General features: G+C 32.1%; 7 protein-coding genes and 1 pseudogene across 11 annotated transcripts in view; 5 read left to right on the top strand and 3 right to left on the bottom strand.

The window, feature by feature from the left end:
• The window catches only part of LOC106764634, a 16,470-nt gene extending 7,775 nt beyond the window's left edge, over positions 1-8,695 (top strand). For all 5 annotated transcript variants that reach the window (XM_014648930.2, XM_014648929.2, XM_014648932.2 and 2 more), the window contains 12 exons: positions 383-2,160; positions 2,663-2,735; positions 2,858-2,978; positions 3,079-3,165; positions 3,463-3,906; positions 4,525-4,620; positions 5,436-5,597; positions 5,730-5,894; positions 6,506-6,619; positions 6,698-6,880; positions 7,904-7,948; positions 8,264-8,695. In XM_014648930.2, coding sequence (XP_014504416.1) covers positions 383-2,160; positions 2,663-2,735; positions 2,858-2,978; positions 3,079-3,165; positions 3,463-3,906; positions 4,525-4,620; positions 5,436-5,597; positions 5,730-5,894; positions 6,506-6,619; positions 6,698-6,880; positions 7,904-7,948; positions 8,264-8,395 — 3,400 coding nt within the window. In that variant the 3' untranslated portion in view covers positions 8,396-8,695. The remainder of the gene's footprint in view (positions 1-382; positions 2,161-2,662; positions 2,736-2,857; positions 2,979-3,078; positions 3,166-3,462; positions 3,907-4,524; positions 4,621-5,435; positions 5,598-5,729; positions 5,895-6,505; positions 6,620-6,697; positions 6,881-7,903; positions 7,949-8,263) is intronic.
• On the bottom strand, positions 8,544-11,893 carry LOC106764635 (hydroxyproline O-arabinosyltransferase 1). Its single transcript, XM_014648936.2, has 8 exons — positions 11,317-11,893; positions 10,614-10,681; positions 10,306-10,507; positions 10,121-10,218; positions 9,952-10,021; positions 9,229-9,300; positions 8,954-9,067; positions 8,544-8,767 (listed from the first exon to the last, which is right to left on the bottom strand). The coding sequence occupies exons 1-8, from the start codon at positions 11,707-11,709 to the stop codon at positions 8,708-8,710; spliced, it is 1,077 nt and encodes a 358-aa protein (XP_014504422.1). The 5' UTR covers positions 11,710-11,893; the 3' UTR covers positions 8,544-8,707.
• A 2,999-nt stretch (positions 11,894-14,892) lies between these two features.
• On the top strand, positions 14,893-15,637 carry LOC106763715 (annotated as a pseudogene).
• Positions 15,638-24,395: 8,758 nt separating this feature from the next.
• Positions 24,396-25,476, top strand: LOC106764537. The gene has a single exon (XM_014648808.2). The coding sequence runs from the start codon at positions 24,858-24,860 to the stop codon at positions 25,281-25,283; it is 426 nt and encodes a 141-aa protein (XP_014504294.1). The 5' UTR covers positions 24,396-24,857; the 3' UTR covers positions 25,284-25,476.
• A 2,721-nt stretch (positions 25,477-28,197) lies between these two features.
• LOC106764822 (trafficking protein particle complex II-specific subunit 120 homolog) lies at positions 28,198-37,173 on the bottom strand. The gene is made up of 10 exons (XM_014649230.2): positions 36,763-37,173; positions 35,735-35,941; positions 35,403-35,585; positions 34,432-34,535; positions 34,211-34,270; positions 33,563-33,851; positions 32,268-32,563; positions 30,761-31,638; positions 29,441-30,382; positions 28,198-28,740 (listed from the first exon to the last, which is right to left on the bottom strand). The coding sequence occupies exons 1-10, from the start codon at positions 37,171-37,173 to the stop codon at positions 28,520-28,522; spliced, it is 3,591 nt and encodes a 1,196-aa protein (XP_014504716.1). The 3' UTR covers positions 28,198-28,519.
• Positions 37,174-37,501: 328 nt separating this feature from the next.
• LOC106763098 (aberrant root formation protein 4) lies at positions 37,502-43,391 on the top strand. The gene is made up of 14 exons (XM_014647277.2): positions 37,502-37,658; positions 37,897-38,073; positions 38,701-38,850; positions 39,356-39,428; positions 40,376-40,548; positions 40,654-40,713; positions 40,843-40,993; positions 41,086-41,145; positions 41,239-41,510; positions 41,634-41,705; positions 41,828-41,905; positions 42,001-42,204; positions 42,644-42,695; positions 42,969-43,391. The coding sequence occupies exons 1-14, from the start codon at positions 37,569-37,571 to the stop codon at positions 43,187-43,189; spliced, it is 1,833 nt and encodes a 610-aa protein (XP_014502763.1). The 5' UTR covers positions 37,502-37,568; the 3' UTR covers positions 43,190-43,391.
• Positions 43,392-57,313: 13,922 nt separating this feature from the next.
• On the top strand, positions 57,314-62,209 carry LOC106764755 (probable receptor-like protein kinase At1g80640). The gene is made up of 10 exons (XM_014649130.2): positions 57,314-57,738; positions 58,191-58,361; positions 58,719-58,969; positions 59,044-59,176; positions 59,268-59,331; positions 60,012-60,108; positions 60,224-60,326; positions 61,205-61,323; positions 61,402-61,491; positions 61,794-62,209. The coding sequence occupies exons 1-10, from the start codon at positions 57,600-57,602 to the stop codon at positions 61,968-61,970; spliced, it is 1,344 nt and encodes a 447-aa protein (XP_014504616.1). The 5' UTR covers positions 57,314-57,599; the 3' UTR covers positions 61,971-62,209.
• Positions 62,210-62,763: 554 nt separating this feature from the next.
• On the bottom strand, positions 62,764-67,697 carry LOC106764754 (aspartate aminotransferase P2, mitochondrial). The gene is made up of 12 exons (XM_014649129.2): positions 67,473-67,697; positions 67,321-67,401; positions 67,178-67,246; positions 66,293-66,487; positions 65,918-65,956; positions 65,743-65,832; positions 65,530-65,638; positions 65,333-65,442; positions 64,823-64,966; positions 64,508-64,674; positions 63,372-63,636; positions 62,764-63,200 (listed from the first exon to the last, which is right to left on the bottom strand). Exons 2-12 carry the CDS (start codon positions 67,396-67,398, stop codon positions 63,069-63,071), a joined length of 1,398 nt encoding a protein of 465 aa, XP_014504615.1. The 5' UTR covers positions 67,399-67,401; positions 67,473-67,697; the 3' UTR covers positions 62,764-63,068.
• Positions 67,698-71,398: the final 3,701 nt, after the last annotated feature.

Below are 71,398 nucleotides of genomic sequence, written 5' to 3'. Positions count from 1 at the left end.
TGGCATCTTAAATGTGAGTGGAGGTAGAAATGCTTCCTAACATGTTGATAGAGATGTATAGGACAAATCATCCATTGTCAGAAGAGTGAGTGATGGAACTTGAACACATGATATGTTGCAAGAATAGGTATTGTAGTTTTTGTTTATGCTGGGATAAACACCTTAAACCAGAAAATGTTGAAAAAAATGCCTGCCTGGCTTTGTTTTTATGCATGTCAATTGGGTATTTGATTGATAAACATTATTCATTTTTCTAATTCCATCTTGTCAGATCAGAAAATTGGGTTCCATTTACTAATATCTGCAAACTTTTCCGTCCAGTGTAAGTGACACCTCTAACTATTTTTGTTGCTTTTTCTCTCCTCCAATTTTGATCTTGCAGCCTTGATATAAACAACGACAATATCAGTTCTAGTGCATGTGAAAAATACTCTGAGCAAATGCCAAATATATGTTTGGAAGGCAAGTATCCTTGTCCTGCTCTGATAAACTGTTGCCGAAGCAACTTTTCCTCAGGGATTGAACCCCTTCGTAAGAACCTAGGGCAACAACATGCTGATGTCAGTGGTGAAACTTCTTTGAAGATGCCTTCAGATTTGTGTAGAAATCTGAATACTTCGAAAACCGGAAATATCCACTTTGAGCAAGGTGAGAAGATACTTGGCCAAGACTCTACCATAATTGGCTTTCATGCTCCTCAATGGAGAGATGTGCCCAGTAAGGTCAGGAAAGCAGTTTGTGATGCAACATCTTTAGATCAAACATTCAATGGTTTGGATAAGGAAGCACGATATGGTTTTCAACTTGGAAACATTTCCACAAAACGCTACAAAATAACCACTGATATGGGAGACCTGTCAGAGGAAAAAGAAAATTCTAATGTTTCTTCTGGATGCTCTGCTCCTGTTATTACTCAGGCATCTGTGATGGTGAACAAAATTGATTACTGTACTGATGAAGCTATAGACACTGGCGTTGTCAGCAAGTTCGAAGTTGATGAAGGGTCAGGTATTGATCAAGGCTCCATGTCAGATTTGGTTGAAAGTGAAAGAACCGGTGAGTCTCTAGGCTTGATCTCGGGGAATTATTTGAAAAATGGTTGTTTGAGAGTGTTGAACGATGAATCAAGTTGTGATCTACTTGATGATCTTAAACTGTTAGATTCCTTGATATGGAAGAAAGAAAGGAATCAAAATCATTTTGTGCTTTCTGCTAATTGTAAAACCAATCAATCTCAAAAAGTCAAGAGGGGCATCAATGGAAGAAAGCGAAAGAGAAATATGGTGAAGATTCTAGATGCTTCATTATCTTCTGAATTCCCTTCCTTGTTGCACAATAAGAATAATAAAGATGCTGAGATTTTTAATTCCTCTTCTAGTTTGTCAAGAGAAATGCAAATGCATTCTCGGCCTAGCCTGCAGAAATCATTTAACAAGTCTTCCTTTGTTCAGTCTTGTAACACACAAATACAGTCCGCATTTGCATCCAAATTTGTTTCATGTAAGAATCGTCTGAGCAAGAATCTCGTTCATAAAGTTTCCTATGAGTCTCTATCAGATTCTGATGCTGAGTTTCACTCACTGCCTGTATTTTCTGGAACAAAGAGATTGAGAAAGAATCTCACTTCTGATTTTGAGCAGTTTCATATACAAGAACCATCCAATGAGGAACCTGAAAATGGTAAGTTGAGGCCATTCTTATGCAGGAAGGGAAATGATCATAGAACAAGGCCAGTAGTATGTGGAAAACATGGTGAAATTTGTAAAGAACATTTGGCTAAAGAGGTGCAAAAGCCTGCAAAAATTGTCTCCCTCAAGAAGGTCCTTAAGTCTTCCAAAGGGTGTTTGAGCCACACAAATGGAAAACCTAGACTAACATCAAAAAAGCAATGGAAGAAATTGAGCATTGGAACAGATAGTGGGTCCTGCTGTGGGAACCGTGGTTTAAAAATTAAGGAACACATTGAAACACAAAATACAATAATTTATAATGAAGCAAATGTTGATATGTCCCTGGAAGACTTGGAGAGAGGTGGCACGCAAGATGCTAAAGCTAAAGCTAAGCAGGGTGTTAGGGTTGGAAATACAGAAAACGTTCGATTGAAGGTGAAGAACAAGGACATTCGGAAACACCGCAGCATTAATGAGCTTACTGCTAAAGGTGAATTTGAGCAGAGCTATGTGATTGTTATTCTATATAATTGTTATAGCAATAAATTAAACAGAATCTAGAATGATGAGGTGTGGATTATTAACATATTCATGTTTGGAGTAGTCTATTAATTGGTTTATTATTTACTCCTTGACTTAAATGCTGGCTTTCTTTCGTGATTGGAGTGCCACATCCTATGATGATCTACAAGCTGATCTTGATAGATGTTGGCTAATGCTTGGTTTTATTGACTGTTCATATTCTGCAAAACTGTTACTTGAGTAGTGTGATTTCATCAGGAGTCTAGTAGCAACAACTTATGAATGATGGTTTATTAAATTTAGGGTTGAAATTTATCCAAGTACGTCCCCCATACTACAATATTTATTAACAGTATGAATTTTTATTTACACATGTATGTCTTCATTTGAAACATGGTTCTTATTTACACGTATTTGTAGAGAATTATTTTCCTGAGAAATGTCTCACAAAGTCTTTAAATGCATGTTAGAAACCAAAGTGACGGATATGATGGATTGTTCTCAAGACAGAGAGACTGGTTTTTGTAGCCCAAAAAGTAGAAAGTAAGCAAATAAAACTGTCCTATTTACATATTCTGTTTTAGATGTAATCCATTTAAATGCCAGTGTTTTCTTTCCATATTGTTATTCTTACTGTGTTTCTCATTGCAATTGTGTTCTTGCAGCTCTAGTCAAGGTCACCTAAACATATCTACCATAAAGTCAGATACCTTCTGCTGTGTGTGCCGAAGCTCAAGCAATGATGAAATCAACTGTTTGTTGGAATGTTGTCAATGCCTAATTCGAGTATGTTTATTTTTATAGTTAGTAATACTGAATTGTTGAATGGTTCATATTTTTTGTATGAAACAAGATTTTAATATATCTCCTTTATCTTGTCTGCCAGGTGCACCAAGCTTGCTATGGTGTTTCCACATTACCCAAAAGAAGTCGCTGGTGTTGCAGACCATGCCGGACCAACTCAAAAAATATTGTATATCCAATATGCATTTTTTATTTTCTATTTGATTTCTCAATCCTTATATATGAGTCTTGTTTTTTGTGCTTTCCTTTCTAATACATGAAGCCATTCATCCTTCAAATCTTTTTTATTCTTTGCCTCTATTCATACCCCAAGATAAAGTTATTCATCTATTGAATGATTTTTCCATTACTATTTGTGATTCCTCTGCTGCTGCGTATGTATAGTCTTCTATAATAAGTTCTTCATTTGAAAATTAATCTAACACTTCTTTCCATGCTTTTTGTTTTGCGTGGTTCTAATATCAAGGCATGTGTCCTATGTGGTTATGGAGGTGGAGCCATGACTCGAGCAACAGTGAATCATGCGATTGTCAAGAGCCTCTTAAAAGTGTGGAATGTTGAGAAAGATGGCATGCCTAAGCATACAACTTCATATGAATTTTTTGGAAAGGAAATATATGCATTCCCATCCTCAAAGTTTGGTCAAGAAAGTGTTTTAAAGACAAAAATCCGTGATACATCAACAGATCTGATGAAAGTTCAAATATCTACAAATCATATGCAGCATACCCTCACCAGTCTTTCTAATTTTAAGGTACACAACAGCGTTACTGCAGGAGTTCTTGATCCAACTGTTAAACAATGGATTCATATGGTTTGTGGTCTTTGGACTCCTGGAACAAGATGCCCGAATGTTGACACCATGAGTGCTTTTGATGTAGCTGGTGTTTCACGTCCCAGGGCAGATGTGGTGAGTACCTAACAGGAGTTTTATATTGCTCAGCTGGTTGAACAATGATTTCTGAAGTAAAACAAGCTATTATTCTTTTCCATGGGTTCTGACCCTTTTACCATTATTAGTAATTTTGTGTGAATACAGTATAGTCTGTTTACATGGTATAACGTGTAGGTTTTCTATTTTATTTTTGTTGTATCTTATTATTGCAAACAAGGACACAAATATAATGAAAAACAGAGTATAAGCTGTTTATCATATAGATAATCACTCTTCATTTCCTCCTTTGTTTGTCTTGTTACAGTACAGGCAGTTAACCCAATAATTTCACAATTTGTTCTATTTTCAGGGTTATTTCACTAATTTGTGCTGTGCTATTTATTTTCATGTTCTGGGTTATTTGGGTAAGCTGCGCATTGATTGTTGGGCCTTATATGTGAGCTTTAGTAGTTTGTAGAATGAATGCAATAGAATTGTAAAAGTTGTAGTGTTTGACTGTGAAAATGAAGAAATATATTATGTCCGCAACTTGCTCTGACTTTATGTAAGGTCAAACGTATTTTACAACTGTTTCTTAACACCATTTTGTGGCATTTAGCATTTGCTCTTCTTTCGCTAAACTATGTTTCACAGGTTTGTTCCATTTGCCATCGATGGGGTGGTTCTTGTATAGAGTGCAGGGTGGCTGGTTGCTCTGTCAAGTTTCATCCTTGGTGTGCTCATCAAAAGGTACTTTTTCTTTTTGATAAGTGGGAACTTACATCATAAAACTTTCTGCTCATACTTTAGTTAAACTATTTCAGCAACTATAATTTTTATTTACAAGGTCCGCTGTCTAATAATATCTGCTCTTAGGAAAAATGTCTCGTACCAAAGCTTATGAAAAAATTGAGATCTATTCTTCCCTATCACTAGATATGCCAATGGATGTTGCCAAGGTTTTTCACGAGTACTATTTGTCTGAGTTCTTTGACGAAATAGGTCATTTCATTTCTATTTCGGGTTTATAACTTACGACATGCTTAAAGCTTAGTTGACTTTTAGGCTGGGTGGGACTGCTACAGTATATTAGGATTGTCCCTTGCTATTTGAGAACTTGGATTTGTATTAGTATTACAACTGCATGACCTGGGCTCTATTTATCTCATCAAAACATGTTTGGAGTTTCAATCAGAATTGCTCCCGTGAAGAAAATGTAATTGCATGATTCTACATGTTGACTTACAATTTTAACTATCATGATGAACATATGTTAAATCTTCCTGGTTTGGCAAGTGCTTTGCAAGTGCTTTGCAAATGTAGGTTATTTTAATATGATTGGTGTAAACATGACAACTGGACATTGCTGTGGTATGCACTTTCTTTTTCTTGAGTTTGGTACCTAAGATGAGTTATCAAGAATTTCATCATCAACTATGAGTGTTTCATTGATTTTAAACATATTTTATGAATTTTGTTGTCAATAAATATTTGATAATGCAAATTGAGTGTTGCATCTATTAATGTGCCATAACTCCCATGACAATTGCTTCTCAACTTTACAGAACCTGTTGCAAAGTGAGACTGAAGGTATTGATGATGAAAAGATTGGATTTTATGGAAGATGCATCCTTCATGCTATTGAACCTAGATATCTGTCAATGTATGATCCTATTGATGAAATGGGAAATCAAGAAGAAAAGGAATTCACCTGTGCCAGGGTAGAGGTATTTTCTTCATTCATAGCATTTTTGGGACTTTATCTCCTCTCGGGTGATGTGGGGAACCATTTTCAGGGCAGAGGTTTTTCGAATACTGACATGTAATGATATTAAATGTCTTATTCTGGATTATTGTAGGGTTACAAGGGAAGAAGATGTGATGGTTTTCAGGATAATCACTGCCAAGGTGGATGCCTTGTTCCTGAGGAGCAGCTTAATGCTTGGATTCACATCAATGGGCAGAAATTATGTTCTCAGGGACTCATAAAATTCCCCGATTTGGATATGGAGCATGATTGTCGAGTATGTATTGGTTGTGTTACATATCCTCCAATATGGATGGATATACATTTGTTTTGTTGAAATGAATTTTAAATTTTGTCTACTAGTCCGTAGCTGATTAATATTTTAGATTAAATATTTTCTTGAGATGTGTAACTAATATATGACTCTTTTTCTTAGTATTATGGAAAATATTGCATCCTATCTTATCCTATCCTAGAGTATCTTGATCCTTTAGATTCATGTCTCTCTTTACTGGTGATTTCTCTCGATTTCAGTTACTATATTTCCTCATGTTAATTTGTCTCTTATTTAGTCAGTATTATGATTAGTATAAGGGTTAAGGGTTAATACTTTAGGTTTCATAATCATATCCATACATTGTAACATTAATATATCTCAGTTAATATTAATCTAATGTTTCATTGTCATTTTCAACACATTGTTCAAGTCAAGATAATGTTTTTAGTTTTCCTAACAAAAATTCCAGATCCACATATCTTGGGCATCTTACTTTAGCAGATCATAAGCTTTATGCCTACGGAAACATGCATTTTTTTAAATAGAGTTTCTAATTTTTATTGTAAGCTTCAGCCTCTTGTCCTGACTTTCTTACTTCCTGCTGTATGCAGAAGGAATACGCTCGGTACAAACAAGCAAAGGGATGGAAACACCTTGTTGTGTACAAATCCCGTATACACGCACTTGGTCTTTACACTTCTCGATTCATTTCCCGGGGTGAAGTGGTATGATACTGGTTTACAAGTGTTCATATGCCTCTACACTGTGATTGCAAATATTAAGCATTTCTTATGCTTCTCTAGGTGGTTGAATATGTTGGTGAAATTGTGGGATTGCGTGTGGCTGATAAAAGGGAGAAAGATTATCAATCTGGAAAGAAACTTCAGTACAAGAGTGCCTGCTATTTCTTCAGGATAGACAAAGAGCATATTATTGATGCCACAAGGAAAGGGGGGATTGCTCGGTTTGTTAACCACTCGTGCCTGGTATGTTTACTTCAAGTTTGACTCTTTGTTTATTGTTCATCTCGTTTTTAGTTTTTTCGATTTTAGTGTGCATTCATTAATGCCTTCGTCTACGCATATGGTTGTTAGCTTATAAAGACTCAATACTTGTCATAAAATTGTTTCGGGTAGTGTCCTAAAAAATGAATGTTAAGAACGCTTAGTGTTGATGATTTTGTCCAAAAATGCTACCGTGCTTGTACAAACAAGAACCTTTTTCTAATCAGTCTTTATCCAGTGCATGCTGTATTTAATTTCAACTCCATAATCCTGGAATGAAAGTTGTTCAAAATTGAACCGACCCAAAATTCGTAAAATCAGATGTTGATCATAACTGATATTTTCTGGATTTATTTTTTCCTAAACTAAACGGAGTGGTTTAGGATAAAAAATCAAGAATAAAATTATATAAAATCGTTTATTGCATTTAAGTAAAATATTATAAATTTAGAGTTAATTAAAAAACTAATAAATATCTAAGAGAAAGTCTCTTTAAGGTTGATTATGGACTGATTGAATTTTAGTTATAAAATATTTATATTTATTAAAACAAGGTAATACATTTGTATTGTAATTGTTAAGTATATTATCTAATTTATTTATAAATATTAGAGGAAGCTAAAGCTAAAATTATAAATATAAAAATAATCATACAAACAGATTTTGTATGTCTATTTCACAATTTTTCATACAATAATGTTTAACAATGTTATGGAGAAATGTTTTATAATTTTTGTTTTGTAAAAAATGAACAATTTGTAAATGACAAGATTCGTAAAAATTGCTGTAAACAAAACTGCGAAATGGTAGTTTGATTTGGTTATTATTTAATAAAAAACTAATTCACTGAGCAAACTAAATACTTACGCATGAATATTTCTTTGGTCTATCCTTGATTACGACCGTTAGAAGTTTCAATAGATGTGATGTGTTATAACAATTGCTCTGTTCCATTTGTTCTTCAATTCATTCTAACAAATATTTATTTATTATGTTGATGACCAGCCAAATTGCGTGGCAAAAGTGATTACTGTAAGGCATGAAAAGAAGGTAAATTGCGAACATTTTATTCAATTTTCTTGATTTATTAGGTTATGGTTTAGAAAAAGTGGCACCACTTGATTATACATCGGAGTCGTTTCATTCATGATTCGTGATTACAGCAAAGGTTTACTTAAATGTTGGATTTGTTGGCAAATATATAAACGTTGAGGATTAAATGGTTTTTTATATGCTCTGATAGTTTGCGTGTTTAGATGCACCCGATCCTTCCTAGCAACGCTTTGAACTTTACATGTGTGGTTTCAGCTTTCATCACTTTTTACTGCACGCTAATGGAAAAAATTGGCTTGTGGTTTTTTCAAGGTTGTCTTCTTTGCTGAGAGGGATATATTTCCTGGTGAAGAGATTACGTATGATTACCACTTTAATCACGAGGACGAAGGAAAGATTCCATGCTACTGCTATTCAAAAAATTGCAGGCGCTATATGAACTGACCACGTGCAATTGGAGCTGAGTTTTGCTCCTTAATTTTTTGTAAATAAGCTTTCTGTTGGTGATCTTAATTTTTTTTTTTTTATCTTAAATTAGTTTTTCTCACCTTCAATAGACGCCTTCAGATTAATGAAATTATGGTGAAGAAAGTTTTCGTGGAAAACAAATAGTATAGCAGCAGCTGAAGGCAATCATTTTGTGAAAGCACGCATTACAATTCCCCAGGCTTGAAGCACAGCCACAACTATGTTCGAAGAATTAAATAAATACATAAGCAGTGGCGTTTACATTGCATTCTCCAACATCTATAGCCCCTACGACCACCAATTTGGAATACTTGACGTAGCTTCGTTCACCATCTTTACGAGAGTCACCTGTTAAGGTTTATAGCTGAATGTTAAAGTTGTACGGATAATCAAAAGTCTAAAAGAAAACTTTTCAAAAAGGTCTGAAAGAAAATGTTTCAAAGAGGCGGATGTGTAATCGAAATAAAAAAACAAAAGAAAGCCAGGGCGAACAAATAAATATAGGTAAAACCATAGGGAGGTGAAATTACATACCACACTTTCTGGAACACCGGGGGGTGGCAATGTCAGATTTTTCGGAGGGGCAACTTTATCGTACGATCTTTTATCAAATCTCCACTCTCCGATCTTTCCATACGTCAGCTCACCCTAAAATATTTAGCATCACACACATTCAGTGACAACCGTAAACAATTAAACAGAAATTAAGATGTACTTTTCTTAGAATGATAATTGAACTATAAATCTTTCCCTTTATTTTTCATTGCATATCAGAAAAGAATTTGTAGAGCTCAATCCCAACACAGTACCTTCATGTTATAGTCGCAACCATATGTATAGTGAATTATGTATGTCTTGCCAATTTCTTTGTCCCATGGAGGCTGAAAATCATAATAAACAAACAAATATTAGCCATTTTGAGGATAGAGAGCTTTCGATGAATTATGCGTTTTATTGAAAAGTTATGAAATTTCAAGAACGAATAATAGACAAAAATAAAAATAAATATCAGCTTTTTAATAACCTTTTTAAAATAACTTTTTAATTATAAAACGCTCGTGTTAAGATCTTCCAAAAGAAAAATACCAAACCCGTTAGGTATTCAATTGCTTATGAAGAAATTGAGGTGCTTAAATTGAATTTATCAAGAGTGACGGGTTTAATTTATTTGATTTTTCTTATCCTATCGATGATTGTTAAAAAATTTATCTTGACCTACTCCTATCATCTAATCACCAATGCACGATAATGGACGTTCTTACATATAATTTATTTATTTTTTCTAAGCTACAAGTAATGGACTGATTAGTTATGTTATAGAGAGGTTTATTAGAGAGACATTATATATATTTATATGACATTGAGTCTTTCATTTTTCATTTTATATAATGATTAACTTTGTCATTTTTATTTACCGTGAGATTTTGACTCATTTGGATTATTTCCAACATCTACATACATCAAAGATCCTTGTATAATTTGCATATGAATAATGGTCGTATAAAACACTGAAAGAAAGAACCTTATTGAACCTGAATCATAAATTCCTTGTGTAATATGTTACGAACACCATGAAGAGCAGATGCAACAGCATAAGCATACCTAAGTCAACGATACAAAATAAAAACATAAAAAGGTCAAGTTATTCTGAGTTTTTAAGAAAGGATAACATGAATAAGAGAAGGAAAAGAATGAAATTACATTTCGAGCACCCATCCAAAAGCTTTATCAGTTTCAGGATCCTTTTTCATTGCCAGGGAAACGTTCATCCAAGTGGGAGCAATCTTCTTAAGGTATTCCTAACATTCATCCACACAAAATTTATAAAATGACACCACATCAAGAGTATTGATGATTATTATCACAGAAAACTAATTGACAGATACCTTCCCAACAATAACTGGTGAATTCCCAATTGGATCAATATCAGTAATTGGTCCCTTTTCCACAGGGAAGTACTTCCTTAGCACTGTTTCATACTTCTTAGGCTCGATGTAGAAGAAAGGGAATGCAGCTCCAAGCCCATCTGTGGCTAAGTTGGGTATAGGTTTCACAATTATATGATCAGGCTCTGCCATCAATATGTAACTGATATACAGTGCTAACAAAAGTCAAAACCAAATTTCCAAGAGAGAGAAATACAGGAAATTATTGCAGTCTTGAATATAGAAATTTAAAGTTAAATAGCTCATACTCTTCTTTAATATCTGCCTTTTCAAGCCACTGCACAAATGCCCATGGTCTATTAAGCACAATGTATCCCTGTTATACAATGCAGATGTGTAAGAATCCACAAGAATAAGGAATAAACTAATGAATTTTATCACTCGTCGACTTAAATTAATGTTTTCGGTCCTTAAATAATTCAAACCCTTTTATTATTGGAACTAGCATTTCATAATCTGGAATACATACGATTACATTTCCAATAGCTATTTTTCCCAGTTTCAGAAACAGTATGATTTGAGTTTAGACTCGTCAACAATTACTGAGATAAACCATGATATCTTATAATTTGAGTTTGAATCTAACTCAATCTCAAAAGCTAGTTACGGGATTAGAAATGTCCCTGTTCTTTGTTCGTTCTTTTGTTCTGAATAGTCACAGTCATTGTGGTAGAGAAACACAACCCAACCACTAGAAATTAAAAAAAAAAAAACAAAAGTCAGCATATTACCATGTTGTCGGAAAACAGTTCAAAACCTTTGACAGTGTTATACCATTCCCACAAAATTCATATGATTTTGCAATCATTCAGAAATTGAATCCCCCCATGTAAAAAAATTCAATTTTTTTCAACTTTAGAAAAATAACATCCACAGTGACAGCAGAGAAAGACAGCAAAAAACACCCAACAGAACCCAGAAAGCATAATTGTGCAAGAAGCAAAGCAAAACCTGATCCATCCCAGCAGGTAAAGGCTGAGCAACAAAGGTGGGGATCTCATCCATGAACTGGTCAGGCTTCCCAGAGTGAAGGATCCGAGTGAAGCCTCCCATCCCAGATTGGGGTCCATCCTTGAATTTGTTGTACCAAAAGTACATCACTCTGCACTGCCACGTGTTGTAGACAGAGTCAGAAGCAGTGACTGCAGTGTGAAAAAGCCTCTTTTTTTGGGAGGAGGATCTGTGGAGTGGCATCTTGATGAGAGGATCCACCGAAATGGAAGGGCGAGAAGGGCCTGGGAAGTCCTGCTTGAGAGGAGCATTGGCTGAGATGATGATATTGTAGGTTATGAGAGCCACTGAGAAAGTTATCAGAATTGTGAAGAACAAATTGCCACACCCCATTTTCCAATTTGATTACCCTTTGATGGGTTTGTTTCAAATGAAGAAAGAAGAAGCAAAAGGAAGAATCTTTGTTCAGAATTATAGAGAATAGAGAGTAGTTGGATTTGACAACAGAGGCGGCTTGGTCATACTTCTTCTGTTCTGTGTCCAGTTGTTGTTGAGAGATGAATTGAAATCAAACTCCAAAAAGTCTTCTCCTATTTATCTTTTTTAATTTCCCTTTATAATAAATAATAAGAAAATGTATTTAGTTTTGTGTTCTTGAATTTATATGGTCAGCCATAGCTATCAGAGTGAGTCACCATCCTCTTTCAATTTTTTTCACTTTGCATTAATTAATTAGGCACATATTTTAAAACTTTTATTTCTATGCATTCAAATTTAGACTTTAGGAATAATTCAACTTTTGTAATAAGGTGAACATTGTTAAAGTATACAACTTCTGTTTATGAGATATACTTAATTATGTTAGCTTAAAAAATCGAGATTGTAGTTAAGAGTTTTTCAAATAAGAAGAATTTTTTTAAATTTTCCATGAAAACATACCATTCGTTTAAGAAATATTTAAATATATTTTTTATTTTATTTTACATCTTAATCGGTCCATAACTGTTTCCAGATATAAGAACTAAGACAATTAGAAATATGAGTAACTAAAACAACTTTTTAATTTATTGCAAAAAATTTAGAGGGCAAGCAAATTAAAAACATCATAGTAATTCAAATAATTAATGTAAAATTATATGAAATAGTTTTACTAAAAAAGTTAATAAATAATTAATTCAATATATTTTAAAAAATAACTAATTTTAGTACAATATATTTAACAAATAATTAATACAATATATTTAAATAAAAATTTTATTTTTTTGTAATTTTAATTTCAATTTCGATTTTTCATAAAGAATTAATAAATCTTCTAAATAAAACTAAGTTTAATGTTTTGTAAAAAAGTAATGAATTTAAATAAATAATTAAAAGAATAAATTGTACTAATAATTTGAATCAAAATATTTTATGAAAAATAATTTTATCATCTTGACAAGAGAAAACAAAGAAGACACCGAAGTAGGTAACTTTATTATCATTATTATTATTATTATTATTTAATATTATTATTACTATTTTACCATATTATTATTATTAATAATAAAATTAATACGAATTTTTCAGTTTAGTTGGAATAATTTTTTTTTTATTGGAATGGAATTCATCATGCAATATGTATTTTTCAAGATAAATATCTTAAGGTATGGGTTTATGGGATAAAATTGGTTTTTAGGATGAATATTATCAAATTCTCTCAAATCTCTGTATTAGATAGCGATGATGGAATTAGCCATCAATCTTACAAATCCTTTTTTTTTTAAATACTTTAAAGCGAACACAAATAAAACTATTAATCCGTTCGTACAAACGATCATGAATAATAAAATCTTTCCAAACAAACAAACATAGCGTAAGTTTCCTTGTTCTTTAATTGATGATATTATTTATTTTATTTTTGAAAATTCTATTCTTATCACTTTCATTATATTTGGAAAGTTAGGAATCATATGAAATTTGAGAAACCTATCTTCTTTGATTTTGCTCTTCATTTAGTAAAATGGAATGTTAAAGTGACAAGTAAAAAAATCCTTTAAATATATGAATAATGATATGAGCCTTTTTAATTTTTTTTAATTGAATATAATTGATTTAGATATAACTATACCACCTAGTCAATGAGATTTGTTCTACATCAAAAAAGTTAAAGAGAATATAGAAAAGATGTTTATAAATATGTGAATTTTTATAAATAAATAACTAAATATTTAAAATTATAATTTATATTGTTAATAATAACTTTCAATTTTAATATTTATCATTTTGTTTAAAACTATTAATTCTAAATTACAAAAATCATATTTAAGATTACCTGTTATTTATTTAAGCTCGTTGGTTTTTAGGGAAAATATAAAGTGAAAAATGTTGGAAAACAAATAAAGAGAATCATTTCCCATTCGGTAATAAAGAAATGTATATTCTTTTATTGGATTCAACATCTTATATTTTCAACTCAAATATAAAGAGAGATGTGTCAAAAGTATAAAAAGAATTAATATTTTTCAATTATTCTCTCATCTTCATCAATACTAATTAAATGAATAACTTCGTAATTATGTAACTATTTAATTTTAATTAGTTTTTAAAAATGACGTTTTTTTATATTTTCATGTTATTTTCTTCCAAAAATTATTCATATTTTTATTTATCTTTTTAAATTTTTTTTTCTTACACTTTCTTTTATTTTTACTTTTCCTTGTTATGAAGATAAAAAGAAAAAGAAGTTACGGTAGCGTAACGGCAAAACCAAGTAACTTTTTTTTCTTTGTAATAAAATTTGTGACATTACCATCATTTAATACGATTATTATTGTTATCCTTGTTTTTCAACAATGAGCTCCATTGACTTACATATACTGTCACGTCACTTCAAAGAAAGATTAAAAATATTTATGCAATCATAATTAAAAAGTCTTTTTCTCGTATTATATGGATATCTTTACATTTAATAATATTTACATTCAATATCTTTTCCCAATTTATTTTTAAAAAAATAATATAATTCATATATGTTTTAAAAAATTCTATGATCATTTTAGTTTCAGTTTTTCTATTTTATTTCTAAAATTGAACGATAAATACGTAAAAAAAAAGACTTGAATTGAACAATAAATAAATACTTAAATAGGTGTCTAGATTCCTAACATGAACTAAGGTAATCTCTAATACTGTGTTCGTTTGAACAGAAAGAATTGTTCACGCAGATTTGAGAACAAGGAAATGTGATTTTTTCATATTCGTTTGTGCTGATATGCAAAGATAGAAAAGCGATGATTTGCGGAATTTTACTATTCAGACCATCTTGCAATTTCGAAGAGATTTGCCATGATTTAGGAGTAAAATCCTTATATACCCTCTAGTATTTTTAAAATTCCAACACAATATCATAATATAAATAAACGATAATATTAAGTTGAACTGCTTTCAAATTTGATGTGGTTGTTGGAGGTTGAAGCTGTGTGATTAAGTTGAAGAGGAAGATGGTGGTTAATGGACAAGGAAGAACACGCTTGATGACAAGGAGGAAGTGGATGAAGATGACGAAAGCTTGAAGCAGCGCTTGAAGAAGAGATGTTCATGGCTGTGTATTCGGATCCAGACAAGATCGTATCCGGTTCCAGCTTTTCGAAGAAAATGCAAATGAGGCGTATTCGATTACAAGGTTGGTGTATCCGGATCAAGCCAACGTTGTATTCGAATCTGCGTGTGTTTATTCGGTTCTAATGGCATCGCATCCGGTTTTGCGGCACGGTGAAGAAGCTTCTCGACGTCAAGGAGCTCTTCGAGAAGCCCCCGAAGCTCCGCAAGCGGCGCACGCGGTATGACATTTATAAGCGGATTGATGCGAGTTATTACGGTTACTGTGATGATGAGGATGGCGTGCTGGAGCGGCTGGAGGGCCCGACGGAGGAGGCGATGCGGCGAGAGGCAGTAGAGGAGTGGAAGTGTTTGGATGAAGTGAGGAGGGAGGCGAGGAAGGGGGTGAAAAGTGGGGAGGTGGCAGAGGTGTCGGCGGTGGCTAGGGAGATGCTGAGGGAGGAGGAGGAGGTGGTGGAGGAGGAGAGGCAAAGAGAGAAAGAGGAGGATAGGTTGAAGAGGGAGTTTATTGTGCACTTGCCGCTGTTGGATGAGAAGGAGATTGAGAGGAGGGTGTTAGAGAAGAAGAAGATGAAGTTGTTGAATGAGTATGTGAGTGAGGGGCTTATGGAGGAGAGACCGAGGCCAAGGACATGCTCAATATTCAGCAGAAAGTTTTAGTCTCTGTAATCACTTTGGTTTTAGTCTCTGTAATAACTTTTTACAGAAAATTTTAATATAAGCTCTCATATCAGTTTATCAAATGTTCAGGTAGTTCTTTTTTGAGTTCTACTCATATTTGAGACCATGTTATCTTGACTACTTAATTATTTGTTGTTAATCCTCGTAATGTTTTATAAGTATTAATAGCAAAATCGTATATTTAGGCTTTGTTTTTTTTAAAAAAAAAAACATTTAATTAACATTTTAAGGGAAAAAAAAGATAAAAAGGTGTGGAATTGTTTCTGGATGTAAGATTAATTTAGTTTCTTTAGTTTTAAGAGTAGTTAAATGAAAAAGAGCAGTTAAATGAGAAGATTAGCTTCCAAAAAGGCCAGCAGCCATTAACACCAAACATAGACTTACATATAAATTAATTTTAATAATTATTTTAAATTTTTTATTTTTTATAAATATTTTTACAATTAAATATAACATTAACAGATATCATTTTATATTACTTTAATAACTAGGGATATTTTGGTAATCTTTAATTTCTACCAATTAAACAATTTTTTTTAAATCTATCACATCAATCAAATCCTAAACTAATTCTGACAAACTTTACTTCCAAATCCACTCTCAATTATCCACAAATCCACCCAAAAAAACAACAAAAAAATTTACCCTCAAATCTTCTCAAATCTATTCAATTACTCTCTCTCAAATCATCTCCTACAAATCATCTCAACCGAACACATCATAAAAGTAACCTCCAACAAATATAATTATCAATTTTGAATTATGAAATTCAGAATATAATTTTGGATTATGTATTGTAAAATAAATTTTCAGATTCAAAATACATTATATTTTCAGTAGGTTGGATGTACCAAAAGTAATCTCCACATTTCACTTTTTAATGACATCTGAATATAATACATAATTAATTTCAACTAAATTGTAATTTGAGACGAAAAATGTACTTTAAATGATATAAGACTTGGAATTATAAGGCATTCGATTGCCACTAAAATTGTAATTTAATGTTAACACTTTGCTAATGAAATTTAATTCAAAATTCAAATAAAATTTAGAATTACAAATTCAGTTTTAATTCAAATTTAAGTTAAAAGAGAAACACAGTAGTTAACAACTTTTTAATTTAACACTTCTTCATCTGATATCTGATGTCTACAACAAAAATTATAATTATCTTAAGTTTTTCTTTCTATCAAATTTTGTTTTGACAAAATTTGTAATAAATACATGTAATATACAATAAATATGCAATAATAAAAGCTTGTACATTCTCCGTTATTGTTCTATGCTAATAGAAAATTTTATTCATTGCTTATTCCTTCAACTTTTGTTTAGAGTTTAGGTTGGAAATCGTAACATCAAAATTTTCATAATATTTTATTATTATTAAATTTGTACATTTTTAATAATATAAAACAGATAATTCAAAAAAAAAAAAATATAAGATGTTATTATAGATAATCATATATAACTTATAATAGCAAATTACATATATAATACATCGCGATTACTAAGAGGTGTTACACTGAACGAAGAGTATAAAAGATATTTACAAAAATCGAGGAAAATTTAACAAAAATTTCTTACACTATACCTCGACTTCTTCTTCTCTTAGCACCTGCTCACCAGAGACATCCTCCTCTGCTTCTACCATTAAGGTAATCATCGCAAATAAGAAAACAAAACAAACAAACATAGAGAAAAAATGGTAAGTTAATGTACCAAAACCAATTATATATCACATTTATAGAATTTTACATATAACATAGATAAAAGAATCAATCATAAGTCATACAATTCTTCTCTCTAGACTTGATCATCCGAATACATGTATTGATGTCAGACTCATGGGAGACATGTGCATGGGTGAACAAACCTACCATCCAAACTACCACACAAGGTTAGTCCGTCAAATACCTATGGTCAAACTGATCTTAGGCTAAGAACATCCTGCTACTCCTCACAACATAATCACTCATCTCTACTTGAGGTTAGATGGCTATTGGAGCATCATAAACATTCCCCCATTCTTGGAGCCCTTATTTCAATACATTACACTCAAGCACAACACCAAAATTTTTCCCATGAAATTTCTTTTACCACATACTTAAATTGAATACACATTCATCATTATCATTCATAGGGCATTCATAATTGTAAAAAACTACACATAACATCCATTATCATATGTCATAAACATATTTATAAGCATAAACAAATATACATCATATCATAATAACCAATGCACTCAAACAAGCAATTACACTATTATCATTCATAGGGCATTCATAATTTATCACATATTGTACATAACATCTTAAACAAACATACATTAAAGAGTGTAGGAAACACCTTGAGTTGTATTGATTCAATTTTCATCACTAATCCCCACTTCTTGGTATATCTAGATCATTAAAATTAAACTTATGTGCCAAATCAAATATTGAAAGACATAGAAGCAAGAACAATTGCAAAAAGAGAAGCTTGACAAAGGCTCTTGGTGTTAAGCAGCACATCCTTGCTGCTGAGCACCATTCTTTTTGCAAAGCTGATGCTTGAGTGCCACCTCTATGCCGCTGAGCGCCAAACCTCTCGTAAAACTGGCGTCGTTGGCTATCCTTAACAATATAATCGTTTCAAAAATATTTTATAACTCAAATTGAATACCAATTTTGCAAGACTTGAGAAAATTGTAGTATTAGGGAATAATGTGGTTATGAGACTTAAGTATTATTGTTTGATAATTGGTGTTTCATACTTAGAGGTTTTTGAGAATTATAATTGTTATGTTGATTATTTAAGGTTATTATTGATAAAGTGCAACATATGATTGATAAGTTATTAAATTGGTGATGTGTGTGTGTGATATTACCAATATGATGTATTGGTTTTTTGGTAGGAATATTGTTTAGGATGGAATGGATGTGGGTTCAATTCTTAAGGAGAAGAGTTTAAGAGAAACTTAGATTTTAATTGTGTTTTTGGACCAAGGGCAAAATGGTCTTTTACCTTTATTAATTGGTGTGAAAATTAATATAAGGGGTGTGGAAAGTAAAAGAATGAAATAAAATCTAAAACTTTAAAGGGTAATTATGTGAATCTTACAAGATTTAGTAGTTGATGATATTTTAAAAAGTGGTTAAGAGAAAATAAGAGAAGAAATCTTGGTGGTTTTATAAATTAAGTGAGAGAGTTTATTTTAATAAAAAAAGACAAAGATAGAATAGAGGAAAATAAAAAGGAGAAGAGTAAAAAAGTTTTGTACATTGTTACCCTAATTCTAAAAATGAAATTGAGAGAGAGAAAGGGGAGAAGAGACATTTTCTAGGAGGAAATAACAAGAACTGTAGAAAACCTTAATGCAAGGGAGGATTTGTGGGGTTTTGGAGTATAGATAAAGCCCTATTGGTCATGGTATGAGCAAGCTTACTATTTTTTTTTCTTATTTGTTTGTATGATGAATAAGGTTTGCTTTCGATTATCTTGAAAGGTAATGTTGTTTTGATGCATGTAGATGTATGAGAATATGTTTTGCATGGTGATAGGGTTATATCATGGTTGTGTTGGGTTTTTCCTATGAATGTATGTATGGTTTTGTTGGGTTATCCCATAATAGGGTTTGATGCTAAGGGGGAACAAAGTTATGATAATTGGGGTTTTATCATGTAAATATATGTTATAAAGATGGTATGATAATCATATGCAAAATATTGGGTTTGTTGGGGTTATAATTTTCATAATGATGAGTTTTGGATGATTCAAGTGATGTAATGTATGTATTAGGGTCTGTTCATAAGGGTATGTAAGGCTTGAATGCATGCATGAGGTTTTAGGGGAGTTCCCTCATGATTTAGGGTTGTTGCATGTGTGTTTGCAGACTTGAGTTTTATCCAAGATGTGTTTCGATTTGACAATAATCGATTATCATTAGTTATAATCGATAATTTGCGCATTGGTTATGAGTTGAGTTTTGGGAATGATAGATTATTGGGATGATAATCGATTATACCTTCATGTGTGATGAATTATGGTGATTTGGTGTACAGAACTACTAAGATAATTGATTATCTTAAGTCACAAGATATTTTGTGTACATGTGTATGTTTTGGGAATAACCGATTTTCACTTATGATAATTGATTATCCCAGAGTATTTTTATTGAAAATAGTGGGTTTTGATGAAGAATGAACGTGGACCAAGCTTGAGGAGCTGTGAAATGTGATGATAATCAGAGAATGAGATTAATGGTTGTGTTTAGGGTCAATTTTGACTTGTGGTTGAGATTGAAGCATGAATGAGTGTGTTAGGGTGTACCTAAGTATGTGATTGATGACCATGAGAGTGGAGGATAAGTCTATTGGTTATGCTTAGTAAATCTTGGTGCTATCTGTGGATATGTTCTTCCTTTTGCCTTGTGTGCATCGGAAAGGTTGTTCGGGTATTCAACCTTCCTTGTGTAGGGGTGATGGTGTGTTCCTTGTCCTTGTGTGGTAAGACTACATGTTCCTTAACTGGATTGTGGGACTACTCGAGCATATCTATAGGGGAAGCTATAGATTGGTCTGTAGGAGAAGCTACAAACGGGTGAGGTAAGGTACAAGAGTGAGACCGATTCTTTCCACTATGGTGTTATGGTACTATGATGCTCATGGTGTTGTTCATGACTAGGATAGTCATGATGGTGGTGTATCTATAGTAATGATCATGGTATTTGAGATGCTCTAGGTCATGCCATGTTTATAGCGGTGTCACTATAATGGTTATAGTAAGTAGTTAGCTTATGCGCTAATGAGTGGTTAGACCAAGGGTCTATGTGTGAGATGTTAATGATGACATCAAGGTTCAAAGGTCAAGGATCGATGATTGAAGATCAATGATCGAGAATTGAGTAATTCATTATGATTAAGTTGTGATGTTAGAGGATTAAGAATCTTGTTTTTATTAATGGTTTATGGTTGCTATATTCAATGTGATTATATTTTATTATTATTACGATTGTTTTATCGGTAACTGACCTCATACGTGTTTGTGTTTGTGCGTTGTGAATGATATTATCAGCGATGATTGTATAATGTGTTATATGTGAACATATGATGTTGCAGATGGTGTTGAGACATGATAGATTCGAGAGATGACGAGGGACAAACTTGAGATTTTTATTCAAAGTCATTATGTTTGAACTTTAAGACAATGTAATTGAAGTTATTTTATTTCCTTCGTTATTTAATTAGACCAGTGTTTTTGAACTATTGTGTTTTGAATATATTATGTCGTTTAAATGTTAAGTTTTTGAAAATATGTTTCTGTGCTATGATAAAGTTTTGAAATTTATCGATTTTTTGAATAACGTGTGACATCCTGAAATTTGGAGCGTTACAAACTTGCTCAATTGTCCAAGAACAAGACCAAACTAACAGTTCAAAACTCATATATCCATATTTCACATATCACACACCACATTTTAATGAACTAAGAATCTACCTAAGTTAAATACCACTTAGAAAGACCATTAACATTCAATTCACTCAAAGAACACTCCTTACCGAAATTCACCTGTAAAATCATCACTTTTAAACCAAAACCAAGCAAGACTAGTAGTTAACCAAGTCCTAATTTGCACAAACTCATACCACCAATCTTAAAATCATTCAACAAGCAATTATCATATAATTTAACATGTTATACCACGAATTCTAGAACATAACAAACACACATTCAACATAATTCACATCAGCAACTTCACATAACAATTTATAAATTTATAATCAAATCAAGCATGCAATATAAGTTAACAAAATATTAACAACAACAACACTCGACAGTTAGTTTCGCTTACCTTATAGAAGACCCAACTGCTATACAAGAGCTACGACGACTTCACCAACTCAAGGAATTCCATCTGCACCTATAAACCACAGAATCATGATCAAGGCATACTATTAGAACTACTGATTAACTGATTAACAATAAGTTTTATAGAAGACTCAGATGACACATGAAAAAATATTACAATTCACATGTAAAGGAAACGTGACAGACAAAAAAAAAAAAGAAATAAAAACTAACTTACTCTTTTGAAGAAACTGATCGAATAAACTTGAAGATTTTGTTGCTGTGATCGTTTAAATGATTTATTTATTTTTATCTTGAAACAAATGAATATAGTAGAAAAACAAAATCAGAAAATTATAGAAAAGTGGTTTCTAAAACAATTATGTATTTTTAAAAATAATAAAACTCGAATGCAAAAAAACTATTTATATTAAGACTATTTAATATTAAAATAATTGAGTCTCATTATTTTTAAAATAACATTAATTTTATCGAAGGCATCTGACCCTCGGTAATTACCGAAGGTTCATGTCCCTCGGTAATTACCGAAGACTTACCGAAGGGCAGAAGCCGTCAATAAATATTAACAACGAACAAATTATTAAGGGTTTTTTTATTGTCGATAAACCGTCGGTAATATCATATTACTGACAATTTATGGTTGTTTCCGAAGATATTAACTGTCGGTAAAACTGATTAGTTTTTAAATTTTTAAAAAATAAAAGTAAAAGAAATAAAATGTGGATAAGGAGCTTTGACCGAGATAAAGAAACCCAAAAATCGATAATGCCACATTGACCAAAAAGTACCAAAAGAGTGAAGAAAGTTTTTTTCTCCAAGCTTTTAGGGCTGATGTTTATTTCTATGTCTGACGAGATTTTCTTCCTTGTACAAAATGTATTTTCCAATTTCATGATAATTTTTTCTTTCGTTTACTCATAATTTTTCATGATAAATAGCTAATGCTTATTTATGATAAAATTGTATTTTATGAATAAACTATAACTTTTTAATAATTATATCCTATAGTTATAAATAAGATATGCCTTTTTCATTCAATATAGTTTATTATGTAATTTTTAATTTTATTTTTTTACTTATAGACAGCCTATTATGTATAATAGGTTACAATTTTCAATTTTAGCTTTTTAACAGTATAACATTGAAATGAATTTGTAATCATATTCACATTTCACTTAAATTCTCATAAAATTCATAGTCCAAACTTATTTCAATACATAGATGATTCCAATAAGTTCTGTATAAATATATATATATATATATATATATATATATATATATATATATATATATATATATATATATATATATATATAACTCTCGATATATTCATCTTTGTTTCTTTAAAAATAGCACCATAAGTAGTTAGAGCAGGAAGTTTTGGATAACTCCATCAATGTTTACCATTATCCAATTAGGCCTTCAAAATAGAAATCTTACCATGTCTAGTATTTATGGTCTTTTTGGAATTATTACCAACCAATCTAATTAATTTTTTAATTTTACATATTGTCATACTAAAATTAATGGAAGATTGAAATTTGTATTAGTTTCTCATACATCAAATCATCCGAATCTCATACAATAATAATAGACACTTTAAGCGAAGGACTATTTTGATGGTTTAAAAACTGAATAATAGACGAAGTAGATTGAATATGAAGATATTGAAAAAGTTCTTGTAGCCAAGTCCAAACCTACATTGCTATAACACATTAAAAAAAATAAATGTGTCAACATGCCAGAACTAGCTAAAATTTACACATCAAATTATTCTTTTTTTTATTTGTTTAATTTTTATTTAATAGTAGAAATGATACTTCAATACATACAATTAATTAAGAAATATATTATATGAAAACTTCTCTAATATAGGATACAAATTATATCATATCAGAGAAACTATAAAATAAAAAATTATATTTTAAAAAATTATAAATATAAATTAATTTATGCTCAAATTAAAAATAAAAAATTTGAAAACTTTATATAAATAAATTTTATAAACGATCTTATGAATGAATTAAATTTTATCTATAAAGAAGTTAACTTTATATATTCATTTCTAGATTTTCTTACTGAAAAATACGTTCAAGTAAACCATAAATAACTCGGAATTATCAAGATCATTATGAATCACACCCAAGAGATATATTAGTATAAGTCAAATCAATAGGATGATATATAATGTTAGTAAAAATAAATATAAAATTATTAATTTATATTATGCAAGTAAAAATAAATTAATTTCTAATTTACATTACTTTGCTTTTTTTTTTTCTCTTAATCATATACCTTTTTGTTAATTCTCTTTATTGTTTCTCAAAATATCACCAAAAAAAGTGATTTCGGAGAAGTTATTTATGTTTGAGAGAGAGAAGCATTAGAAAAAATGTACCGAAGTCAAATCTTTTGCAAGTTGTAACGATGAATCTAACGTTTGGTTTTAGGCTACCTAACTACGTAATTAAATTACATGAATGACATTTTTTGTTTCATTCAATTTATTTACAAAGAATAAAAATTATAAACATAAAACAAGAATTTTTTTAGAAAAACGATTACTTTAATATAATTTATATAAAAAAATAAGGGTTAAATATGTTTTTAGTCCTTATATTTTGGGACGATTTTTATTTTAGTCCTTCTTTCAAAGTACAGTTTAGTCCTTCAACTTTAGAAAACTCTGGTTTAGGTCTTTTTATCAAATTTTTAACTTTATTTATTGTTTCAAACACGTTAAACAACAAATAAAGTTAAAAAAAATTGATAAAAATGACTAAAACCAAAATTTTCTAAGGTTGAAGAACTAAATTGTATCTTAATTTAAAAGAAGAACTAAAACCAAACTCGTCACAAAGTATAAGGATTAAAAACATATTTAACAGTACTTTTTAACTAAAAATTAGATTTAATGTAAAATTGAAGCTTATAGTTAGAGTGATAGAAGAAAGGACAGTAGGAGAGAGTTAATGAGAAAGTAAAAAAAGAAAAACAGAAAAGAGCTGTTAAGATACAACGAAATCTTTAACCAGCTTAAGGATCTCATCCCCATTGATTATTGAACAGAAACTCAAAACCACATCTTCTAGTTTTACGAAAAAAATCGTGAGGGCATAAATTGGCACACATTTACTAAACATAGGAGAAAAATAAAAGAAGAGAACAAAAAAAATAGGAACCACGTTCATCCCACGGATTCTTCGGAGTTTCCGAACACAAACAATTCCAAAGATATATATACCCAAACAATCTCAAAAATCAAAACCCCCCACAACATATATACCTCTTTCCCTTCCAAAAGCAAAAACCAAAAACAATTTCCCTTTTCTTAAAAAAAAAACTATCTTCAATCTGTGTTTCATCATAATCTTGTTGCTATTGTTATTGTTAACAAAGCAACAATCATAATGCAAAGTGGAATTAACCGCCAACATTCTCTGAGGGAAAAGTTAAAATCTTCCATGTGTTGTTTCTCAGGAACATCGCACAATGATTCCCTAGAACACGGAGAAGGGTTTTACAGCAAATTTCATATACCTAGGACGCCAATTTCTCCGGCTGGCTCCACCTCATCTTTTTCGTGGTTCAAACTAAAGTCACCCACAACCACTGATTTCGGGAATGACCCGCATTCACGTGTCAGGGGACGGAGTCTGAAGTCCCGCATGAGTCGGAAGATCCTCCATAACCGCCAGTCACAGTCCGCGGACTTTAGCTACGACCCTTCCAGCTACGCCCTCAACTTCGAGAGCGAAAGCCCCGAAGAGTTTCCCTTCAGAAACTTCAGCTCCCGGTTGCCGCCGTCTCCGCCGGTGGAATATTCCGGCCACTGATTAATGATTTAATGTTGTGATTAATTGATGGATTAATTGGTTTGGCGGGGATTAGCGAGGTAAAAGGTTGGAATGAAAACGGAAAATGTTAATGGTTTTGTGGTGAATTGTGAAGGTTGTGGTGTTGTGTGGCGAAATATGGGTGGAGACTACTTCCCCTTGTATACAAGACATTTATTCTTATATATAATTATTTTACGGTTGTAATAATTAGTCACTAATTTTTTATTCATTTTAACAAATCACTCTTTTTCTTCTTCTTTTTTATGCAATTGCTGTTTATATTTTATTAGGGAGGTTGAAAATTTGAGGTAGATATAATATTGAATTGGTAGATTTGTTTGAGAGAAAATTTTTGGAGGGATTTCTAAAATACTGTCACATGATTCAGTGCTGTATTTAATTGAGACAATTTTATTTCTTTTACTTTCATTCATTTTTTTTTCACCCTTTATTATACTATATATTTTATATAACTTTTTTTAATTATGAGACAAGATAAACCTACTGTAAGAGCTTTTGTTATTTACTATAAATTTTGATTTATACAAATAAATCTATTTATAAATTTAAAGTTATCCATAGACTTTGGAATTTAAATTATGAACAAAAATTTCTTTTGATAATGAATCTATTAATAAAATTCATAAGTTAAGTTTGTCAATAAATTAAAATTTATATTATTGATAAATATTGTTGTCGAAAATGTATATTTTATGGTAAGTTATATCAATAAATTATAATTTTGATTACTAATTAAAAAAATTTCGATAAAAGATATATCTTTATTAGTCAAATTTAATTTCTCACTTCCTTAACTGTTATATTAAGTTTTGATATCTAGTTAACCGTTAAATCATATTGAAATCTTGTTACTTAGTTCCTAACACATATATCTTCATTTTGACAATTAGGATTATTGGTTTGATATTTGTATTTAGAAGAATTAATTTCACATATTTGAGAGAGTTATCTATATAAAATCTCAATTCTAAATTAGTTAACCGTTAGATCAAATTGAAATTTTGATATATAACTTCTAAAACATGGTTCTTTAATTTGATAGTTGGGATTGTCATATAAATGTTTGTTGTTAGAGGAACCGGTTTCAAAGTTTGAGGAAAGATTTGAGTGCCACCTTGTTTCTACTATTTTTGTGTTGTCTTGATAAAACCATGATATTTACTTTGTTAATTATTGGATCGATGTGAATTTTAATATATAGACCATAAAATATATATATATATATCTTCAATTTGATCTTTGTGATTGTGAAACATAGGTTTGTGGTTAGAAAAATTCATCTCGTTTCTTGAGTAATAATAGCAAAATTATTTTGTTATGGATTATTGTGAAAAAGGAAAAATTAGAAGTTAGAAATTACATGATTGAATGACCTTGATTTATGAAATATGTTTGTTTGAATAATAGATTGCATGTATAGAATGTTGTGTTCAGTATAAATTGCCATTGATTGATAGTTACTATGATGAATGAAAATGGGATTTGTAAGTGAGAAGAAAAATATAAGTTAGGTATTTGATAACTTGAGTTAAGGCTACTTAAATGTGAAAAAGGAAATTTAATGATGAAATTTTAGTATTTAAATTAAAATAAACAATATGTGGTTGATGATATATGATGAGTTGAATTAAGGAAAGACAACTATGCATGTTGAGGTGTGAGAATTCTTATGGTATGTGATATATGAATTAATGTGTGTGGATGTTGTGAATGTAATAACTCCTAGATGTTGAGTGATGTTAGACACTATATTAAGAAGGATTTTGAAGAGACTATCCTAACTTTGTTAGTATCACACTCACATAGAGGAAGAGATCTAGTTATGAGAGCCATAAGAGGTTTTTACCCATCTAGAGGTTTAATATGAAATAAGATCGGATCTAGCGGATTGGGAAATTAACAAATGTCATACTATAGAGGGATTGCAATCCCCATGTAAAGTCTATAGTTATAGCTCTCAGGAAACAAGAATTGGATATAATAGGTGTAGAGTCTCTAAATTGCTCAATACATTAGTCTTTCAAAAATAGAATCGAAATAGGTACATTATGCTTAAGTCAGAGGATTGTATTATGTTATTTGATCATAAAGGTTGTGTTGTGTGATAGACATTGAATTCTTGATATAAATTTTAAGTTGGATTCGAGTCGTTATAGATAAATATTATAAACTTTCGTGAGTAGGATCTTATGTAATATATTGATATTGAATATATTATTTAAGTTTTAACTTGTTAAAATTTTACTAGTTTACTCTTACATTTTTGTAATTACATTTTCCTACTTACAATAATTATACGTGTACTGTATTTAAGTAGAGGACCAAATAGATAATCTTATTGACAAGATAAGCACAATGAGATTGAGACTCTTAACAAAAATAATGAATTGCTTATATGTATCTAACATGGTATGTGTAAGTAAATGTACTGTTTCTATCTTCTCTTGGTATATTTTTATCGAAGATCATAAATAAATTATTGGATAAATGTGAATAATTGCATACTTTTCACCGCCAGTTACTAATAATGAATGATGTATTGACTGATTAATGATTTATAGACTAATCAGGATTGTTACATAGTGATTTCTTAAATTATGATTAGTTTGATATACTTTTCATATTTAACTCTATAAATATATTTTAAATAAACTTAAAATTTTTCTCAATATTTAAAATGGATTGACTTAAATATTTTCATTATTCTTAAGAAAGTTATTAATTTCTTATGTAAAAAAAGTTAAAGCTTTTAGAACATCTTACTAGTCTTATTTGTTAAATAACAATATTGTACTATGTTTTATGTCTATAAAAAAATTAAAGTGTTTTTATTTAACTTTTTAATACTTTTTATGAAGAAGAATATCAATTTGTTAACAATGAGAGCCTCTTGTGGTGTGTAAAATAATGAAGTAAATTATCTACCAAAGCTGTGTTAAGAATTCGTACAACAATCGAAAGAGATGTCTAAGAAAATGAAACAAGTATCAGTATTTGGAAAAATAAACAAAATTTCCAGACCCTCTATCTTCTTATCATAATACAAGTCTTCCCATTAACTCTTAATTTGGAAAGTTCATATCAAAGAAATCTCAAGCAGAAGAACCCCACATGCGTCACCTTCTGCAACTCGAGCATCATTTAGATAACCTCATACTGAGTGTAAATTGTGAATGAAATCTGCAGTTTCAAATTTGATCTACGGAAAATTTTCATGCAGTTCCAAGGACACGAACGTGATAGGGTGGTCCACGACAGAAAATTGGCTCAGAAGCCGAGGTGGTCTTCGCACGAGCACGAAGAATGTCATTTGCATCATCAATCACTGCTGCAGCAAGTAGTGTATACTCTCCAGGGACAAGAAAATGAAGGCAGAACGAGTGTCTAATTTGTTGAAGTGGAGGAATTTCCATAGCAATGTCACTCAGAACACCTAAAAAAGAGCGATTCAGGTAAGCATATACAATGAGACTAATTCAAATGCATGCTGATTAGAAAAGACAATCATTAACTTAGAAAAGGTTTAATACTTATTAAGTCCCAACAAATTTTTCAAATTCTAATTTTAGTGCTGAATTTTTCTTAACGTTAAGTATGTGTTAAGTGATAACGTGACAGCTACTAATATTTTTTGGATAAATTATGTTTGTAGTCCTTCATCTTTTTAAATAATTCAACTTTAGTCTATTAACTTTTTGTTGACAAATTTTGGTTCCTTATCTTTTCATGAAATTAAATTTTACTGCAGTCTTAGTCTCAACTATATTTATCATTGATTTTGAATTTCCTATCATCTAAGTTAGAGAATAAGATTGGTAAAAATATTGTTGAATGAATAAAAGTGAATTTTAGCAAAAGATTAAAGGCGAATTTTTTGAAAAATTAGAGACTGAAGTATAATTTACCTAAAATATGTATGTAATTGTCACGTCAGAAAAATTGATGAGATGGCACCTGACATGGTTGATACCGTGACTATCATGTCATCACTTAACACTAATACTACCGACGGGAACTAAAATGTTAATGGAAGAAAAGTTCATGGACAAAGAACAGTCAATTTTTTGTTCAGGGACTAAAATTAGAATTTTAAAAAAGATTAGGGACTAAAAACTTAATAAAGAAGGAATTACCCGTCCATAGAACAGTCGCTTTGGTACCATCTACACAGTTTTCCCCGGCTACATCTCTGCATGTAATATTAAGACTCATTTTGAGCATATCTTTAGTATTATTACGAACCAGAACTTCCATTGCTGTCATTTCATGTGCAATCACGGAACCTTTGGAAGCAGCAGATGCAGATTCTTTATCAGGATCAGTTGTTGTTGATTCAGAACCATCTCTAACAAGCCTGAAGCCAAACGTCAATGGATCTGGAAGTAAAATATCCATGACTGATGTTTGGAGAGCAGCCTGGATAGCTTCTTTGATATTTAACTCCCCAGAGCTATTCCGTCCTGATTGCCATCGAACCTTAATCCTAGATATAAGGTTCTTGATGCAAGCATTTAGTTCAGCTTTGGTGTTCTTCTCTGAGAAGGATGCATTTCTTCCTCCATTCCCATCTAACTGGGTATCCTTCATAAAAAAGGAATCGTCAAGAACAGGTAATTTAAAATGCTCAAGAGGCACTAGAACCCTCGCTGAGCAATCTCTATCAATTCTTGTTTTAGGATAGACATATTCAGTTGCACCCTGATCAGAAAAATGGTTGTTCTCACTGCTTGAGTTCTCCAGTTTGACAGAGACATTGATTTCAAACACAACATCAGTTGGATTAGATAACTCAAGTTCAAGGAATCGAAGCCCCCAACTTCCTCTGAAAGGATCTATTTTCACCAATCTGTCCATTTTTGTCTCTGAGTTAACATGTTCATCAGTAGACTTACTATTTACATCATCCAACTTAGGAAGACTTTCACCAACATGAGCAGGAAACTCCATTGAAAGAAGCTGAGCCTTCACAAAGGACAAGCCCTGCAAAACACAAATCTGCAGAGGAACAACAAGCCTTCTGCCAGGGGGCACAGTAGATCCATTTGTTGGAGTTTCTTCAGAGGTTTTCATCGGACCTGAAATAGATAAACACCGCTGGTTGCATTTATAAAGGATTTCACAAAAGATAATAATGGTCCCGGCAACACATGAAGCTACAAAATGAGAAAATGACACCATGAAATCATTAAAAAGCTATATGCTCAATACTTAATCCTAGTGTGCCATGAGATGGGAGCTATTGTTAATTACAGAATAGCATGCAAGTGAACAATGATATTGGTAAAACAAAAGGGAAAAGGGTGAAGACAAAGAAAATAATAAAGGGGATCAAATTTGATTAAATATCGGAATCCAGAAATAAAGAGGGTTTGATCTTAAAGACTGCAGATTGAACATATAAGTTAATCCAGAGGAAAACAATAAACACTACTGATTGTAATTGAAGACAATACCGGCATAGTGGATCAACAGCGATGGGCTGCTTCCATCTTTGGAATGCCTCATATTGTTCCCTGAGACAGTCTTCCCTGCACCAGCATCTGCATCCACCAAGCCAACCTGCCAGGCTCTCAAGGTCACAGGGAATGTAACTTCCGCTCCAGGTCTCAGAGGGAGGCAAGATTTCAATGTTTCAGAAGAATATGAAATTACAGAATCTTGATTTTTCCCGGACAATGAAATATGGGCTTGTTCAATTGGAACAGTACCGGCATTAGCCAGGCGAATCCACACATCCCGAATTTCACCTTCATATAAAATGATGGCTCCATCACCTCCAACAACATGTGATACCAATAATGGAAGTGGTGGTACTACAGAAATATTAGGAACAGACACATTTTTCAACTTTGGAGATCCACAGCATCGAAAAGGGTCAGAAAGGACCAGCCCTTGTGAGGCCCCCAGGAGTAGGTTATCAACCTCTTTAAACAGATGTTCAGTAATAACACCAAAACAGTGAACAATGCACCCAGGAATTGAAACTGGTCCCACTGATGTTGGAATACCAGATAAAGTGATCACTTTTGAAGAATTTGGTACAAGGCTTACACTTACGGGGAAAGCATCAAAATTCCCAGAATGCACAGATAGATAGATGCTATCAACCCTTAAATCAAAGCCACATGGGTTTGCTAATTCCACCAAGACCTCAACAGGTTCTCCAACAATCCAAATAAGCTCATGCTTCTTGGTATTATTAGACTCTCCTTTACTGAATGGTGTATAAATGAAAGGTCCAGAAGGAGCAGCACCAGCCCACCAATCTTCTCTAGCAGAACTGCGCTTTATAATGTCTATTTGTGTTGGGTGGAGAGGAAAGGAATGCAGCCTGGAAGCATTTAATAATCAAGTTTCTATTTTTGTTAGTTTTCCAAATTTGTGACTCAAGAAATAAGCGTTTGAAAAACTTAATAATGATCCCAAAGCAGAAAAAAAATTATAAGGATTTCCCACAGGAAAAAATTAAATATCTCAGGATTCTGAAAACCCATTTATAGAGATACATATTTTCTACTGCTATCACAAACTATTTAGTTATTTCATTCAAGAGAACACTTCAATCATTGTCTTTGGCTCTCAAAAATACATAATTGATATGACAACATAAACAGAAAAATATGAAAACAACTATACGGGAATATTCAACAGCATATATCGGATGAGTCAAAATACAGTAAAATGGAATGAAGTTCAAGTTTTGATAGGGACTATTCAGAAAAACGTAGTTATAAGCTGCTATTCTAATAAATGTCAGTCATCATTAACTCTAGCTTCATTTTGCATAAGTACAAATGAACTGGCGTTGAAAGGATTATGACACTACGATTTAGTCATGATATACCCCAACAAATGCTAAATGATTTGGTGGTGGCTGTTGTTAAAATTGTTGTCGTCATTGTGGTATGAGTTTAGCATGATATGAGTTGTGGGAAAAGAAACCTTTAACCAAGCAAATACCTCACAAAGGGTAAAGCAGGATCAGCACAACGAGTTCCTGGTGGCAGCCTGTCTGCTGAATTTGAAAGTGCATTAGCAAGGCCATTTTGCCCAGCAGGTGTTATTAGAGGATAGTAGGATCTAAGGAGTCGTGCTGCTGCACTCCATGCAGTAAGAGGATCACCAGCACGGACAGCAGAAAGTAGAATTTCTCTTAATACAACCATCTGAAGGGTACTCCATTGAGACTCAAATAGTGAGACAGCTGATTGGTGGTTTGTTTTCCCACTATCAGCATGATTTGATACAATTCCATTCTGCAAAGAAGCAACAACTTAAGTTCTAATTCTATAAATGCAAGTGCTGGTCAATAATAAAAGTTATTTCAACTATCAAATTTGTTTGAGCTCTAATTTTAGTAAATGTTTCTATACTAGACTTAAAACTTTGGATAATTTGTGCCATCCACTAAAAAATCTAAATACAAGATGCTAACAGGCAAACTCACTGTGCACAAGTTATATGGAAGCACAGATAAAGATATAAATAATTCAAAATCATATAAATCCTTTCAAGACCAAACATTATAACATCTTTGTATATGTTTCCATTGTGATGATGGACTTTTACTCTTCTAATAATAAATTCCACAAAATAAAGCACCATACTTTTTGACAACTAATGAGATAGATCAATGCTCAAAATGCTTTTGTATTAGTATCCTGACTTCAATTATTATTTTTTTTGTTCCAGACCAACGCCAGAGAAATACAAGAAAATATTTATGAGCAGTAACAACCTAGACTAGGGGTCAGGTTAGTCAAACCAACTAGTGAAAAGAGCTGGCAACAGTTTAAGCTCTTACAAAATGGTTTAGGCCTAATTCAACATTACAAAACTAGCTCACAGATAAAGATTGCAGCCATTTATATATTGTATTTTGGTACTATCTGTACTAGATGTGAAGCTTGGGTTTTTCCTAATACAAAGTGATCTAGATTCAACTCAATATTACAAAACTAGCTTGTAAGGTAAGGATTATCATCACTTCTATACTGTATTTTGACACTATTACTAGACAATATGGACTTCGGGTTTTCCAAATATAAGGGAAAAAAAACCAAAATCAGATATAAGCAGTAGTAATGCAATACCATCATAGCAACTACTAATGTCCGGTTTCAATGCAAATATGCCAAACCAATCCTAACTTTCTGCCCAATGCATAAATTAATTATATACCAGGCATATATTTCAAGCATACCAATTGTCAAAACAAAATTTGGTGTTCTGATTGGTTAGGCTTGGTAACTCACACTGTGCAAAGAATGATCAGAGATTGATGATCTGCTTTGAACATGATAAGCCTTGGTGGTCATTGCCAAAACTTGCATAGCACTAATTGCAGCCAATCTATTTTCTTGCTGCAGATATAGCTGTGCAACCTGCCTTGAGAAAAATGCAGCTTTTCTATGGTATCCCAGACTTCCATACAGACGAGCTATTTCAATATACAATATGAGTCTATCACTTGCGTCAATTAAAGATTTAGCACCATCTGCAGCTGTGGTCAACAACTCCACCACCTCCTTGGCCAGCTCTCTCCTTTTAATTGAGAGAATTTAGATAAATTGAAGTAAAAGGATGAAAACAAGAATATTGCTTTATGAAAAAAAGCATCTCAAATTCCTTTAAACTTTGTGTATGCAATGGCAAAGATAATCAGATTATAATGTCAACAGTTTTGGTTAATCGGACTCATTGCTTTTGCAAATTTAATTTGTGAAGCATAGGCAGATATGTTGATCTAACTTCTAAAAGCCAAAGAAACGAACAGCAAAATTCATGTCGGAATGAACATGGTGCATAATATTTCTTTAAAAATACTCTTAGCTGTACCTAATATTCATAACACATCAACATAGTTCAGTTATCGCATAGTAAAAGCTCAGAAAAGAATGTACCTGCAAAGAAACCTTGCTAATTTCAAAGTAGCTTCAAGTTCAAAAGTTAGGGGAGAAACTCTGCATGAATAGATTAAAAACAATTAAGATTGACAATCAGTAGTATTTGGAATAAACAGCAAGACGTATAAATACAAAAGATTAATATGATTAGAGAAAGGACAATTATGGAATGGGTACTAAGAGATCAGTTAATGAACACTCAAAGCAGAGCCTTTTACCGCTGAGCATTATCTTGTGACTTCTTGTAATTCACTATCACACTATTATAACGATATCTAACTTCTTCTTCCAGTGCTGAATCTTTTTGGCCCATTCGGTCAATCTGGTACAATAAAATAAATTAATTAAAAGATAGAGATGTGAATGCAGGCAAAAGTCACACTGCCCATCAGGATAAGTCATGGTCACCATATATCTAGCATCCTGTTCTTTACCTTGCATTGTCACTACCTCATTTTACAGAACTATTAAAATATGAATAGCTACTGCATGCTATGCCATAATAGCTCCAGAAACAACAGTAGCCTAAGTTTACCTTTAGATTCATTAGAACTGCAAGTGTCTAAATAATAAATCAATAACCAAATTATATCAGACGTACATCATTTCCAAGTTGAACTAATTTTGAACTTTAACCTCACACCCTTACAATTTATATCCATAATCCATAGAAAAAAAATGTCAGAAAGATTCATACGATTGTCTTCTGCACATCTCATTCTTCTGTTTCAAGGACTAAGATTATACCTTATTTAATTTGAGTGCCAATGAGGACAAAGAGATTTTAGTCATTAGTGCTTTTTCTTTTGCAATATGGCCCACTAACTAGTTGATACTTTATAATTACTTAGACAGTTACAAGATGAATACTTCTGTTCTTCTTACATTGCATGCAACTGCATAAGAAATAAAGCACTAGCAATAAGTAGTTAAATAATATACGCTTGCCAAAGTGCATGATCTTCAATCAGTTTTCAAAATAAAAACTAATCATAAAAAGAAGTTTTAATTTTCAGACAGATGACATATACAATCAACAAAACAAAGCGAACAAAGTCCATGGATAGCATGTACATTCTCAGTGATACATACAGTCGCAAAAAAATACACAACACAGATTGCGTGACCATACAGGCCATAACGTTTAATATCAAATAAAACAATAATGAAAGGAGAAGAGGAGAAATACCAGCAAGGCACAGACACTACCCTCCAATGCTCCAGCATACCAGAAGTAATCACCAGTTAACCTGGAAAGTTCCAATGCGGTAGAATAATGAGCGTTGGCATCGACAGGGGACCCTGCCAGCAAACAGTAATCACCAATGGTCTTCTGGGCACGCCCAAGCCTTCTCTTTTTTGCCTTGATAACCTGCATTCCAACAACACACTCGAGCATGAACCTAACCAAACTAAACCACAGAAGAAACAATCGATCTAAAACAAAAGCAAATAGTTTTCACATAACACCACTAAAAACGAAAAAAATAAAATAAAATCAGGACACCTAAACATGAACACCTCCTCTGAGCTGAGACTAGCTTGAGAATCTAAAGGTGTCTTGAGAATGGTTCCGGAAGATTCTGCCTGAAGCACCCATTTCTCAAACTCCATAAGCAGTGACGCAGCAATCTCTTGCATCATAGTGTTCAAGTGGAACTCCAATGTAGGACGATCTGCAGGAGGAAACAACCTCAAATTTCCCCCTTTCTTACTTCCTTCCTCAAGCTACAAAACCAAAAATGAAAAAAAAAACAAAAAACTATTAGACCATTTTATTTTGATCGCTTTCTTCACTAAATAGCAAAAAACAGAGAAATTAAGGAAAACATAAAACTATAAGATTGTTTCTTTCAAATCCATTTATTCACTAAATTGCTAAAACCGGAAAAAACCTACAGAACCATTATTCAGTCCATTCCTTAAATAAAAATGTCAAAAATAGAGAAATAAAACTATAGGACTACTACTTTTAGATCCATTCCTTCACTAAATTACAAAAAAAATGAAAAAGAAATAAAAAAAAATAAAAACAGAGGAAATGCAAGATAAAAACATACAAGACTTTTTCTTCAATCCATTTCTTCAGTAAAAATTGACAACAGAGCAACTTAGGAGAAATATAAACTACATAACTCTTTCTTTGGTCTGTTTCTTCAATAAATTGCAAAAACAAAGAGGAAATAAAGAGAAAAAACCTACAGAACATTCATGTTCTTTGATCCATTTCTTTACTAAATTGGCACCACAGGGGAGATTAAAGTAAAAAGAAAAAACGTAACAGTTTTGTTCCGATCCAGTTCTTCACTATATCACCAAAAACATAGAAAATTACGAAAAACCTATAACATTGTTTCATCTTGTTTATCGAATTGCCAAAATGAATGAAATTAAAGTTATAAATCCTGTAAGACAGTTCATTTCTTATGATCTCTTCCCTCGGTGGGAAATTAAACCAAAGAAATATTACGTTATTATTTCGTATTTTACCCATTTCTCCACCAAATCGCCACGAAAATAAGAAATTGAACAAGAAAGCGAAGCACGACCTGCGAATCGTTAGGGCAGAAGGCGAAACAGCGATCAACGAGGGAAGAGGGGAAGGACTTGCAGACATTGGTGAAAAGGTCGACGGCAGCGTCGAGATCGGGGGAGGAAGGACAGTGGACGATGCCGACGATGCCGAGAGTTTTGCGGTTCGACTGAAAGTCCTCCCAGGGACTGGGCGGCGCGCCGCCGAGGACAAACTTGAAGCGGAGGGATCCGGAGTCCCAGGGTTGGACGGCGAAGGGGGACTTCTGGTGCTCTGTGTAGAAGGAGCTAATGGCGGAGAGCGGGATCGTGTGCAGCGGGAGCAGCATGGAGTAGTAGTCCCGCAGCACGTTCGACGGCACCGTTCCTACCGGAACAACTGCCACCTGAATCATCGCCGATCCTTCGATGCTCACTTCCGGCTCCATTGCTATGGTGGTGCTTGGCTACTTCCTCTTTGCAAACCAACTTTAATGCCAAATGCTTCTACCATAACCAACAACATCTCAGAAAACTTGAAATTACTTTTATATCCTCCAAAAATTTTCAATATACCTTACAATGAAAATTAATAAGTAAAGAGCCTTAATATCAAGAATTTATAATAAATTAAAATATTAGAATAGTTATATACTGGTTAATTGAATAAAAAGCTGAACATACTAAAAAATTAAAATAGATGATTTTAAGTTTTTGTATTTTTAATTTTTCTATCCTTATTGTTCCTCACCTTCGAATTTAATGACTGTTTTGCCCTCGTCTTGTTCTTTAAGGGGTTTTTCGTCGTAGTGTCGAAGTTTGTTTTCCTATAAATTTCACTCTCATGTCGGTCTCCGTAGAGCGCGAAATTGCGTCGTTTCGGGATTCTGAGATTCGAAACAATCTTCGAAGAGTTCTCGAGTCATGCTCTAAAGTATGATCACTCACTTCTTTTTTTCAGAAAATTTGATTTTGTGAAATTTATTGATTTCTGTTTGTGTATAATAACGCTTGCAAATATTATTGGAATGGAATTATTGTTTTTGCTGTAATTTTTTATAATGAAAGCTTGAAACTTTTAAAATGAATGCTTATGTTTGTGATGTTTAGAGTTGAAAGGATACTTGTTTACTAACATGATGATGACTGTCATGGTATTTTATACTTGGTAGTTGGTTGAGGCTGGAGATTTTCATGACTCTGAAAACACGGGTTCGGAGCTTATCGAGTTTCTTGATTCTGTCTATGATGCTGCTGTGTCTGATCCAGATAGTGAACGCGCTGAGAATGAAGCATTTGAAGCTATATCTGAGATCCAGAGATATATTTGTTCTCCTTCCCTTGACCAGGTAGGTGAACTTCAGCACTTCAATCTTGTTTCGCATTCGGGCTTTTTAAGTTTTCTTGTTCTATATCAGCCTCAGCCAATGAATTTCGTTATCAGTTGTAGGAGAAGAAAAGAAAAAATGCGTTGATTTTTTTAAGCTACAACTATTTCACTTTAGCGTTTAGATAAGTTAAATTAAATGAGCTTCCATGAAAGGTATGTGCATAAGTTGATTTTATCTTATGTGAGAAACTTAATTCATGTTATTCAATTACGTCCTTAGGAAAAATAAAGAAAAAAAGGAAAAATTTAGAGACATGAAAAGCAACTTGGAACCATTAGATGAAGGTCGGACGACTCGTTTTAAATTTGATATATCGAACCTAAAACATGCATTTCAGATTTGAGTCATTCAATTTCCATCCAATGGTTTCTTTACACTGGCTATGTGGAAAAGCTAGCTGCACTGAAGCTGGCACCATTGGAGGCATCTAGTTATACTTTTATTCAAAAACCCTTTTATGGGAGTAGAAATAGGAGATTAATGATTGTATGGAAGGCCATGTTATTATTTGTATCATATAGTCTTTGGAGCTCACAGTTTAGTGTAAAACTAAGAATGTGATGTGATTGTTTGGTGATGTGACAGGAAGTTGTTGATGCTCTTTCCTTTGAACTTCCAAAGGCTGTTTCAAAGTTTGTGGGGATTTCAAGTAGATTTTTGGACATTGCAACTACCATCATCGATCAGTTTATAGTGAAATGTGGTCCAAGGGATATGCTCTCAATTCTCTGTAATGTGAGTTTGTTTTATTGTTAGTAAATGTATATTAGCATTTCGAAGACACACAATTTCACTTTAATACTCCCCTGCTAGTTGACAATGCTATTACCTATTGGATGTTTGTTGAACAAATTTCAATGGAGAACGCCAATTAATCAATAATGCGGAAGACACAGTTACCATCGAAACCTCCACATTTTCTGATATTCCTACATCTCATTCCATATGATGTATCCTTTGGCTTGAGATTCATTTCCTTCCCTCTTTGTGACAGCCCATCACTTAACCCTCACACCTTCTACTCACTTGTATTGCTCACATCCTGCTAGACCTTTGTTACTCAGTTTGAAATATTGACTTTCTATCTGATGATCTTCTATCCAAAAGAAAACTCAAATTTCCTCATAATTAAATCATAGTTTTCATGCAAAGAACTACATGTCAGTGACAGTGTGACATTTAATTGATCTATTTTTTATTAATATTTTGATCATATGCTTCTGTTAATGTAATTGAACAGACATTAGGTTACTCAAGTAAGATCACCAAGGCTGCCAGTTACATTGTCCCTCCTTTATCAGGGATCTCAAAGGGTAATCGTTGCATTGACCTTTTCAATTAATGGATAGAATATAGAACTGTACTCTCTGTTCAAGGAATGAAATATGGAAGCAATTACCTTTTTAATTCTCTTGCAATGTAGAGCATGTGAATAACTTGACACTGGATTCCTTTCATGAAGTTATTTTTTGGTTTTGGTTTTGTTGATTCTAAGTTGCTCTGGGCTTGTATGAATACAACCAACTCCTTAGTCACTAGCCACTCTTACCTTTACATTTATAATCCAGGCTCGTTCTTTTGCACAGCTTGAGTTGCATCAAATTTATGGCTGTATTATGTTTATATTGGTAAAATTGAATATAAATTGTAGTTATTAATAAATTGCTTATTCTTTTTCATTTTTTTTGAAGAAAGTGGTAGGAACAATTTAAAAGAGATGATTTAAAAGGTATGGATGCTGTCTATTGAATTTTGGTAAATTTATAGATGAAGGATGAAACCAGAAAATCAGTTCCTTACAGGACAGTATGCTTTTGGTTCAGCATTCTTGTGTGGGAAAATGTTTTGGGTTGAACGTAGTTACTTGAATGTAGAATTTAACAGGACTGATGACTATCAAATCTGACACATTATTTGTTTGGGTGAAGTGCATCATATATTTTATCACTGAACTTTTATATCTAATCTCAAATAAAATTCAATTAAAATAAATATTCTCTTGGTCCTAAACTTCAGCTTGATACTACATCACCTGGTCCTGTTAGCTGTCAATTGCATGCAGTTTTTATTGGACTCATTTTATTCAGCAAGATGATCAAGGGAGAATTTGTCTTACTACTTACGCAAATGTTTAAACTTGGAAAGTACTTTTTTTGATGAAATGCAAAACTTTAATTCTAGTTTTGGCTCACTCTGTTCTGTCAATGATTTTAAGCCACACTATTTGAAGTTTTTTCTCATACTTATTTTGCCTTTTCAGTCATTATTTCCATTAAGAGGCGTCAGTTTGAGCAAGTAAAAGAAGCTGTTCCTATAATACTTAATGTACTGAAAGTCGTGTCTTTGGAGTCAGAAGAAGAAGAGGAACTTGAGGATGTATTTGACAGAGCTGTTGGGATTGCAATTTCTATATGTGAAGTTTGCAATAAATTGGTCAGTCAATTTTAAAACCATGATCTTTTCTTTGTTGAAAAACTTAAATGTCTGATTTATTTTCAATTCTTTTGCTGATATTTTTCTCTTTCCTCTTTTACCAAGGAGGGGGATGCAAAGCCGAAGCTCCAATCTGTTCTTGGTCTGTATGTCCTGCAATGCATGGTACATGTTTCTGTACTGCATTGAAATTAATTTTTGTAATTTGTATTTGTTCCAAACTAGTTCTTAGTAAAATGGAGATATGGTTTTATTGATGTTATAATGATTTGGCATGTTACCACGCACTTCCAGGCTCTCATTTCTGCTAGTTTAGGGTATAAAGCTTCCAGATGTCATTCGTTAGTTTTACAACTGTCACAAATTTCTTCATACTGTGGTTTATCATATCTCAGTCTATTAACAACTTACGAAGTTGAGACTGTGGCAAGCTCCATTTTTGGAGGTAGTACTCTTGTTCACCTTGTTTCAATTGATTATTTAAAAGTAAGCACTAAACATGACTATATTTTTCTGTTAACCTCCTCAATTTTCCAGAAGATAAAGATCTCTTTATGGGTTCCTTATCTCATGTCAAACATGGTGCTGCTCTTTCAGGTTTGTGTTTGAATAATTACTCTGTAATTGAATCCATGCCTTTTCTGTTTGTCCTTTTCCTTTCACTAACCCATCAAACTCTTTTTTTTTAAGTAATTTGGGGACTTGTCTCAGAGGAAGTTGCTTATACTGCAAAAGAGAATTTGACTGCCGTCAAGGATGAACTTTGTAATAACCAAACAAAAAGGTGGCAAGCAATAGGAACATTAAAGCAAGTACTTTCCTTTGTAAATCTACCATGGGAATTAAAGAAACATGCTATCGACTTCTTGCTTTGCATCACAGATGGAAGAATCTCCAGAAACTGCAATGAGGAGCATTCTGAATGGTCATCTTATATGCCTAGTCTTTTTTCAGCTTTGCAGGTTGTGTTCACTGCAATTTGTGACTTTTGTTTATCATTGTTGAATCTTTTACTTTCTCAAATGAAGTTGGAGAATGCTGATATGATATATGTTTCTATTATGTTCACACATTTAACCTTTCAGGCTGTAAAAATGGTTATCATGCATGCCCCAGAGCCAGAACTTAGAAAAAAATCCTTTGCTGTGCTAAAAGGAGTGAGTTTATAATACTAGAGGCACCTCTTTTATAGTTATAAATGCTTGTTGAACTGCTTAATATCTTGGGCAAATTTTTCTTAAGATTTTTATGGTACTGTGCTAATGTTTACTCAAACTAGGTACTTGATGATATTCCAATTTCTCAAAGATTGGACATTTTTAAAGCATTGATTACAAATACCGACTCTTCCTCAATGGTAATGCTCTACCTAAATTACGATTTGTTTGGCATTTTTCTTTATTTTCAATTAATAGTCAAATCATCTAATGGTGATTTTGCACCCTTTTGAAGATTGCCATTTTCATTGATCTTATCCGGAAGGAAATGCACATAGCAATCTGCAATAGTAGATCAATAGTAAAAGATGCGCCACAGATAGAAAACAAAGCATTTCCAGATACCCCGTTTTGGAATCCTGGGGTCATAGAGTTAATCGAGTTGGTTCTAAGACCTCCACGGGGTGGACCTCCGTTCCTACCTGAGCAGAGTGATGCGGTATTCTTCCTATTTTTTGCGTTCTTTGTAATTTATGTTAGGTTTAATTGATCATTTGGTCTCTATACTTACCTACACCAACTTTTCATTTTAGTTCTTATATTTAAATACCGTACTCTATGTACAAGCATTTTTTTTGTCGTAATTCGTGTGCCTTCATTTTGTAGTAGTTTTACACTACCAGAAGTTTTTAGGTATAGGAACTAAAATGAAAAGTTAGTGCGGGTGAAGGGACATAATGATTTATGAAACCTTTGTGTAATCCTGGTTTCTTGAAATGCATATTTTAGAAGAAGCATTTGCTGTAATTGTCATTTATTTTTGAGTTATGAATATGAACTGATGTGAAAAGGCTTTAATTGTCATTTATTTTTGAGTTATGAATATGAACTGATATGAAAAGGCTTTAAGTAATGGCCTTATGTATTATGATCCACAGGTGTTGTCAGCCCTCAACCTATACAGATTTGTATTGATGATAGAATCTGCTGGTATGTAGCATCAATTATCACTTATGGAAAAAAATTGCTGACAAGAAGTCTTGATTAAACAAATATACTATTTGAAGCAGTGGTTAATGAGTTACAAGTTTTTGAGTTGTAGAAAATTTCAAAATAATCACTAATGCTTGTTAAATATGAAATGAGACTTTCAAAATTGAGATTTTCAACAGATTTCAACTAATAATAGAGTGTGTTGGTAGTATTTATCTAATCTAAAAGTTAAGTCTAATTTGGAAGGTTTTTCTATTTCATTGGTAACAGAAAAGACAAACTGCACTGGAGTGCTGTCAAGGAACAGTTTACTGAAGGCTTACAATGAATGGCTGCTTCCTTTGCGTACCCTAGTGACAGGTATAATGGCAGAGAGCAAGAGTGACCATGATGACTTTGCAGTTGACACTGTATGCACCTTAAATCCACTTGAGTTGGTGTTGTACCGGTGCATTGAACTTGTAGAAGAGAAGCTAAAGCAATCCACATAGGGTGCCCTTGGCAAGGATTTTTGGAAAAAGTTTTGGTGCATGTTATTTTTGAAATATTTATAATTTAAACATCTGAACTAAGGCTATTGGATGCAATTCAAATTGTAAATCATCGTTTCAGATGCAATGCAATTTCTAGCATGTTTGAAATTTCGGATTCTTGATGTGAAAAAAAAAATGGAAGTTACTTGGATGTTGATCATGGTTCTGTGTTTGGCTTGACTTGATCTTAGATGTTAAAATTCTTCCTCTTTTTATCCACCAGAGAATTTCACAGAGAAAAGGAAACCAGAAAAAATATCTGTATACTTTGGGTGGTAGCACCATACAATAACCTTATAACTAATAATGTTCAGGAAACTAAAATACATTAAAATTGAATTCCTTTCATTTGTTTAATTTTTTAAAATTTTTATTTGTGTAATGATTTAAGTATATTAATTTTTTTGTTTAGATAGAATATCTTGATCATCATTAAATATAAAAAGTATTCTAATACTAAATAATACTTAGTAATTTAAGATTATTAGTTAATGATGCTTTTCAATTTATGTTGGGTGAAATTATTTTTCAATCGACTTAAAATAATATTCAGTTGATGTTAATAAGAATATTTTTATTAAGATTGATTAAGATTATTTTTACTTAGCATTGGTCATAGTCATAATTACTATAATTATAATTATTTTGATTGATATTGATGACAGTTATTTTTCTGTAACTCTTTTATTGAGGTTGGTTTTTAATTTTTTAACCGATATTGGTTAAGAAAGTTAATTTTATTTATATAAATCAGAAAAATTCTAGTCATTATTGATATTTTTTATGCATTGGAAGAAGTTCTAAATGGTGCATGTTGGGAAAAAATTGATATCGATAAAGAAAAAGTAATCATTATAGACTTTTACCAAAATTATGTGATCGGAAAATAATTTGTTGATATTGGTTGAAAAATATTTTGTTATAATTCACATCATGGATAAATAATATATCAACACTATTTATTTATGTCAACTAAAAAAATCTAACATATTAGTGGAAATTATTAAGAACTTAAAATGGATTGAAAGTGTCAGTAAAGACATGGGAGATAAATTCACAAAATATATTATTTTAAGTTTTTTTATTGAAGATAATATTTTGATCTCTTATATAAATTTATATAAATATGTACAGTATTTATTCATATCAATCCTATTTGACATATCTCCTCAAAAAAACACATAACTAATATCCAGATTCAAAAAATTCACTATTCATCCTGGTGATCAGATATAACCGATATATATATTACAAAATATAATTACAAAAGTCTTTAATATATAACAAACCTCCAAATAATTTGAACCTAATGAGTCATGGAGAGAATATGAGAAAAGTTTAATACAAAAGATGAAACAGTAAGAAAATTTTCAAATTTTATGAAAATTTGAAAATTTTTAAGTATTAAATTATTTGTATAAATTTTTAAAATTTAACTTTTCAAATTATATTACAATAACATTTTAAAATGTCTTTGTAAATAAATTATCTCCTAAAGTTTCTTCATTTAAATATATGAAGTCAAATTAATTTTAGTTTATTCTAACAAATAAAAAAAAAGTATTTGATCTTATATATAAAACGAATAATAGTTATTAATTAAGTGAGACCCTAATTATATAAAAAGCACATAGAAGTATAATATAGAAGTCTACGTTTAAACTAAAGAGAACAGTTAAAAGTAAACTTATAAATAAAGTCTTAGAATTATAGTTATTCCTAAAATAAATCACAATTTAAAATTTTATAACATAAAGGAGTTCTATAGTATTTCAAAATGACATAAGATAACTACGAAAGTCCTAAGGGAACTAAGTTGCAGTACCATTTTCCTCCAATGCCTATTCCAGGGGTACCCCATCGCCCTCTGCTTACATCCAAGTGGATGATCATTGCAAAAGAAAACGGCACATAACAAAACACGCAACAAGTAGAAAGGGTGAACAAAAATCATGTTATACAATCACACACAACAAGCAAATTAAAACAGATATCCTAGACTACTCAAACATGACTTGTTGCACTTTAAACCGACTCGTCCGGACTAGAATGATTATCGAGCTATGGCGGGTCATGCACTTGTGGTGGCTTCTACTGCTTTACAAAGTCGTTGACAATGGGTTTCACCCTACCACACTCACGAGTTAGTCTGTACTGCGCCTTGGAGTACACTGGGAGGCTCCAAGACTAAGACCTCCTACTACTACTCACAACATGGTTCAATCCTCTCTACTTGAGAATGATTGACCATTGTAGTTTCAGGATAACCCCTAAGATTGAGCTTCCATGCAAATCATTCTAAAACACACTAATAGGGCACCACCATGGATCCTCTCCATCAAGTATTACGAGGTTTGTGTGCCTCTCCATCAAGTATTACGAGGTTTGTGCACCTCTCTATCAAATATTATGAGGTTTGTTCACCTCTCCATCAAATATTATGAGGTTCATGCGCCTCTCCATAAGTATTATGAGGTTCGTGTGTCTCTCCATAAGTATTACGAGGTTCGTGCACCTCTCCATCAAGTATTATGAGGTTCGTGCGCCTCTCCATCAAGTATTACAAGGTTCCTGCGCCTCTCCATCAAATATTATGAGGTCCGTGCGCCTCTCCATCAAATATTACAAGGTTTGTGCGCCTCTCCATAAGTATTATGAGGTTCATGCGTCTCTCCATAAGTATTATGAGGTTCTTGCGCTCTCCATCAAGTATTACGAGGTTTGTGCGCCTCTCCATAAGTATTATGAGGTTCGTGCGTCTCTCCATCAAGTATTACGAGGTTTGTGCACCTCTCTATCAAATATTATGATGTTTGTGTGCCTCTTCATCAAGTATTATGAGGTTTGTATGCCTCTCCATCAAGTATTATGAGGTTCGTGCGCAATGACGATGAAATAAGGAAAGGATGGACCAAGGAACAAGATTTGGCTCTTCAAAGAGCATATCTTACTACAAAGCCTAGCCACCATTTCTAGAAGAACGTTTCCAAACTAGTATGCATCCCTCTTTGTGTGTATTGACTTTTGACTCCAATTTTATTCCTCAAGAGTATGCAAGAGGCATGATCAACGATTCTGGATCTACATTATTTGAAGAACTTGGCTTATACTACATAGGTCCTGTGGATGGTCATAACATTGAAAATCTGGTCACCATCTTTGAAAAAGTCAAATCAATGTCTGCTCCAGGTTCAGTTTTGATTCATATTGTCACAGAGAAAGGGAAGGGATACCCCCAGCAGAAAAAGCATATGATAGAATGCACAGTAAGAAAAGGATATTTCTTAATAAATCATTATGATAACCTCCAAATTGTAAAATCAATTCTTAGATCTATTGCAAAAAGTTACCCATTGTTAATATAACTCAAAATCAATTTTGTACTTACAATAATTTCTCAACCTGATTACATAGGTAGTTAATATTTTTCGCTATTTAAAACTAATATTTGAATCCAAGCAGACACTTATACATTCTCATATATTTTCCGGGATTGTGAAGTTTGATCCAAAAATAGGGAAGTAGTTTAAGGCAAAATCCTCAACACTTTCATACACACAGTACTTTGTTGAGTCTTTGATAAAGGAGGCTGAAATAGGCAACAAGATAATAGCCATTCACGCAGCAATGGGTGGTGGTACATGCCTAAATTATTTCCACAAAAGGTTTCCCAATCGTTGTTTCGACGTGGGGATAGCTGAGCAACATGCTATTACATTTGCTGCTGAAGGCCTCAAGCCCTTTTGTGCCATTTACTCATCATTCCTACAACGAGGATATGATCAGATGAGCCAATATAGTTCAATGAGAAATAGTCCAAACTATCTTATTATTGTTTTCTTCTTGCTCTAAGTTTATTTTTAAGTTAATAACTTCGATAAAAAAATTCTTATCGCTGTGATTTATTTTGTGTATCCAGGTAGTCCATGACGTTGATCTTCAAAAGAAAATATTGACTTTTGGTTTGAAATCAACTTGGAACAAAGTTTGTGATTCATGCTGTTGCAATTTAACTAAAGTTGAATGTTTGAGATTGACTTGTGGAACCCTTGGAATCTGACTGTTATGTCTTTGATTTACAGTTTAAAGAGTTTTGATATTTATTAATAATGGGAAAATGGATTCAAAAAATGAAGCAGTTTGCTATACTTTGAAAAGTTAGTTGATGATTGTCTTGTTTTGCCTTGGTTTTGTTGTCTGCTGAAATGTTACAAAACAGATATGGTGCTTCAGTGTGTGCTCAGAGCTTGCATGCTATTTTCAGCTAAGAATTACAATGAATAAGTTATAATGTACTCTTTTAGGGTAAAACAATAATTCTGAAAGGTAACAAAATGTTTGTATTTGAATGCAATGATGAAGAATTCCAGAGATTCAATATGAATGGCTAAAGAAGAAAAAAAAATAATAAAAAAAAACCTACTGCCTCGGTTTAGGATCCGACCAAGGCAGTAGAGGGGGAGAAGCAACCTCGGTTCATCAGGAAACGAGGCATAAGTCTAGCGAAAAAAAGTATTTAAAAAAATAAAACATGTTACTACTTCGGTTAATTTTGAACCAAGGCATAATCCTAGTATTTTATGCCTCAGTTCTGAAAAGAGACAAAAAGTCACCACTTTTTACCTTGCCTGAATATGCCTTGATTCAGGAACCAGTGCCTATCAGCGAAAATAACCGTTGTCGTTTCCCCTGACTGCACTAGTGCACCACAAAAAAATATAACAAGGTTTGTGTGCCTCTCCATCAAGTATTATGAGTTTCGTGCGCTTCCCCATCAAGTATTACGAGGTTCGTGCGCATCTCTGTCAAATATTAGGAAGTTCGTGCGCCTCTCCGTCAAGTATTACGAGGTTCGTGCATCTCTCCATCAAGTATTACGAGGTTCGTGCACCTCTCCATCAAGTATTACGAGGTTCGTGCACCTCTCAATCAAGTATCACGAGGTTCATGCACCTCTCATCAAGTATTATGAGGTTTGTGCACCTCTCTATTAAATATTATGAGGTTCGTGCACTCTTCGTCAAATATTACGAGGTTTGTGCACTCTCCCTCAAATATTACGAGGTTTGTGCACTCTCCATCAAATATTACGAGGTTCGTGCACTCTCCACCAAATATTATGAGGTTCGTGCGCCTCTCCATAAGTATTACGAAGTTCATACGCCTCTCCATCAAGTATTATGAGGTTTGTGCCCCTCTCCATCAAGTATTACGAGGTTCGTGTGCCTCTCCATCAAATATTACGAGGTTCGTGCGCCTCTCCATCAAATATTACGAGGTTTGTGTGTCTCTCCATAAGTATTATGAGGTTTGTGCGCCTCTCTATAAGTATTATGAGGTTTGTGTGCCTCTCCATCAAGTATTACGAGGTTCGTGCGCCTCTCCATCAAGTATTACGAGGTTCGTGCGCCTCTTTATCAAATATTATGAGGTTTGTATGTCCCTTCATCAAGTATTATGAGGTTCGTGCGCCTCTTCATCAAGTATTACGAGGTTTTTGTGTCTCTCCAGGTTTACGAGGTTTTTGCATCTCTCTAGGTTTACGAGGTTTTTGCGCCTCTCCAAGTTTATGAGGTTTTGCACCTCTCTAGATTTACCAGGTTTTTGCGCCTTCCGAGATTTACGAGGTTTTTGCGTCTCTCCAGGTTTACAAGGTTTTCACGCCTCTTCAGTTTTACGAGATTTTTGCACCTCTTCAAGTTTACGAGATTTTTGCGCCTCTCCAGATTCACAAGGTTTTTGCGCCTCTAAAAAAAAGAGAAGGGGTTTCATACGCCTTTCCAGCGAAGTTCATAGGGTATGACACACCCTCCATAGGTGTCACGACTCTTTAGCAAAATCCACAAGGTTGCTACACTCTGTACCAGGTATGCTTCGAGGTAATCTTTTTCCTTCTCTTTAGACTCGAACGAAATTAGTGTCTTTATCTTTATTTGGATTTTACTATGATAACACAAAAACTCTAAAGTTCATGTTATCTAGCAAAATCTAAATAAAGAGGGGCAGTTGTCAACACCCAATTTCGTTTGGGAAAATAAATAATTAAAATTAAAGAATAAGAGAATAATAATTAATGGTGGGTAAAGAAAAAAGGGAAGAAGAAAATAATTTCCTTAAAAAAATGTACACGTTTAATATGGTAATAATTTGAATCAATATCATGCAAATAATTATAAGCAATAAAAATAATATATTTGTTGCGTCAGTTGCTTTTTAAAGAGAAAAATATATTTTATGACAATAATTATAATCAATGTCTTGAATGTTATTGGATCATTTGTTTCCCTATATTGTTCATTGTCAATTAATTCATAATTATGTCAAGATCTTCATAATATTACAATGTGTGTGTATAAATACGCACCGGGAGGACGAGAAAAGAGAGAGAAAGAAACGTGCAGAAAGAGAGAAAGAGAGTATAGAGAAAAATAAGTTCTCACATATAAGGGTTCTATCAACAACAACCACTAAGGAAGCATTAAGGGAGTTCCAGAAGATAAAAAGGTATGTTACCTTTACACCCTTATTTTTCTCTTTTTATTGTACTTTAAAGTTTTCTTCCAAAGATATTATTTTTTTTACTATACATAGATAATGACTTTTTAAAATAATAATTTTTTGAATATAAGTACACATGGCCTATGGCCGGTTTCTTTCTTCCCACCATTCTTAAAATATAAAAAAAAATACAAAATATTTAAAACCAAGAAAGGACAATTTTGTTAAACTGAACTTTTTTTTACCAAAACTACGTGATTCCTAATTCTCCATCATAAATATAGGAACAAGGTCAATCCTTGTCAGGTTCACTTTTCAAAAATCTCAAACAATCAATAATTAGTTTTAAACAAACTCACAAACTTTTCTAGATAAAGAACTACGTAATCCCTGATTATCATTATAAATAGATAGAGCAAGGTCAATCCTTGTAGGGTTCATAAAACAAAAAATATTTTTTTTGTTTCTTAATAATTTCTTTATATTTTTATTTTTGAGGAAAATTAAATATTTTGGAAAACCACGTCAACTTTATACATTTAATTAAAGGTATGTACTGCCTTTGGGCAGACGCGATAGGGTGTTAACACCTTCCTTACGCGTAACCGAATCCCGAACCTAAAATCTAGTTCGTAGACCATGGTCTTATTTTATGGTTTTCCATAGTTTTTCCATAATAAATTATGATGATGACTCCCAAAATCTTTTCTTAAACCCGTTTGTTTTTCGGTTCGCCGTGCCGTCGCGATAGGTTGTATCGGTTATTATATCATAGACTACTACATCACAGGCTACACCTCAAGCTACATCGATGATTACACCACAAGCTAAACCTCAAGCTGCACTGACAACTACACCATAAGTTGTACTACAAGCTCCATCATAGGTTGCACAACCAAAATAGATTGAGTCACAAGAACTGAATCTTGAGAAGTAACATTATCACCCTTAGGATGATAATGTTATTGTATTTTTACAACAATTGTTTTCTCGACACCAGAATTAGCTTTGAGATCTTGTTGTAATATTTTACAATTAGATAAATCATGATCAATTATTTTACAATTTAAGTCAAAATAGAGACAATTTAAACAAAATTTGGTTAGGTAATTAAGATGACAGATCAACATAAACTAAAACACAAGCAAAAATTCACAAGACTTATTTTTGATGTAATAATCCAAAAATAAAGGTGTGTCAATTTCATGTGCAATGGAAAAATCACATTCGGTTACGAATATTTCAAAGGAAGGCTATGTATACAAATCCAAAATTGAGATTTTGTCAGTTTCATAGATGCAAGGACAAAGTCCTTTGTCTAAACCAAAACATGAAGAATATAAAGAGATAAATTTCATATTCCAATAAGAGAAAGTCCTTTGTCCAAGCAAAAACATGAAGAATTTCAAGAGATAAATTCCATATTTCAATAGTTAAAATCATTCTCATATCATCTAATGAAGAGAAAGTAAATTCATATAATCCTTTGCTGAGAGGAATTGTTTTCATTTGACCTAAATGCTTTCAAGCCACATCCAGCTTCTTACAAAAAATCCAAGTGTGTATGTGGTTTATCATATTTTGTCAAGAGAATACACCAATGCATTACAATCCTCAAAACCAACAAGATAAGCTTCCTTAGCAATAGACCATATCTCCCCTAATGCAAGAAGAATGTAATTGTGACAAAGGAATATCATAAAGATTGAGAGCTAGGGAAAATTATGTCTTTTTGTCCAAGTAGTTGGAGATGATAAAGGAATATTATCGTCCTTAATCTTGTAAACAACCCTAAGGGATATGAATTATTGAACAATAAACCATCTCAAAGCTAAAGAATTAGCAACTATTAGGGCCACTGCATCATTAAACACCAATTAGCCTCATCTTCACGAGTCACTCAACAATATCAACACCAAACAAAATAGTGTGTTCATATTCATAGATGTGTAGGGCTAGGAAAGAAACCCTAAACAGAAGCCCCCTTGATCTAATCTATTTTTGCAAGTTAAAGATTTAGTAGGGGTGACAATGTGGATTAACATGTCCTACATTTGGTTTGTAAAAAGGAGGTTGGGTTGATTTGTTTCACATAAGAATTATGAAATAGTTTAGTTCGCTTACCCTACATAATGATTGGCTTGTAAGTTTGTGGACTAGTTAACATAAACAAAATTTTAATATTTTTTATACAAATATTGTATCAATAACTTTGTTTTAATATTTCACATCTTTGTTGCACTCCATAAATTTACTATTGATAATTGAAATAAACTAAATAAACATAAGATTATGACCAACATTAAATAAATATGTTATAGATAAACCTTTCGTGAATAAGGAAACTTAAAAGTACATTATTGTCTAATCTACCAAAAAAAACTATAGGAATTAATCAATACTAAATGCAAAGAAGAGAACTAGCTCAAGGATTCAAGTATCGAGTGAAAGAATAAGAAAATAAAATAAAATAAGATTTTGTTTGGTTTATGGATTAAAATATGATAATTTCTTTTTACGAGTTATATGAGTCAACTCAATCCATCTCATTATCATCCACATAGGTTGTGGGTTATGTAGGATGGGCCTAAATAGATCAATAGGCTGAACTACTTAGTTTGTCCTACACTTTTTCTTATAACCTATTAGAGTGGCCTACATGGCCTATCTCACATTACCATCCTTCAGATTTAGTTCAGAAGTTTGATAACAGTGAAAATGAACAAATGTTTTTTGTAAAATATAATTTAGTTCTTTAGTATTTGAATGCAATGAAAAAATTTAAAAATATGCAAGTGAGAGAATTATAATTTTCGTATTTCCAAAAACTTTAAGGTTTTACCGTTTTTAGCTTAATCTTATTAGAAACAAAATGAATTTTATTAAAATTACACATGAATATGTTGGTTATTTATTTATTTATTTATTTAGTTTAAGTGAAGCAAAATAAATTTTACACATAAGTTTTTCTTTTAGGCATGTAGTTGAGTCTAACTCAAGAAGATATACATATTAAACTAAACAAGTCTATTCACTTAATCATTATTAAGATGAAATATAAAATTTAATTCATTAGATTTCAACTTTAACTCAGAATTTAGGATAAACATGTAAAATTTTTGCACTATCTAAAGTTACTCTCACATAACTCAATTCAAGAAATAAATATACATGACTCTAAACTAGAATTAACCAATAATCATCTTTCACCATCAAATTAAATATACAATAACCTTATACGTGCAAAACATCACAAATATCTTATATTTTAAAAGAAAATAAACATTTCTTTTCACCAGTGCAAAATAGATTTTTTTTATAACGATATATTATAATGGTTATAAACTACCAAGTATAAAAAGTGAAGTGGTGACAATTTTGTAAATAATGTGAGATCTTCTATACAAGTTGGACCAAAACTAGTATAGAAAGTATTGTACTAAATTATAAGTTTTTTTTATATTGGTTAGACCTAAAATAAGTATAAAAAGTGAAGTTGAACATGAGATTCTTGGATATCAAATTTCCCACATAGAAGAAACCCAAACACAAGTTGCAGTCTTAAACTTTTTCCTTCCTCCTCAATCTCTCTTCTTTCCTTCTTCATTCCCCACACATACGAATCCACAATCTTTCATTTCAGCACCCAACAATGAGGAGGATAGAGTGGCATCGTTGGTGACACCTCCAACGATAGTGACGTAGTGCAACAACACTTCAATTTCATTCAACGTCAACAACAACATATCTGAATAGGCGAAAGTTGTAACAATTGAGTTGTGGCTGAATCTAGGGTGACAACATGCATAGCTCGCCCGAGGTGGATATAGGAGGGCTCTCTAGTTTTGAATCATCCATTTTTTGTCAATACCCATTTTTACACATTGACCAACAAGTCCCCAATTTTTCCAATTCTAGACCCTCAATATTTCAGCGACTATGGCTTTGACACTCAAATAAACTATATTTTATGGTTTTTCTTTCTCTTTCTTTTTCATTGCCACTTTTTGGAAAAATGTCTTCTTTTTTTTCTTTGCATTCACAAATATTATCTATGTTTGTTATACAAAGCATATGTTAGATGTTGGAAGAAGCCATGGAACATAAATGTGAGATGGTGAGATCCATAAACTCCATCCATTTCAAATTCCAAAAGACTATTTTGATAACACTACTTCTTCTTTATTTTGGGAAAGAGATGGTTCAGAGTATCTTTATTTCATTGTAATGTGTAAAAAAAAAAAAAATCACTCATTCAAGTAAGAGAAATTGAATGGTTTTGAATTATTATCATTACATTCTGTCCTAATTTTCTAATAATTGAGTATTTTTCCTTTTTTATTAAGTATGAAATGAGATCATACACCAACACTATAGAACATTTGACTTTTTCTTTTTAGGTAATTTTTTAGCTTAGAATACGTTTAAAGGTGTTTCAGGTTAGGTTTATATAAGTGTAGTATTATTCACAGATTGGACTACAACAACAACATTAACTAAGACGACATCCAATACCTTGAAGAGCTTATACAAGAATAATTAATCTTTTTGTAGCGGTTATAGTCTTAAGTATTATGAAAATATAACTTTTTATATTGGTTATGAAATTGGTATAGAAAAGTGAAAATGTTTTATACTGGTTTTTTACACAAATTCTAAAATCGGTATAAAAAAACTTTTTTAACATATATATATATTTTTTTTTATAATATAATGAGATAATCTTAATTTATTTTTCGTAACATTGAGGACTATAAAATCAAATTTAGAAAAAGAAGTTTAGGTAAAAGTTTTTCTATACATGAAAAGTAATTTAGTTTAAGAATATATATTCTTAACTTAAAATATTAAAATATTAATTCTTCCTCTATTTAGAAATTTTTAAACTTAATAGAAAATCGACCCACACAAGGGAAATTCTGATATTTATTAACGATGAATTAATAGTAACTAACTACCATTAGTTAAATAGAGCTAGTCATTTATATAGATATTGTATGCTAAGTTTTCTGTTTTGCTCTATAAACTTTTGAATATTTCTTACATATATTGAATATTATTATTTAGTTGTATTTTTCTTTTCCATGTATCTTTTCCCATTGTAATAATATGGTATCTTTACAAATTTTCTATTCTTAATTTTTACTTCATGTCTATTATTTTTATCAATCAGTGAGAATTTCATTACTCAAACACCACAATAAATAATGATAATTCTTATATACAATCAACTTATTTATCTTAGAATTTAAAATAATTTTGATTAGAGATAATTAAAATTATAAAATATCAAATCGATGCATTTTAAAGACATAACATAACAATAATACAAAAAAAAAAAATCAAGCAAAAAATACAAATTAGGAGTTATTCTTTTTTTCTCATAAACAATTAATGAAGATGTTGGAAACAATTGTTTATAACACTCATAAATATATTATGTATATAAAGTTGTACGTTCTCATTTTCTTTTATTTATTTATTATAAAACAACCCTAACAAGAAAAGTTAATGGATCCACATAACTAAAGGACAAAATCTTTGAACTTTTGAATACATATATTACTAGAAAAATAATCCTCACGTGTTAGGTCGATTATGGTTAGAATTTTGGTGAAGATGCACGTTACCTACTATTAATCAACTATACATATACATAACATTATATATATTATATGCATGTCCTTTTCTCTTTTTCTTATCATAAAACTTAATGATTTATGATTTGTAATTAGTGTTGTGCATGTTAATTATTTCTCAGTGACAAGAGACTCAAATACTATTCAGAAAAGAAATTGTCTATAATGTTTGTAATGATATAGCATGATTAGGAATAAAGGAACTCTAATGATAATTAATAACTTGTTTATACAAAGCTCAAATATTAACCAACAAGTTCTTCAAGAACAAACCAACCCAATAATACCTAAAGAGGAAAATATTCTTTCAAGAAAATGTATCTAACAAGTTTTTAACACAATTTATTAATGAAAATTTACTTAACTTACTATTAATCAAAATTAATATCGTTTTTAAACAATAACATAATATATTTTTCCTATTTTATTTTTTCTATCATGTAATTACTACTATTTAATATATATTGAACCCTATACTGAAATCAAACATTTGCAATATGTATAAAAGACTCAACAAATATATATATATATATATATATATATATATATATATATATATATATATATATATAAGGACAATAGCACACAATTATAATACCCAAGGAACCAAAAGGGTAATTAAATTTAAAAAAAAAAACTATAATTAGTTTATACAAACTAATTTATAAAAAAAATTCCCCCAAAAAATATTTTTAACACATTATACATAACCTAATTTTAACTAAGAAAAAAATATTATTTTTGATTAATTTTTATCTCGAAATTTATAAAAAAATGGTAGAGAGTAAGCTTGTAGATTTACGGAATTATTTCAATTTGAATAATACTTCCAAATTTTTTAAGTATATAACTATCATAAATATTTATGAGAAAAATCTCAGTATAATGATTGCTCGATCGTACTAAAAACAATAATAGATTCAGAGTTTGAAAAATACGGTTTAATTTGAGTTAACAAATATTTTTAACCAATAATCTTCCATTAGCTACCAATGATTTGACTATGCTTTTAAGATTTTTCTTATCCATGAGCTGTGACAATGACGTTTGTGATTGTGAGTATTAACTATATTAGACTTTCCTACAAAATGAACAAGGAAAAGGGTACTACACAATTAACCTAATTTGATTATGGCATTTTCGTTTTCAAATGACCCTAGATTAGAACAAATCTTTTCACAACAAACCCTCTAAAAATAGTTATTGTATGTTAATACCAATCAAATTTAACTCACACATGTTTTAAAATTCATATTGTCGTAAATTTACAAAAATTATAATATGTAGATTTGTTCAATCTTCCCAAGTTACATGATTAGGGTTCGTCACATGGGGCCAGATTATAGAAAAAAAAAGGAAAAATTCAAATTGATTGATTTAGGTTTTGTTGGAGGCAATTTTGCCAAAAAACGAAAAGTCCAACAAAGTTTATGATTAAACCATATTAGCTAATAAATTAAGTTTATGAACTATCAACTAAGAGTTGAATAGTGAAAAATTAGTTTGAATAATGATATTTTAACAACATTATAATATTATATTTCCGTATTATTATGTGATTCATTTATTTTGATAATTATAATTATTATTATTGATTCTAAAATAATTTTAAATTAATCACATGATAATATTAAAATGTATTATTATCCAATTAGTTTATTGAAATGGAAGTAAATGATAATAAGATTAATCTTTTTCCTTGAGGATTTGAATAAAATCTATTAAAAAAATTGTGGTGATGCTCACAAGTTTCTTTTTCCTTCTTTAAATTTTGGGCTTAAAGATTGTGGGTGAAAGGAGTGTTTGTTTCAAACATTGAAAACAATGCACGAGTGCACATGATTGTCGTGCAGTTGCCCCCACCTTAAAATTAAACCTCATCTGTTCATTGTTGTCCCTTTTTCTTCCATTGAGAAAGCATGAGAAAGACAGTTAAAGAAGGAGATAAAGGAGAAAGATGAGACAGAAAATGCTCAAATAAAAAAAGGGTTAAAAAAGATAACATAAAGCAAATGTTTTTATGGAAGTTTAAAAGAAGAGGTCAAGCCTCAAAGATCTCAAAACACCCTCTCACTTTCTCTCACTCAGGGAGTGTGGTGGTGTTGCTTTTTGTGTTTGTGTTTGTGTGACACAACAACCCTTTCTTTCTTTCTTTCTTTCTTTCTTTCTTTCTTTTCTTTCACTCACACATCTATTCTATCTTTATCTTCATGTTTTCTTAGAAAGAAACAATGAAAACGAAGCTTCTTCTTTTGCTTCTCATGCTCCACAAACCCATTTGGACTCTTGCTTCTCCATACCCTTTTGCTTCCTCACCTCAAGTTCCACTCTTTTCTCCATTTCCCAATTCAATGTCTGCTTCCTCTCCAGGTTCTTTCCCTCTTTTTCTGTCTGTGTGTTTTTCTTTGTTATTCACGTTTTATTTTTCGGGGACAATTATGTTCAGATACTAAATGTGGATACTTGTTGCAATTTTATGTTTGTCTGTTGCTGTGTCTGATTCATTACTTATGTTTCTGTTCCATTTTGTTGTCCATGTCACAATCTGTGTCACTTCTGATGGAGTGGCATTCAACAGTTTTGAGTTTGAATTTGAAAATCATGGAAGGCACTTAATGCTGATAGGTTGTAGTAACTAATTTTTATTCATTTCTTGACTAGTGCGTTTTATTGCGTGTATTTGGATCCTACACTATCACTACCCTTTTGCTTAAACTCTATTAACTTGTCATTAATGTTTTGAAATTTCAATGAATTGGACATATTTTGTTTCCATCTATATTTGATTTGATGCTCACTGTCATATACTGCATATTTGTCAGGAATTGTGATGGGGGCTGAACAGCGGCAAATGGATTCGCACAAGAAAATGGTAATTGCCATTGCCATAGCCAGCACTTCACTTGGTGCAGTCATTTTGAGTGTGTTGTGCATCTGGATTTATCATACCAAGTATCCTTCAAAATCCAAAGGGAAAAACGTTCAAAGATCAGGTTTTTCCCCCTTTTTTTCACAATTCCATTTCTCAGAATCTCTTGAAATTTGGTTTGGTTAAACTTTATTTTTTTACGTTTTTCTGTTTTTACTTTGTTTCCTATTTTCTGAAGAATGGAAACAGAAAACAATGTATAGTTGTTTTCACTGTTCTCAATGCAAACCTTTAAAATCAAGAACTATAGTTAAGAAAAAAAAAAAGCTTTTCTTTTTCAAACCAAAAGATCTCTTAGGTTTATATTTTGCTTCACAAATCACTATTTTGGGATCTCAAGGAACTTTGACATTTATTTGCTTTCTTGGTACTGTGTGAGGTTTGTAATTTTTTCCCTTTTTTCTGTAATTTAAATTCCAAGATGCTGAGAAAGGGCCAGCTTCAGCACCAACTCTGAGTAAATTCAGCTCTATAAAGCTGGTTGGTACGAAAGGGTGTGTTCCAATAATTGATTATAAGCAAATAGAAAAAGCAACCGGCAATTACAAGGAAAGTAACATCTTAGGTGAGGGAGGTTTTGGATGTGTTTACAAAGCACATTTGGATGATAATTTGGAAGTTGCCGTTAAGAAATTGCACTGTGAAAATCCGTGTGCTGAGCAAGAATTTGAGGTAATCCATGCAAATAATTTATTCATTTTTCCATCATTATTATATTGAATAGTTGTGCTTCTATGAATTTACAGAACGAGGTGGAATTATTAAGTAAAATTCAACATCCAAATGTAATTTCTCTGCTGGGATGTAGCAGTAATGAAGCTACAAGGATTATTGTCTATGAATTGATGCACAATGGATCATTGGAAACACAATTACATGGTAAAACATTTTTTTATATGGTTTATTACCTAGTATAAGACACATGATTAAGATATAATGAGCTCGGCTATAAAATTATTATTATTTGAAGGACCTTCTCATGGCTCAGCATTGACTTGGCATTTGAGGATGAAGATTGCTCTTGACACAGCAAGGTGACCTTCCCTAAACAGTTATTTATCTATATCATCATATTTGCTTAGAAGCAATGCTAGTTTCACTCTTTTCCATGCATCTTTTTATTATTCTTGAAACTTATTGGAAGTCACAAAATAATTAGCCATACTTATTCAATGGGTCTTATTTACTCCTTTCATCTCATTGCTAATGTAGTATTAAAAGAAAAAATAAATTCTAAAATTACTGTCATTTTAGTTTTCTAATATAGGATGAGTTTATTTGTGTTTTTTTCTTAAATATTTTATATATAAAATAAACATATTGATGTGTTGTTTTCTAAAAAAATTTGCTTATTTTAAAAATAATTAGTGATATGCATGTTTTTAAAAGAAGCAAATCCTACTACTTCTTAAATAAGTGATTTGTTTTAAAAATTATTTACTTCAAACACTTTTATGAGTAACCAAACTGATCCATAATAATAAATCTTTTTTCTTCATTTCTACCACTGATAATCTTTTTTAGAATGTTGGTGTTGTGTTAAATTGTTTCCAGCAAAAAGATATGACAGTGAAGGAGTATGTATAGTTTAATTACATTCAATAATTTTTGGTTAATGATGAAGTGTGTTAAAAGATTGTGAGTGTGTTGTTTGAAATTTTTTATCTGGTTTATTTTGTCTTTGCTGACATGGTATTTGATTAATGCCAACCAGGGGATTAAAATATCTGCATGAACACTGTTATCCTGCAGTGATCCATAGAGATCTGAAATCTTCTAATATTCTTTTAGATGCAAAGTTCAATGCTAAGGTAAAACAAAAAGGCCATGTTCAATTTGTTGTATTTATTATTCTCTTTTTGTACCATACATTTTTATTGTGTTCACAAAAGCTTCTTTTCTGCGTGCTGTTGCTGGTGGATTCAGCTTTCTGATTTTGGCCTTGCCATAACCAATGGGACCCAAAACAAGAATAATATCAAGCTTTCAGGCACGTTGGGTTACGTAGCCCCGGAGTATCTTTTAGATGGTATGAACTGAACTCATATGACATATAATTTCATAGCATATGCAATGGTCTGACAAGTTGCTAAATGTTTAAAACTTTTAACATACCAGATCCAAGATAATTGTATTTTTGGACACTTGATGCATTAATTATGAAAGGGTGACTTTGAAAGTGTGATCTGTGCAAGAAGTTATTACATGATTGGATGATTCTAAGCAAATCCTTATAGAACATAGAGATTTTGATAGTGTAGTTCTTTTGATTACTTACTGTGCAGATAGACTTTAAATTTACTTACAGAACAACACTTATGAAACTAATATTGTGTATAAATTGTTTTCCTTTTGTTAATTCTTTTTCGTAAATTAAAAAATCTGATTAAGTGTGATGTGAAGATTGATTGAAGCTATGAACACATGATAATCCTGAGCCATTTAATAGCTTTTAATTGTGTGTACCTTGTGCTTCTCTTGGGAATGTACGTGCCATCTGATCTGGCAAGTTATATAGATTATTATTAAATTAATATGTTGTCTGTTACACCTTACAGCCCCATATGCCTAGTTTGCTCCAGCTGCTTCTTGTCAGTGATAAAAAATAATAATGATAATAATAAATGTCCTAAGGATGCAAACTGAAATTTAGTTCAATTGATTCCTGTCTTGGAGATGAGAAACATTGGAAGTATAATACCTTTTTTATTCAGTTGAAAACTTTAATCATATGGCAAGTTCATTTTTAATTATAAAGGGAGACTGTAAATCAAACTACTACACGTTAATAATGAGATGTTCTTGGATCGCTTTTCCAGGAATGTTCTTGGAATACGGAGAAACAGTTATGGCAAAACTTGAACTGTTATCTATTGAGGAAGTTTCATTTTGAATTTTCTTTTGTAGGTAAATTGACTGATAAAAGTGATGTATATGCTTTTGGAGTTGTTCTGCTGGAGCTTCTCTTGGGAAAGAAGCCTGTGGAAAAACTAGCACCAGCTCAATGCCAATCCATTGTCACATGGGTACTGTTTGCTCGATGATCATGAAATTTAACTGGGTTGGTATTGGAAATGACATGTAGCTATTTATGATGTTTGCAGGCCATGCCACAGCTCACAGACAGATCTAAGCTTCCAAACATCGTGGATCCTGTAATTAAGGATACAATGGACCCCAAACACTTGTACCAGGTTTGAGTGCCTCGGAAACAGAACTCATATTTTCCAATTTATTACTACTTACCTTTTTGGCCATTTATGAAGATTGTTTCGAATGAAAACTATGCTTAACTTCATGAAAACATAAAAAATAAAATAGAAAATTGATGTTTTCTTCATTTTGAAAATAAGAAGATTAATAGAAAGAAATTATATACAACTATTAAGTCAAATTAATTTTAATTTATAGAAAATTTTTTTTTCTTTTACGTGTGTATGAAAAAAATTATCAAATAGACTTTGCTTAACTACAACATTGACCTTGTACTTTGTAGGTTGCTGCAGTGGCCGTGCTGTGCGTGCAACCAGAGCCAAGTTACCGTCCCCTAATTGCAGATGTTCTCCACTCACTCATTCCTCTTGTCCCTGTAGAGCTTGGAGGAACACTTAAAGTAGCACAGCTGCCACAGCAAGTATTACCTGCTAACCCACATGAGGATTCTAGTCCATGATCAGTTTGAGACAGCATCACTCACTCATAATCCTTCAATGACATGTTTTGTGATTCTCTACCCAAATAGTGAGGCTTCATCAAGGCTTGATATTACAGAAAGATCCATGACAACTACACTCATTTTGTAATAAACCCAGCCCGGGAGTGTGACTGCAGATAGATTGAGGAAAAGAGCAGGCCTAAATAGTGTATGAGAGCATTGGATTGTTAATGATAAATGCCAGCAAATTGGTTTCACTTTTGTGAAAATATTTGTGTATATAGGATCAGATCATTGAATTGTTCATAGAGACTCTTATTGTCTTTATTCCCTCTTTCGCCATATCAACAGCAAACCAGACTACAAATAATTCGTACATGCTAACAACGTCCTCCAATTCACTCTGTCTGCTATTGTATTTCCTAAATACTTAGTTAATGATACAGTATAAAAGAATGTTTTACATTATTGGATTTTTCTAAATTTGATACTGCTAAATCAAGAGATGTATAAATTTTAAGAACCCCTACTCCATTCTTCCCTGCATTTCCTTCCAACAGCATTGTTTAAAGGAATTTCAACATGGTAACTTGTCCAGATTCTATGCAGATGACCAAGACATTCTTGCCTTTAAATTTTTGGTTCAAATAGGAAAACCATATATATTCAATTTACGTTCTTGGTTGCACAATACCTCATCACCGTTCACAATAATTGACGCGTGAAACTTCAGGGTATCTCTATCAACAAAAATGCTTGGATCACAATGGAAGGAGGATTTGACAAAAGAAAAAAGGTACCCACTAACGACTAGAGGACATTATGGCCAATGAAACTTTGCTATCATGATTTATTCAGTCTCACCCATATGAAATGAGAAACATACAATATGCATCGGTACTGATTCAACAAGCTTTAAGTCAATACTTGTTATGCATCGGTACTGATATAATCCGACTTGTTATGCATCAATACTAAGTCGTTTTGAGATTACAAAATTTCCTAAGGTACTTGGAGGTACATATGTATGACAATTAATGCATACATAAATTATTTTAATGCACTCACAATCTTTCCGATTGGATACAAAAGTTACCAAAAATATTTGATTGAGTTTCAGCTGACATTATGATACGAGTCTATAATAGCATCTGCAAGGTATTCACATTTAGCCAACGACAATCCTGCCAGGGAAATCCTTCCATCCTTTGTCATGTATACATGCCACTTATTTGTCATGTTGTCACTCTGATAAAACACAATGTCTTATTTAAGAACACGGACAATATAACAATACCGTAAAATTAAATTACAGATCAATATTGTTTTTGAAAGATTCGACGCAATAGGACTCGAAGTGGTGCATAAAAGACAGAAATTGATCACAGGCAAGAAGTAATAATAACGGGAGTCAAATACCTGTTCTTTGTTCAAGCCGGTGAATGAGAACATGCCTATCTGCTTAAGTATAAACGACCAATCTTTTCCACTGTTGTCTTTTGAAGTAATACTATTGTATAGCTGTTGTCTAACATTCTTGATTCTTCCTGCCATCATTTCCATTTCTGCTTTCCATTCATTAAAGAGAACTGGATTTCCAACAACATCGGCAACAATTCGAGCACCGTGTACAGGTGGATTAGAGTACATAGGTCGGGCTAGCCTTTTCAACTGGCTCTTTACCCTGTAATACATAGTTACCACATTGTTCATCAAGATAATACTGATTGGACAAGTGTAAAAAGGGAGCTTAATTTCATTATGCATAACAGAAAGGTATTTACAGAGTTGCTTGAACTGAAGGGATAGGTAGTAGGTTCGAGTCTCTCCACTTAAAAAAACATTTGTAGATACAGAAAACATATGTAGATACAAAAAACAAAAATACAAGAGGTATACATTGCCCCAATCAAGGTGAATCCAAAAAACAAAAACTAACTATTAACCACGTACCAACTAACAGTTCAGACTATATGCCCAAAAACAGAACTTTTACTGAGGCATACAAGGCCCCAATCATGTTGAAATCCAAGATGTTGCCTTTCTTAAAACAGAACTGGAGCGTTTGTGACAATTTCAGTAAAGAAAGTATTAGTTCATTCGGGTAAAGAACTTAATTAAGAGCTTGTTGAATGATCACTTACCAAATAAGCTCTTGTACATAAGGTGTATCTATAATTGAGAGAAAATAGGGTTAAATTGTTTTCATATAAATTGTGAGTTGTTTTTATAATCTACCCTGAAGAGTATATTGAAATAAACAGAAAACCGCTTATGAACATGGCATGTGCTAGTTTCATTAACCCTCCCAAAACACTTACGTAAGTGCTTATATCATAACCTAAAATAAACTGGAAATAAGTTCTTCCAAACATCGCTTTAGAGGATTGCAGCTACTTCTTACTACCTTTACTTAATTGATAAAATGATCCCTTTATCTGACTAGAAAAGGGATAAAACTGAACAGGATGGAAATAGAAAGATCCAATCTTTTTCCTAGACATTTCCGTTCAACTTCAGATATGAGAAAGAATGGGAGACTTAATTTACCATACCTAGTTGCAGATTCTGGAGATGATGAAATCACATTGATTGCTCCAATCCTTTCAGCATAAAGACCAAGATTTTTACTGTATGACTGAGCCACAAGAACCTCCATACCACGAGCAACAAACAGTCTCACAGAAGCTGCATCTTCATCAAGGCTTCCACTGGCAAAGCCCTAAAATTAATAAGGGGTTCAGCATGTTGCAAATTAGGTTCTAGGTCTCCATAAAAATTTAGACAGAACGCTGAATATGTCAATGGTTTTTGACAGTTCCTATCGAGAAATTTATTAAGAACTAGTTAATTTACCCCAAGATTGGTACCTGGTAAGCAACATCAAAAAAGGGAATGTGGTTCTTTTCTTGAATTACATCAGCTATTTTTTCCCATTGTTCAAGGGTTGGATCAATACCAGTTGGGTTATGAGCACATCCATGTAGTACCACAAAAGATCCTTCAGGAGCTGACTGTAAAAATGACGAAATGTACAGTTATGTGAGTTTAATCATATATTGGATCGGAGGAATCTTCAAATTAAATATGAATTTGTGTTTCTACTTGTGCCTTCCTATAACAAGATGGCAAGTTACAACTACTAGATCAATTGAGCATCAAATACATTACCCAGTAATGGCATGTTAATCAAAACGATTACACTAGTTGTATTTTACGTAAAAGATATTTTCTAAAACATGTATTTTTACAAAAAAGATTAAGAAGGGATAAGTGAATAGATAGAACATTCTTGAACATTGATTTCCAATTCAAAGCAGTTAAATATAACAGTATTCATTGTCCATTTGACTTGCTACGATCTGGATCAGGAACGTAACCTTTATATCTTCAATCATGCCCTCAAAATCCAAGCCAACAGTCTTGGGGTCATAATATCGGTACTCAGACCACGGCACTCCAGCATCGTTGAAAATATTCTTGTGATTACCTGCAAGATAATAGGATAACCCAGGTTGAATGAACTCCCAAACAAATATACAACTAATATAAACATAGTAAGCAGTGAAAAGCACACCCCAGGTAGGAGCTGATATCAAAACTTTAGACCCAGCAAAATATCTTTCTATCAGAGCTGCACCTAGCCTCAGAGAACCAGTTCCAGAAAGACCTTGGACAGTGGCAACCTAGATGCAACTGAATAATGTAAGTAAGAAATGGAAAAAAAAAATCCTAACCAAGAAATTGCAATGTCCTTCAAAACTTCTATGTTTTCTAAACAACTACATACTCTTTGCTGTTTGATTGCTGGGTTGTCTGCTCCAAGTAACAACTCTGCCGTTGCCTTGTTAAAGGCAGCCAAACCCTCAATAGGGAGATACTGCATTGCAAGTTAAATCTCAGTCAATAACCTAAGGGCCAATGGTTCCACACAACACAGTCGCATATTCTGTAAACAAAGTTACCTCTTTGTTATCCCCCCTCTCCAGCATAAGATTCTCTGCCTAAAAAACAAAGAAGTTCATCTAAATCAACATCAATTAAAAAATAGTCTTAGGTTTGTGAACGTGAAGAAAAAATATGACAGGAAAATTGTGCAAACTATGATGTTTATACAAGGTGCAATTATTGTGTTGTAGAACCAGAAAGCTTTGAAGAGGAAATTAATGAAGAAGCTTGGAGGAAGGCTGTGCAAGAAGAACTTGAAGTAATTGAAAAGAACAAAACACGGGAGCTGGTGTACAAGATAAAGCATAACCCAGATGGCACAATCCAAAAGAAGAAAGCATGAATTGTTGCAAAGGGCTATTCAGACAGTACACATATAAAGGAACAGATACCTTCTTAACAACATTAAGCACGTATGGCTGTAGTTCTTCTGTTCTGTACGCCCCTACTCCAAGATTGAGCTTTACATCACTTGTGTCCGCTTTAAAGGCCTCGGAAACTCCAAGAATTGGGTCAGGAGGAGCCATAGGTATGCCCTCAAACCGAGAAACATTAAGTGCAACAGTCATAGAGACCCGACCACTAGACTGAAACAAAATTGACAGAAATCATATTGTATTAGCGCACTTGCACACACAGTTTTTGTGCCCTCACACTCCTTAATCCTCACTAACTACTTTTACACAGCTTTAACACTGTTCTTCCATCAAGTATGATATGGAGAATGGGAATATAACTAATCACAATACAAATTGAACTTTTATTTTACAAAAAAAGTTTAATTTATACACCCCACTGTAAAACATCCTTACACGGACATCCAGCTGGAATTTATCTTTTCACCGCATCATCATTAATAAACAGGATGACATGGCAAAGTAGTAAAATCTCATTGAATGTCTGCAAAAGGATGTCTCATACTAGTAATGTATAGAAAATAAACTCTAAAAAAAATTCAACACTGAGGTTAATTTAACAAATACAAAGTGGCTAAAATATTCCTTTGATCTCTCTTGTCATTAATCTGCTAAACTTAAAAAGTTTCATTTGAGTCCATTCAAGTGTCTCTATGCAAGACTAATTCGATTTTCCGTCAGTTTACAGACATCGACACCCGACAGACCATGAGAGATATCACATGCAAAAACCAACTTGGTTTCCCAATAGTTCCACCCAATTGATCATAAAGCAATAACGAAATAAAAATGAACCAACCAAAGAAAAACCAAAACAGATGAATACAATTGAAGCAATAAGCTTTCATTTTTAGAAGATACCCTTGCATTTGGGAAGGAGTTGATTCCATTGTTAAATCTCAAAGCGTTGTCTCCAACCTTGGGTTTCCCCTGTTGGACAGAAACGTTAAATCACAGAAAGGGTAGTCATCAAAACCAATGTGGGAACAATGAGAAAGAGGTACCTTGTGGATTTGGCGCGAGGAGAGAGAAGAAGAGGCAGAGAGAGAATGCGAAGCTGCGGAGAGAACAGAAGAAGCCATCACCTGCAACAGAAAATGTTAAGCGATTGCAACGATTTTTGATACGAAATTATGGCAGAAACAGTTACACTAACTGTGAAAAAATGAATGGATTTGAGTGCTGCGGAAGTTGAATAGCGTAGTTAAGACGTTGATGATGAGATGAAGTAGATTCGTTTTGTGCGTGTGAATCAGTTGAAGAAGTGTAGAGAGATATAACTGAGGGAAACAGTGGGCGACGGTAAGAAAGAGAAGAAAGTGGAGAAAGGCAGAAAAGTTCTTCCCTTATTGGTTTGTCACGACGAGAACTTCAATCGGGTTCAGTTTAGATAAGTATGATTTAAAAATAGTTCTTATAATAATTAATCAATTTACACTCTTTTTGTCCATATTATTATTAATAGTATGAGTATTTATATTTTAACTTTTATAAAATATTATGAGTTTTCTATTTAAAATAGTGAAAGAATTTTAAAAACCATTATAGGTTAAATTAATATGTTAGCAACATTTTTTAAATTATACTAAATTATTTTTTTATGGATATGTGTAATTGTTTAAAGTATTTTATATTAAGCATTAGAGAATATTAATTATTTTTTACTAAAACCACAACAACCATTATAATAACAATAATAATAATTCTCTTACTTTAAAAGTCATATCAATAATAATTTTCAATGGTTAGGTTGACGTAACAATTTGAAAATCCTTGTATATTATCAGTTTAAATATGTATTAAGTTAAAAAAGCATTAATCCTTCAAAATATTTGCTGTAATATTTTATTTAACAGCATAAAATTATTAAAAAAAAAGAACATTGCAATTTGATAACACAAAACATAATAACTATATTAACATATTATATTATATTATAATATATATATATATATATATATATATATATATATATATATATATATATATATATAAACTATGAATCTTTCAAAATAAAACAACTAATATTTAAAGAAGACTATACAATTATTTTATCGTAAACTTGTCTTTCATTAAAAGCATATCATCGCTTACCTTACCATTTATTCATTTTGTAAAGTGATCATTACAAATAAACAACAAAAACACAAAAGAAAAATAATAAGATAAGTTAGTGTGTAAAAAATAAATCATAACAAATATAAGTTAAACATGGATTAAATACAATACAATCATATAGATACACATAAACAATTGATACTAAACTCAATTATCTAGATACATACTTTTGACATAGAGTTTCATTGTAGATATGCACTTCTAGTAATATTTATGTTTTGAAGAGTTGAATGGTTGGTACAATATCAAGATACCTCCTACAATTCTCTTCCCCCACCATTCCTCTTTATATGAGTTGAATGGTTGGTTGAATATCAAGATATCTCCTTATTGAACTCCCTTGTGCCAATGTATACATTAAATATCATCACCGCATATAAACTCTCATTGATATTCTTTCAACAACAATATTGAAACATATCTATAACAAAATCCTCATCTAAATACAAAGTCATATTACTCACAAACATACTTAAAGTTCATTTAAATCAATCTCAAATAGCCAAAGAATAAAATAAATCAAACACAAAGACTGACATTCAGAGGCAGTGCTCAACGCTAGACTTCTTGCAAAAGGTGACACTCAACACTAGTCATAGCAGTTAGTGTCATTCTTCTCCCAAAAAGTCGCGCTCAACGACACTTTTCTACCACTCAGCGTCTTGGAATGAATTGCTACAGACCTGTAATGAGAAATGATGCTTAGTGGTTTCCTACTATTATTCAACGCTAAAACATTTCACATTTTACGACACACAATGGTACAAACTATTGCACAACGACCTAGAGCTAAAATGCTCACAGTCCTGCATACTGAACTAACGCTCAGTGTCAGCCTACCATCGCTTGATATTGTATCAAATATCAGTAGATGAATTTCTATGATTTGGGAAAAATGGAATATGTTCAAACGGTCAAATTGGTATTCATTTCTTAGTAAAGTGATTATATTTGTAACATCTCATTTAATAGTATAAACTATTAAATGAAACAATACATAATTACTAAACCAAAGACATATAATCCAAAATCTAGAGTGTGCTATTACAATTATCCCAACCCTGTAACAACATAGGATATATCTACAACGCAAGGAAATTATGAACAATATACATATAATTGAAAGTTTTTCAAAAATGCCCTATACAACATGAACAACAATCTTAGAACTACACAGTTGCATCACCATCTCCCTCTAGAGGTAGTTCAACTTTTGTTTCCTCATTTGCTCACACCAATAAAGGTTATCATTGCAAAAGAAGAACACAAACACAAAACATACCGACAATGAGAATAGGGTAAGACAATATACAAAATAGTTGCTATATATATATATATATATATATATATATATATATAAATTAAACATGTAGTATTGACAAACTAAACAATCCAAATTGTTTTAAAAGACAAGTCACATCAATAATGACTCTTCTAGACTCAATCATCTGGATAAAATGCATTGATGTAAAACTACTTAGAAGTTTAGCACTTGTGATGGATAAACTCCACCAACAAGGTTAATCTTATACAAATAGAACTCCAGATTATTCCTTACACCCGGACATCCTACTACTCCCAACTCTTAATTCATCCTCCTCCTCTACATAAGTTTGAATGATTAGTAGGATGTAATAATAACTTCCATTTCTAAATTCCTACTTTAATGCAAACCTAAAGAAACACATCTTTCAGAAGGACTTTCCCCCTTGAAAATTCATTTGTCCTTTCAATCCATAACTTAACAGATTTCAAACATTCATAACATCGATACACAAACATTTATACACATATATACCTCAAACAAAACAATTATGAAGTTTATAAAATATATTTAAAGTCACCCAATTACTGACCAACGTCAGTCATTACCGCATAGCGCAACTCAAATAGAGAAGATCCTAGAAGAGTTGTGCTCAGCTCAAAGTAGCACCCAACAAGCTCAATGGTCATCCAACGAGAGGACCCTTGAAGCTCTCAAGATTTAATTTTATTTGCTGGTGCTCAACGACATTGATTAGCACCCAAAGACACCTAATGAGCGAGCTCTCTGACTTTAATGTCCCCTAGTGAGAAGAACCCTTGCCTAGCGACAACTAACTCAAAGAAGCCATTATTTATGAGCACTATCAATGGTGCTTGACGCTATCAGAAAATTCCAACTTCCCCTTTTGAGCATGATTTATGTAATTTGACACTCCTAAAACCAATTCTCAGTATTAAACATTTCAACGATTATAAAATTCATGATTCTTAGCTCAACCAATGTCATATTACCGAATTCTATCTCACAGCCATTCTTAACAACACTTCAATAAATTTTAAGCTTTTCACAAATACAATGCATACTAAACATGATCATGCATAGATTATAAATAACAAATAGTTCAATCATCAATTTAATAATCTTAATCACATCTCATCATCACAAATTCAAAAAATCATAAATTCACATTTCTAAAACACCAAAGTTCACATTTCAACAATAATTAAACAACTCAACATGTAAAAGCTAGAAATTAACTTCCCTTACCTATAAAGGACAACCTAAAAAAAATCTAAGAATACAACAACTCCTTTAACTTCACATGATGCTTTGCCTACACATAGAAACAACATAAGAACGATCGCGACATACCATTATGATTACTGATAAGTAGATATTCATATAGATGATTAAAAGAACATATGCAAGCGAAATAAGGTCACATGCAAAAAGGAAGACGATTTGGATAAAGGAAAGAGACAAAAAAACTAACTTACTCAAATTAAGAAACATATTGGGTAGAAGTGAAGAGTTCATTGCAAATATCACACCGGCAATCTTAGATCTTCAAAAAGATAAATTAAGAGTGAGAAGACTTAGAAAGAAGTTAAAGGACTCTTGAAAGTAGTTTCGAGAGAGATAAGGTGTTTTAAAGTAATGAAACTCGTTTATCAAATTTTTATTTATATATTAGCATT

The sequence above is a fragment of the Vigna radiata genome, chromosome 6, assembly GCF_000741045.1.
Source record: "Vigna radiata var. radiata cultivar VC1973A chromosome 6, Vradiata_ver6, whole genome shotgun sequence".
NCBI classification, from domain to species: Eukaryota; Viridiplantae; Streptophyta; class Magnoliopsida; order Fabales; family Fabaceae; genus Vigna; species Vigna radiata.
Note: the sequence above shows the minus strand (reverse complement) of the source record. Positions and strands in the feature narration are given on the sequence as shown.

Bases quoted from the DNA above. Each gene is read 5' to 3' on its own strand.
- LOC106763098 (XM_014647277.2), top strand. From the start codon at position 37,569: ATGTCGGTCTCCGTAGAGCGCGAAATTGCGTCGTTTCGGGATTCTGAG. The intron at 38,074-38,700 runs GTAGGTGAACTT...GTGATGTGACAG, and splicing joins GTTCTCCTTCCCTTGACCAG to GAAGTTGTTGATGCTCTTTC. The intron at 39,429-40,375 runs GTAATCGTTGCA...TTGCCTTTTCAG, and splicing joins TTTATCAGGGATCTCAAAGG to TCATTATTTCCATTAAGAGG.
- LOC106764755 (XM_014649130.2), top strand. From the start codon at position 57,600: ATGAAAACGAAGCTTCTTCTTTTGCTTCTCATGCTCCACAAACCCATT. The intron at 58,970-59,043 runs GTAATCCATGCA...ATGAATTTACAG, and splicing joins GTGCTGAGCAAGAATTTGAG to AACGAGGTGGAATTATTAAG. The intron at 59,177-59,267 runs GTAAAACATTTT...TATTATTTGAAG, and splicing joins ATTGGAAACACAATTACATG to GACCTTCTCATGGCTCAGCA.
- LOC106764635 (XM_014648936.2), bottom strand. From the start codon at position 11,709: ATGGGGTGTGGCAATTTGTTCTTCACAATTCTGATAACTTTCTCAGTG. The intron at 10,508-10,613 runs GTATGAGCTATT...ACTGTATATCAG, and splicing joins AAGGCAGATATTAAAGAAGA to TTACATATTGATGGCAGAGC. The intron at 8,768-8,953 runs GTATGTAATTTC...AAACCTTAACAG, and splicing joins CCGGTGTTCCAGAAAGTGTG to GTGACTCTCGTAAAGATGGT.
- LOC106764822 (XM_014649230.2), bottom strand. From the start codon at position 37,173: ATGGAGCCGGAAGTGAGCATCGAAGGATCGGCGATGATTCAGGTGGCA. The intron at 33,852-34,210 runs GTACATTCTTTT...CTCAATTAAAAG, and splicing joins TTAGCAAGGTTTCTTTGCAG to GAGAGAGCTGGCCAAGGAGG. The intron at 32,564-33,562 runs GTGAGTTACCAA...GCTTCTTTGCAG, and splicing joins CTGATCATTCTTTGCACAGT to AATGGAATTGTATCAAATCA.
- LOC106764537 (XM_014648808.2), top strand. From the start codon at position 24,858: ATGCAAAGTGGAATTAACCGCCAACATTCTCTGAGGGAAAAGTTAAAA.
- LOC106764754 (XM_014649129.2), bottom strand. From the start codon at position 67,398: ATGGCTTCTTCTGTTCTCTCCGCAGCTTCGCATTCTCTCTCTGCCTCT. The intron at 64,967-65,332 runs GTTACGTTCCTG...TCATTTTTACAG, and splicing joins GCATGATTGAAGATATAAAG to TCAGCTCCTGAAGGATCTTT. The intron at 63,201-63,371 runs GTATTTGACTCC...GTGTTTTATCAG, and splicing joins CCGGCTTGAACAAAGAACAG to AGTGACAACATGACAAATAA.